We start from the raw sequence: 68,009 nt of genomic DNA on the forward strand, positions 1-68,009 counted from the left end.
CCCCCTTGAGCCAGGTTGTCCAGGACTGGTCCAGACAGCTTTTGAATGTCTTTAAGGATGGAGACTTCACCCTTCTGGAGAGCTTGTGCTTGCTCAAAGTATAAAGATGTTTCCTGACATTCATCCAAAACCTCCTACATGTAAGTGTGTGCCCATTGCTTCTAGTGCCACCTGATGGGGGATTAACAACTAGAGCTTGCAAGAAGGAATCATTGTTTTCCACCAAGGCCTGTAGCTATAGCAGGGGGAATCAGTTTTACACTCAGAGGATAGGTTGAGGCTGTAAGTTAAAAGGGTGTTTCTTTTATCATGAGTCTAGGGAAACACTGGATCAGGTCCTAGATAAGCACATTGCTGGCTCATGGTCAACCTCCCATTCACCAGGACCCCCAGGACCTTTTCCCCTTCAGTGCTCTCCAGCAGCTCAGTCCCCAACCTGTACTGCTCCATGGGGTTGTTCTTTCCCAGGTGCAAGACTCTCCCCTTGCCCTTGTTGAACTCCCTGCCCAACTCTCCAGTCTGGCTGAATGGCAGCACAACCCTCCTGTGTCAGCCACTTCACCCAGTTCTCTGCCAACAGCAAGCTTGCTGACAGTGCACGTTCTGTTAGAGCAGTGGTACTGACAGGAGCAGTTAGGGGCCAAACATCTGTGTGCCTGAGACAAGCAGAGGGAAAAGTCCCACTGAGATGCAGTTATTCTACATCCACCATATCACACGGTGTCACAGCACAGTAGATGCTGGCCGGGACCTCCAGAGATCATCCAGTCCAAGCCCCTGCCAGAGCAGCAGCACCCAGGGGAGTCCACACAGGAATGCATCCAGACAGGGCTGGAAAGTCCCCACAGGAGGAGACTCCACAACCTCTCTGGGCAGCCTGCTCCAGGGCTCCAACACCCTCACACCAAAGAAGTTTCTCCTCATGTTGAGCTGAAACCTTCTCTGGTCAAATTTGTCTCCATTGCTCCTTGGCTTATTGCTGTGCACCATCCAAAAGAGCTTGGCCCCCTCCACTTGACCCCCAGCCCTCAGCTATTGATAGACATTGATCAGATCCCCTCTCAGCCTTCTCCTCTCCAGCCTCAACAGCCCCAGGGCTCTCAGTCTCTCTTCACAGGGGAGATGCTCAAGTCCCCTAAGCATCCTCCTGGCTCTCCCTTGGCCTCTCTCCAGCAGGGTCTGGTGACAGGACCCATCTGGGGAGGCTGTAATGGACAGGAGGGGGTGGCTTGCAGCCCTCCATTGCTGGATGTCATGTGGTAACAGTGAGCCTCTCAAGCATCCTCCTGGCTCTCCCTTGGCCTCTCTCCAGCAGGTTTCTGTCTCTCTTGAACTGGGGAGCCCAGAAGTGGACACAGGATTGCAGGAGGGGCCTCAGCAGGGCAGAGCAGAGGGGGAGCAGAACCTCCCTAACCCTGCTGCACCCCAGGATCCCATTGTCTCCCTTGGCCAACAGGTAGCTCAACCCCCTTTGCCTCCCTTCTGGTAATATTTGGAGCAAAGACAGCTGCATGTATTTTTCCCCCCCCACCAGGTCAGCTTGCCCTGAAAACCTCTCTGCAAGGAGGCCTGGGGTCTGTGTTGGTAGGTTGGACTCGATGATCCTCGAGGTCCTTCCCAGCCTAAGTGATACTGTGAGACTGAGGCCTGCAACGCCACGAGGGAGCCCCCGGCACAAAGCACAGCGAGCGCTGACTTTCTTTTAAACTGTTAAACTTTATTATAAATTAAGGATTTCTTTACAAAAAAAAAATAAAAATAAAAAATAAAATTGCACATAATTTGACCACTCTTAGGTGCTGATGCACTGGCATTTGCAAGAGTTGCTCTTTAATCTTCAAGTTTAATAGTCTCTGCCGTGAGTCCAATGCAGAAAAGGGCAGTAAGCAACCCTCTTAAGAGCCTTCAAGTGCAAGAAGCATACTTGTGGCCACGGCAGTTACACTTCCCTTAAGAGCAGCTGCTTTTGTTTTAAATCCTGTAATGAAAAAGTCTCCACCAAAAAATAAAAAAAAAGAGGAAAAAGGATAAAAAGAAACCACCCCCCACCCCCAGCCCCCAAAAAAAAAACACCCCAACCCCAAAAAGGGACTACTGTAGCTCTGTGCTGTAAACACGGCCCAGTGAAATCAATGCCAACAAACAGAGGGAGCTCCCAGGCACCAGGGAGAGTGCCAGGCGAGTCAGGAACAGGCAAACCAAGAGGCAATGGAAAGAAAAGCCTACCCCAGCAAAGCAACCCAGCTAGTGTCTGTCAGGTGGATTGACCATACTTACGGAGCTGTCGTTATCAGACTCTGGCAGGGCCCACAAGCAAGGCCAGACAGGGAGTTCATTTCCCCACAGGAGGGCTTCCAGGGTGAAGGAGAGCAGACTGGAGGCTCGATATGCTCAGCAAACTCTCACCTGCCTTATGCAGATGTGAGGCAGGGCTCAGCCTGAAGGATCATTCGACTGATTTGGGCATTGTCAGGCCTTAGGGCTGCCCGTGCCCAGCGTTCAGGGATTCTTGCTTTCTGTTCTGTAAGTGTTTAAATTTAAAAGCTCATCTAGGCTGACTCCAACCTCTTGGCACTTGGAAACTAGTTTTCTCAGGTTATCAGTTTTACCTCCTCCTGATGCTTCAAACAAGAGTTGCTGCAAGAGATGGGGAAGTAGATATAAGATTTAGCCAGAGCCTGAGCATCACCACATCTATGGATATGGGATATGCAGGAAAATTCAAATGAAACCTCAGACTGAATCATAAAGAGAAAACATTACATCTTTCCACAGTGTTGCACATAGAGGTAACTTCTGAAGGGCTCTCTGATATAAATGATGGACCTGTAAAATAAAAACAAGCATTAAACGAGTCAGCCCAGCTTGGTGCCCTCCAAGCCAGCCAGCTGAAGCACAACACACTCCAAATCACCTCTTTAAGGGTGGGCTTAATGAAAACAAAGCTTCAAAGTCAAGCATTCATCTGCCACTAAAAAGCAAAGGCAAGTGTATGTCTGACCTTAATTCTGACCCTTGCAAGCACATGATTAACTACATGTGGACATTCTCTTTTTCTTCACCAGACTCTTGCCTCATTCATTGCACAGGATGGAACACGCTCAGGGCATGAAGCAGCTCACTGAGTGTTTCTGTCACCACTCAATATGGAGCCTCAAGGTCTTGCTTATTGTGTATCAGCTCAACCCTGCAATGAAAATAACTGTTTCATAGGCTTTGGTTTTTTTTCCCCCCTCTTCAACATCTCCCTATCTGTGCTTTAACAATCAGTGTGCATCCCTCAAAAGGACAAATGGGATCAAAACATTTAAGGGCAAGTGTTCAGCCAAGCCTCCTTCAGCTACTGGTACCCAGAGTACCAACTTCAACCACAGAGTCATTAGGGGAGGTATCTGTTGGCATTTCAAATACTTGTACCCATTTTTATGTTGGTTTAGCTAACCTCCACAGAACCTAAAAGGAGTGGTAGGCTCTCCAGGAACAGGAAATCCAGGATCTGAATCACAGTTCTGTTTCAAAGTGATGTCCTACTTGTGGACTGGAAACCCCAGACCCAAACCTGGAACACTCAACTGGGTTGTGGAAACAGGCCTTAAGTGCCCACTACATCCCAAACTAAGCCCTGCCCTCACCAGTGAAAACCAACCAGCTGCACTTTGTATGCCAGCCTCAGTGACTCTACTCCACACCATACAGTTAGTCAGGGGGCTGCAGAAGAAAACCACAGGATTTCTCCTGAGTGCAATCCAGCTTCCATGCTGTCCATGTGCCTTTGTTGGAGTCAGTTCATTTCCTTTAAGGACCCTCTTCCTTTTCATCATTTCCAATGTCTTTTTCTCTCTTTCTAACCCAACAAAGCAGGGATCTTATTGTCACCAGCCTCTCTACAGGCAGTGCTGGAAAATGCAGTCCATCTAATACAATGACTGAAGCAGGGATCTGTGGCCAGGTACAGATTACACCAAACCATCAACATGGAGACAGAATTAAGGTTGAAGAAGCAACCATGCCTTTGGTATCTCCTGACTTTGAGCTGTTTGATCTTACAAGGCAAGTAACTGTCTGCTTGGGGAGGGGGTGGGGGGTTCTTTTTAAACATTCTAGAAGACAGTAACAAGAGAGAAGACCTCACATGTGAGTCTGACAACAGCCATCCTGCCCCTTACAGGTAAGCTAAAGGTTTAACACTGTTCCAAAAGAAAGATTACTGACAGCAAAAAGGATGCTGAGAATCAGGCCCTACAAGGATGACAGAAGATACAGCAGAGCAGCAGCTCAGAACTCCACAAACAAGTGGAGTCACAAACCCAGGGCCTCATGACCATCACCCCCCCCAGTACACAGCTGCTTTCCAGAGGCTGAAAAACATTTTGAAGGTGCCAGCAGCAATACCAAGAAGATTCACTCTGTTTGAACTGCAAAGTGACTCAGCTGCTGCGCCAAATACCTCTTGGATTTGTATACAAAGTGATAAAAATGTTTGTCTCCCTGAAGTACCAGAGTAAGCTACATGATTTCTGGAGGAAAAAAAACCCAAGTTGAGGTCTTTGGTGGAGTCAGGAACTAAGACTCTCTATGCTGGCCCAGCAGACCATATTCCAGCTACTTATAATGCACCTCATCAGAGAACCATAGAATGGTCAGGGTTGGAAGGGACTTCAAGGCTCAGCCAGTTCCAACCCCCCTGCCATGGGCAGGGACACCTCACACTACAGCAGGTTGCTCACAGCCACATCCAGCCTGGCTGCAAACACCTCCAGGGATGAGGCTTCCCCACCTCCCTGGGCAACCTGGGCCAGGCTCTCACCTTTCAGCACAAAAATCCTTCCTCCCACCTACTGTATTTTAAGTGCCAGCAATCTCCTCCAGCTAACCACAAACAAAACCCAGAGAAAAGGGAGAATGCAACCCCCTCCCAGGTCAGGGGAAGATACAGACCAATACTCTGCCCAAGTACTCATGACACAAACACAGAAGCCTTTGCTTCAAGTGTGAGGAGTATCTTTGGCAATCAAGGTAGAATGGGTTATATGCAGAGCACTTCAACTCTCCAGAAATGTTGGGTCTGAGAGAGGACCATTGCTTTGGAGAAAGCAGAGGTGTGAGGTTTCACAGACTGTCAGAATTACTCATGTTAGTAAGCTGTGTTGACTTACTTCTCTCTGTCCCATTAGAAAGCATTCGGCAGCAATGGCTCTGAGGAAAAGAAATATATACAAACATTTATTCCTGCGTGGTTTCACATGCCATCAGGGGCAGAATACTGACTGTGGCATGGAACTAGACATTCCTGGAGCAGAAACTGACTAGCCTCCAGTTATGTTAGTCTACAACAGAAAGACAGAAGTAGCCATTTTTGCAAAACAACCTTACATGAGCAAGACATTTGAGTGGTTTCCCCACTATGAACAACCACTGAAGGAAAAGAGCAGTTCAGCATCCCTGGGTAATGGAGATTACTGCTATTGTGATATATAGAGGGGAGGGTAGAGAGGGGGAGACAGAAGTCAATAGTTGAATTCAAAAGGCAACTGGTAAACACATCATTCATATTTCTCTGCATAATACCCATCCCCAGAGGTCTCCCCAAGAGGGGAAGTCCATTTCGTTTTCCAGCAGTGACAATAACTCTGTCTGCTGTAGCAAACCATTGCTGCTGGGATAAAAAGCTAAGCAAAGAGGCACTTCCAGCACAAGCCCAACTGGAAGGACAGCTCAGATTTACCTTTGTGGTGCAAACCTTACAAACAAAAGCAATATCTATGAAAACAGATGTAGGACTGTTGCATTACATTTTCCAGATGGCCAGGCATGTTGGGATATTATATGTAAACATCTTGGCTTGCAGTTTCAGAATCTGAACATTGCTCTCCTCCCAGTATTGCAGCAGCAGTCTGTAAAAGGCATTGAGGAGAAAAGAACACAGCTCTAATCACTGGGAACACACAACCAACCCCAAGATATGGACACATCACACAGAATAAAGCTCATTTCACAGGATCACAGAAAGGTTCAGGTTGGGAAAGAGCCTCAGGATCACCAAGGCCAACCCCGCTCTGCAAGGCTCACCCCTAAACCACAGCCCCAAGCACCACAGCCAAACCACCTTTAAGCACAGCCAGGCTTGGGGACTCCACCACCTCCCTGGGCAGCACATTCCAAGCCCTCACCACTCTTGCCTGAAAAAAAGGTTTCCTAGTGTCCAGTCTGAACCTCCCCAGGGGCGGCTTGAGGCCATTGCCTCTTCTTCTGTCACTAATGACCTGGGAGCAGAGCCCAGCACCAACCTCTCTCCACAGTGTCCTTTGAGGTAGCTGCAGACAGGTTTGAGGTCTCCCCTCAGCCTCCCCTTTTTCAAACTAACTTTTAACTAGCTAAACTTCTAGCCAATCTGAGCCAAGAGCTGCTTGTATGAAAAGCACCCCAAGCTACTCTACAAAGCATTGGCTGATTGTGCTCTCATGACCAAACCAAACCAGTCAGGACACTTCCAGAGAATAACTAAGACGTGAGAAATCACAGAGAAAATACCACCTTGGCACACTGCAAGACCCATTTCTAGCATGCCCAAGGGAGCTGTATGTTTGAAAGGAGGCTAATGAGTTGTAGTCATGGGGCTGGGGCCCTTGTGGAGTCAGTTCTGCTCACCCATTCATGGGGCATCAACACTGCCTAAGGAAGCTGCGAGTTCCACTGAAGCAGAAGCGCAGCTTGGTTCAGAGTGCAGCCATTCAGCGTCTCGTGCCCAAGGAGCTGCATCATACTCTCCCCACATCCCCAGACACATCTACTTATTTCATGTTTTAAATCCTTTGGGCCTTGCTTTGAATTCTTTGGGTCACAGCTGATAAGAACAGCAAGTGTTTGGGGGCCTTTTCAAACTGATGCCAACGTTCAGTAGCTGAGTGCTGTAAAATGAGGACTCAAAAGAATCACAGAATCAACCAGGATGGAAGAGACCTCCAAGATCATCCAAGTTCAACCTATCACCCAGCCCTATCCAACCAACCAGACCATGGCACTGAGTGCCTCATCCAGGCTCTTTTTAAACACCTCCAGGGATGGTGACTCCACCACCTCCCTGGGCAGCACATTCCAATGGCCAATCTCACTCTCAGTGAAGAACTTCTTCCTAATGTCCAGCCTGAACCTCCCTTGGCAAGAGAAACTCTAAGGCAGTTGGAAATTATCTTCAGGTAAGCATCAGTGTGATGCTTACACTAACTGCCTTTGTTTCCCCCTAAGTTTGGTTTTTTCCCCCAAAATAAAGGCTAGTTTCTTTACTAAGTAACAGCCAAGTTGAGCACTGTTACACATTAGTGTGACCATTGATACTTGTTCTGTGCTGGACCTGTATTTTAACAGATCATTAAACAACAATGAGATTTTTCATACCTGTCTGACATTTCTCTACACCTTGACCCTGGAGTACTGTATCCAGGAATGGAGGCCTCAATCCAGGAAGGACATGGATCTGATGGAGCAGGTCCAGAGGAGGGCCATGAAAATGATCAGGGGGTTGGAGCAGCTCTGCTATGAGGACAGGCTGAGGGAGCTGGGGGTGTTCAGCCTGGAGAAGAGAAGGCTCTGGGGAGACCTAATAGCAGCCTGCCAGTACCTGAAGGGGGCTACAAGAAAGATGGAGAGAGACTGTTTGCAAAGGCCTGCAGGGACAGGAGCAGGGGCAACGGCTTCACACTAAAGTAGAGCAGATTTAGATTGGATGTTAGGAACAAGTTCTTTACTCTGAGGGTGGTGGAACACTGGAACAGGTTGCCCAGGGAGGTGGTTGAGGCTCCTTCCCTGGAGATAGTCAAGGTGAGGCTGGACAGGGCTCTAGGCAGCATGATCTAGCTGGGGATGTCCCTGCTGACTGCAGAGGGGGTTGGACTTGATGACCTATGGAGGTCCCTTCCAACCCAGACCATTCTGTGATGCCATTCTGACCATTTAGTCATGTAGAAAGCAGAGTGTACTCCTGGATAATTAAACCTTTCTGTTGATAGACAAGAACCCTTCAAATAAAAGAGAAACTGAGCTGATGCTAGAAGGCACAACACGCCTCAAGCCACATGCAACACTACAGAAAGAGTTTTACTTTGGTGGTAGAAAGCAAACTATGCAGGTCTTGCAAAAACAACCACCCCAGCAGCTCTGTCACTCAGCTGTTTGTCTTGATTACAAGCATTGGTACCTACCTCAGTGCAAGTCCAGGATTGGCAGGCATGGTAGAGCAAAAGCGTTCCAAGGCTTTGGAATGTTGGGGTTTGGGAATGCAGCTCAAATAAAAAAGAATTACCTGCAGAATTTGAATTATAAACATTAATCCACCTTACAGCTGTCTCATTTTGCTCAGAAGGATGGAACAACAAACTAGGAGTGCAATGGCTAAAAGGTCAGTTCCCATCTACAGACCTCATCAAGCAACCACTAGCCCTCCTCAAGGGTACAGAAAGCCATTTGCATAACAGAAAGTTAGAGTCAAGTTGCTAAGGACATATTTTGGTCCTTTTGGCCTGCAGGTAGTGAGCCAAGAGAAATGCACTGATGTTAACACACCAGGCCCAGGCTTTCTAGAAGCTTTACTCAGTCTAAGTGCTCAACTTGGTTTTACTCCTACTTTATTTCTTCTGATTTTTAACCCCTGTAATCTGCAGGAGCAGGACTGACAGCTTAAATACTGCCAGTGTCACAACTCTGCAGGCCCCTCTTGCTCAGCTCTCTCTTCCCTCCAGTCCACATTTCCTCTTTTTCTCTAGTGAAGTTTGCCACTAACAGTATTACAGTATGACAGCATAAACTCTTCTCCTTGCCTTGCACATCCTTCATTCAAAAGGTCACAGCTAGATTGTCTTCTGCTCACAACACTACTCTCCTCTGCTACTTGCTTGTTTTTCCTCATCCCTTATCCTCAGCGTTGCTGTACTTGAACAAGTAAATGAGAGGTACCTGCTAAAAGGGCACAGCCTGTTGAATTCAAACTGTCCACAGACACATTTTTTACCTTATTATGAAACTCATAATTGGTCCAATAATCAGCAGTACTAAAAGGAATTGGGTATCGTGTGGGGACTGTAACCAGACATCTGTTCACTAGGTCAGTAAAAAGCTTGAATTCTTGCACTCTGTTGTTGGATCCAACAACTTTGCTATTGAGAAAAACAAGGTAACTGGAAGAAAAAAGAAAACAAAAAGAAGAAGGGAAAAAAGGATGGTTCTGGTAGGCTTCACTCAGATTTTGAGATTAATTCACTTCCCCTGCCTTAAAGACTTACTCCAGCCAGATAGTCTGAACAATGTCCTGCTGCATCACTGCCCCCAGAGCTGCTTCGTAAGCATCCAGTGCTTCACCGACGCTGGCATGGAGGGACTGGCACAAACTGTTTGTGTGAAGAGAGAAGAGTGTTGTGGGTCACAAACTATGCATGCTCTTAACACCTTAAGAGTAATAAGCACTGAAGAATTTCCCAGTCTGAGATGCAAGAAGAATCAGTGCTTTCAGCTCAGCCACATCATGCACTCATTGATCAGTCAGCTTACTACAATGGGTGTTGTCTCAAATGCAGGTAAGGTGAGAAGAAATTGATATAGACACCACGGAGTTCAAAATGCACTTCTTAAATAGAACTTCACTTCTATGAATTGCCTTCTACTCTTGCAAAGAACCCTTTCACTAAGCCTTTTAAATAGGGAAGCTCTGATGCTACAGAATGAAGACAAGTCTCCAGCTTCTGTCTGGGAAGAGTTCCACAGCAACAAGTTTCAAAGTCAGATTAAATCCACTTGAGAAATGCTCTTGGACTGTAGCAAAAAAAAAATAAGTGAAGTGTTCTGAAATAAATGCTTCTGGAGATCTAGGGCAGAAATATCCTGATCATGTCAGAACAAAACAAAACCAGACCAAAACAAACCAACAAAGAAATAACACTAAAACCCCAAGCCAAACAAACAGGTCAAAAACCCACAAACAAAACCCCCACCACACCACACCACACCACCAACCTGAAAGAACAGTCAAGAAACTCCTTACTTTTGTCCCACAGCTGTTGGGCAGACCAACAAACAGGACCTCACCAAACACAAAAGTAAACAGCATTCTTTGACCAAGTTTCTGTGAATAAAGCTTACTTCCCAGAATCACAGAAAGGTTCAGGTTGGAAAAGCCCCCCAGGATCACCAAGGCCAACCCAGAACCCTGCTCTGCAAGGCTCACCCCTAAACCACAGCCCCAAGCACCACAGCCAAACCACCTGCAAACACAGCCAGCCTTGGGGACTCCACCACCTCCCTGGGCAGCACATTCCAAGCCCTCACCACTTTTGCCTGGAAAAAAGCTTTCCTAATGTCCAGTCTGAACCTCCCCAGTGGCAGCTGGAGGCCATTCCCTCTTCTTCTGTCACTAATGACCTGAGAGAAGAGACCAGCACCAACCTCTCCACAACCTCCTTCCTCTTTTCAGGTAGTTGTAGAGGTACATGAGCTCTCCTCTCAGCTTCCTCTTTTGGACTAAATAGCCCCAAAGTGTAAAGCAACAGTGAGAAAAATAAAAGGCAAGATTTCCAGTATGTCACAAGAGGAAAAAGGAAACTCATGAAGAGGAAGGCTACAGAAATGCAAGATCAGCTCAGGCTGATGTTGATACCTTGCTGCAGAACTGCTGCTATCAAAAGGAATGGTGGAAGAAATAAAGGAAGATTGTGTATACATGACAAGGATCTGCCACCTTGGTAATTTCTTGCAGAGAAAAAGGGCTCTGCTGTATTGCTTTGCTATGGAGGAGTCTGTGACTAGTTGCAGCCTTTACAGCCTGTGACAGTAGCTCCATGACAGTAGATGAAACAGGGGGTTAGGTAACGTAAGGAGATGAGGGCTAAACAAGTCAAACAGAGTGGGAAAAACTCTAGTAAAACAAAAGGGAGAGAACGAAAGAGAGAAGCCAGAACACCACCACTAACCATGTCAACCAAGAGCAAACAAACACAAAAGCATTCTGTGAGATGACCACACCTGTTACTGTTCTATTAGGACAGAATTTATAGGAGATTTCTCAAGTGGAGAATCTAAGTTGATGTGGAATTCATAGCTCCATAAAACTGCCTTTGTTGTGCAGCAGGCAGTTAAGTTCTCTAAGGACTGGCAGATCACTTACTGAAAGAACCCAGACAGACCCTTAGGCAAACAGTGAAGGCTGTGCTTTTGGAAATGCAACAGACTCAACAGCTGCTTCTCAGAAATCATTTAGGAAGGCTCACCAGTAGATCTGCCACAGGTATGGGATTTGCTGGTTTACAACATCATCTGTAAGATGTTCTTTATAGAGAGGTGATGTAAACTCAATTGGCATGGGAAAATTCAAGAGGTATCTGCAGGAGAAAGAAGCAGCAGCAAATGAGAATATCCCTCCACATGGAGCAGTTCTCAGTGGTCTTAACATTTAGTTCCAACATTCAGCTCAGGGGACATATTAAAGACACTTTCCCCTAGATTTAACTCTGTCCAGGTACCATTTATACATCAGCATCACACAGGAACAGTTGAAACCATTGGCTCCCTCATGATGTCCAAAGTCAGCTGCTGGGTTGCATTTCAGACTCCCTCCTTCCCAGGTAAAACACATCAGGGAAGGCACAGTCACCTGCACCCCATCCGCTGGACTGCAATGCCAGGGCTCAATTTGATGTGGACATGTGTAAACAAGACTAGAATCCAACACCTGACTTGGAAATTAAATCATTTCAAAGGCTCATCTGCATAAGCTTCAGTAGAGAAGGTCTCCCTTGGAAGTCCTTCACAAGCATCTGCTTTGACTACAGGAACTCACTGATTTCACCACCTCACCAAGTCTCCAATTAGGTGCTAAAATCCAAGAGGAAAACCAGCAGGCTGGGTATGAACCTGTGCCTTCTCAGCAGTAAAAAATCTGCTGATTAACAGCATGGTGGACCTCTGGAATGAGGTCTGCATGGTGGACCTCTGGAATGAGGTCTTTCCAAGAGCCTTCATGGTGTGAAGGGGGAAACAACATAAACCCCCCCAAACCAAGTCTGGCATACATAGGATTGATTTTGTTCCCTCAAATCCAGACATTGAAGCTGCTGGCTGCTTCATCTTTCCATGCTTGTGGTTCTACAGTTTAAGGTATGTGCACAAGCAACCAGGAGAAACCTCATGAACACAACCACATCACTCTTTTTCACTTCAGTTATAGCAAAATATGCCAAGCTAGGGAAAAAAAACCAGGATTTTAGCAACTCTAGAGTGGTTTGGCTTTCAACAAAAGGTCAAGATTACTGAAATTTAAACAGGAAAAAAAAATTAAACCTTCTAAATGTACCTTAAGAGATCCATGGGACCATGCTGGGGACATGTGTTCTCAAAGAAAGCTGCCACAAAATCTTGCAACAGTGGAAGAATACTGCTTGACTTTTCCTGGTTTGGGGTTGGTTGGGTTTTGGTTTTTAAATAAAAATAAGATCAGATGAAAAGTGGTAAGCACAGTTGGAGCACAACAAATAACAAGTGGTGTGTCTATCCCTGTATTGACTCTCTCAGAAATGAAACCTCTCTGGGTCAGTTATCAGGTAGCAGAGAACAGCTGGAAACTTATTACTGTTCTGTCTATCACACACAGAATCACAGAAACATGCAGGATGGAAAAGAGCCTCAGGATCACCAAGGCCAACCCAGAACCCTACTCTGCAAGGCTCACCCCTAAACCACAGCCCCAAGCACCACAGCCAAACCACCTGCAAACACAGCCAGCCTTGGGGACTCCACCACCTCCCTGGGCAGCACATTCCAAGCCCTCACCACTCTTCCCTGAAAAAAAGCTTTCCTAATGTCCAGTCTGAACCTCCCCAGGGGCAGCTTGAGGCCGTTCCCTCTTCTTCTGTCACTAATGACCTTTAAACACATACACACTACTACACATTACACAAACCCTGTGAAGATGAATCAATCTGATAATTGTTTGCAACAATACATACACCCCAAACTCTACCAAGGCAGCAGGCCCACAAGTTGAGATTTGAAAGCATTACCTGAGAAACAAGGAATTTACACAAGTGATAAAAAATTTCTGCATTCTGGGGATTCTTCTCAAAAGCTTCACTCCACACTTTGTAGGCACTGTCACTCTGCTCCATCTGCAAATACAAGGTGGCCAAACTCTCCAAGAGCTGACAGTTGCTAGGGCAGAGCTCCAACAAAGATCTACAAAGTTCTGCAGCAGACTCCCACCTTAAAGAAAAGGAAAAGTAAGTTTGCAAAGAAAGCAGAGGTGAGTACTGCAAGCAAAACTGTCTTGAAACAACTTACCTTTCAAGGAGTTTCAGCAAAGCTATCATGTTTCTGTAGAGAGGAAAGCAGATAGCTATTCTCTTGTCAGCCTCCAGACTTTCATCAGTGCATGCCTTGACTGCATCTTTAAAACAAGAGGATAACATCAAACCTTTACACCTCTGTGTCAAAAATTATGTGAAGCCTTGGCATCAAAAACCCCAAGCTGTTTAACACCATGAAAATAGGGTAAGTGTGGAAAGATGTTTGTGAGAGTGGTGCTTTTGCACGTGACCAAATAAACAAATAAAAGACCATAATCACCAGAGTGCAAAGGCAAGAAAGCCCTTTCAGAAGTTTGATCTCTCCTTCAGTTAGAAACCAGGAAACAAAGAAATGTTAAAGCCACCTTACAGACAGTAACATATCACTATGTTTAAAATTACATTCCAGAGAAGGGCTACAAGGATGAGCAGAGGGCTGGAGCTCCTCTCTCATGAGGACAGACAGAGTTGGGGTTGTTCAGTCTGGAGAAGAGAAGGCTCCCAGGAGACCTAATTATAGCCTTCCAGTATCTGAAGGGGGCTACAGGAAAGCTGGGGAAGGACTTTTTAGGGTGGCAGATAGGGATAGGACTAGGGGGAATGGATCTGAGCTAGAAGAGAGGAGATTTAGATTAAACATTAGGAAGAAGTTGTTCCCCATGAGGGTGGTGAGAGACTGGCACAGGTTGCCCAGGGAGGTAGTGGAAGCCTCATCCCTGGGAGTTTTTAAGGCCAGGTTGGATGTGGCTGTGAGCAGCAGAAGGTGTGCCTCAGTGGGGTTGGAACTGGATGATCTGTGGAGGTCCTTTCCAATGCTTCTACTTACAAGAAGTGAGTAATGTACTAAGGAGTTCACCTCTTTAATCTTACCTTCAAACACGGCTAAGAGCGTATCGGGATCGGTCTTCACATCATGAATTGTTTGCCATGGTATCAAAAATGGCTCTTTGTTCACAATCCTTGAAGGACTGACGTTGGCTGGGTCGTAGAGCTTGCCTGGGAGCATGCCAAACTCGGTGAGGTGGATGTGAGCCAGCCAAGCCAAGCAACGGTCACTTACAGTAAGGCGCTCGGCAATTATCTTCCCCTCCACTGGCTTTAACGCATTCTGTAAAGGTTAGAACAAATACATTTCAGCCATAAAATCTTCAAGATCTGAGAAGGAGAAAAGGAAGCAGGAAGAGCTGAAGTGTGAATGTTCTCACATCTTTTTCACAGAAGAGCTAGGAACCGATTGTCCACACCGTGCCTGGTGCTGTTTGGCTCATGTGAATGCGAGCGTTCAAACCAGACGTGTCACTGCCAGGAGCGGGGCCGGGGAACTGCACAACACTGCTGGTTTGGAAAGTGAGCAGAGAGGCTTTGGAAACATGCATCTCTCCACATCTGTTCCTCCATTTTTTCTACTGAAACCTTGGACAATTGCTTCCAGGTGCAGGAAAATAATGCATTAGCTCCAGAGGCAATTCAGCTGCAAGTTGGGTTCAGCCTGCTGCAGCCTACTGGGTTCTGTGGTTTGGGGAATCTGTTTGTTGGGGGATTTTTGGTTATTATGTTCTACTTATGCAGCTACTAAGTTAGAGCTATCCAAGTTTACTGAAAGATCCCATGAGCCTGCAGTGTACCCAGGCAGCCAAGAGGGCCAATGGCATCCTGGCCTGCATCAAGAACAGTGTGGCCAGCAGGAGCAGGGAGGTCATTCTGCCCCTGGACACTGCACTGGTTAGGCCACACCTTGAGTCCTGTGTCCAGTTCTGGGCCCCTCAGTTTAGGAAGGAGGTTGACTTGCTGGAACGAGTCCAGAGAAGGGCAACAAAGTTGGTGAGGGGTTTGGAACACAGCCCTGTGAGGAGAGGCTGAGGGAGCTGGGGTTGCTTAGCCTGGAGAAGAGGAGACTCAGGGTTGACCTTCTTGCTCTCTACAACTCCCTGAAGGGAGGTTGTAGCCAGGCAGAGGTTGGTCTCTTCTCCCAGGCAGCCAGCACCAGAACAAGAGGACACAGTCTCAGGCTGCACCAGGGGAAGTTTAGGCTGGAGGTGAGGAGGAAGTTGTACACAGAGAGAGTGATTGCCCATTGGAATGGGCTGCCTGGGGTGGTGGTGGAGTCACCATCACTGGAGGTGTTCAGGAGACTTGATGGGGTGCTTGGTGCCATGGGTTAGTTGTTTAGGTGGTGTTGGATTGGTTGATGGGCTGGACACGATGATCTTGAAGGTCTCTTCCAACCTGGTCTATTCTACTCTATTCTATTCTCTGGACACACTGGTTTAAAACGTGTGTTGGCAATGTTACTGAGAACAGGGATACTGCTTACAACATTCCTGCCTTCCTAGTAACAATGAGGAGGAACTTCTTGACTGTAAGGGTCCCAAAGCCCTGGAGCAGGCTGCCCAGGGAGGCTGTGGAGTCTCCTTCTCTGGAGAATTTCAAGGCCTGTCTGGATGTGTTCCCCTGTGACCTGAGATAGATTCTATGGTGCTGCTCTGGCAGGGGGCTTGGACTCAATAATCTCTTTGGGTCCCTTCCTTTTTGTTTATTCAGTCAAACATTCAGAGCTACATTTATCTGTTCCTGTGTTTAGAACAGCCTTTGGAGGGAGTCAACACAGCACTACACTTCTGTTTCAACTGGAGCTAGAGAAAGAAAGCACCACGGGATTAAACACACTGCTGAGAAAGTCTCTTTGGGTGTAGCAGGCCACAGCTGCCACTTGCTGGTAGGAATGAAAACAACCTGTGACAGAAACCACAGCAGCTCCCTCTCTTGGTAGGAGCTGATGTCAGCACTGCATTTCTCACCTTCATCCACCACTTCTACTGCCCACAGAACAGCAAGAGTGATGTAAAATTCTTTCTACAGTCACAGCAAAGGGCTGAGATATGACTCTGGAGCTCATGGGATCAAAAAAGTCTGATGTAAGAGTCTTCAAGTTCTGGAGCAGGGCAGTGCTGTCAGATTACATCACACCAATGTTCTTGCCCAACAACTACTAGCTTGGTAATTACTGCAGCATTAACCACTTGGGTACTGGAGGCAATACATCACTCACAGGCCCTTCACTGCAGAAAAGTGCTCTATAGCCTGCCAGAAACCAAGCAGTCAAACAAACCCCTGGGAATGCTTTTGAGATGTATCAGTCTAGGCTGCCACACAAGCCAAGAACAGTAGCTCAAGAGAACCCCAAGGGGCTATCAAAATTGACAATGGCTCCAAGAGTCAAAATGTAAATCCCTAGGAGAATTCCTTCAGCAAATAAAGGAAGGAGCACTTCTGAAGTTTACACTGACTCAAAACCATTCAGCAAGTGAAGGCATGAAAGCAATTCCTGGAAGTTACCTGCAGCAGCACAAGAGCATTCTGGTGTCTTCCTGTGAACAGGCTTAAGTGAACCCTGTACAGGAGAGTCTCCAGCAGCTGAAAGGACACAAGGTTTGGATTCTCTTCTCCCCCTGTCACTTCCATCAGGAACTGCAGCATCCTTCCACAAACATAGTCTTTTCCATCAAAGGAACTCTCCAAATTCAGGAACTAGAGAGAAATAATTCCAAATTAATAATAGCAGAGTTTGTAGGTCCAAGGGAAATAAAACCAAATCACCTAAATCACAAACTTCAGGGAATGTCTTTGCCCACTTCATGAACCAGTTCCTCCCCTCACACCACATTTTCATGAGCCAGACCCCTTAAATATTGAAAATCAAACAGTCAAAGATTCACTTGGGAAGTAACAAAAAGCAACAGGACATCTTGAGTTTAGATCACTTCTGCCACCTGTGGACATGTGATGCCCTGCAAATAGAATCCTGAATTAGTTCATTTTCTAAGCAGCTTTTGAGTTGCTGTCTTCATTTTCCTTTCCCACTCTGCCACACACAGTGGCTTTCCACAGCAGAAAACACTCCTAATCAACAAGTCACATGAGGTTTTCACTCACTGTCCACCAGATCTGGTAAGAAGGAGCATATTCCACTGCTGTCTCACACATCTCCTGTATCTCCTCCTTGGTTCCTCTTTTGGAGAAGAGTCTGAGGTAATGGCACCAAATTTCAGGATTCTCTTTGTTGTTCTCCAGAGCTCGAGCCAGAACGTTCAGAGTAGAATCCAAACACTCAGATGAGGAGCTGTGAAATTAGAATGAGGTCACTGCTTTAGTATTATGACTTACACTGTATCTAAGATGGAAGTGGATGCTTATGATTAGGATAGCAGGGACACAGCCAGCCACACATTTGGGGGTTTTTAACAGATGTTGTCCTTTCCTATGAAAGTTTCCACTTCAAAAAGTGTTTACCCTTCCAAGTTTGTTAGGTGCAATTATCACAGTGCATGGAAAAATCAGTTCTCCAGGAAAAAAAGAGTCAGTTCCAAAAAAAAGAAGAGACCAGTGTGAAATGGGTCACATTCATCTGTGAGCTGAGTCAATCACAGAGTCACAGTATCAACCAGGTCAGAAAAGACCTCAGAGATCAAGTCCAACCTATTACCTAATACCTAACACCTCCTGACAACTAAACCATGGCTCCAAGTGCCACATCCAAGCCTTTTTGGAACACCTCCAGGGATGAGGACTCCACCACCTCCCTGGGCAGCACATTCCAGTGGCCAATCTCTCTTGCTGGGAAGGGAAGAACTCTCTCCTCACCTCCAGCCTAAACCTCCCCTGGCACAGCTTCACACTGTGTCCTCTTGTTCTGGTGCTGCTTGCCTGGGAGAAGAGACCAACCCCCACCTGGCTACAACCTCCCTTCAGGGAGTTGTAGAGAGCAAGGAGGTCTCCCCTGAGCCTCCTCTTCTCCAGGCTAAGCAACCCCAGCTCCCTCAGCCTCTCCTCACAGGGCTGTGCTCCAGACCCTTACCCAGCTTTATTGCCCTTCTCTGGACACCTTCAAGAGTCTCAATGTCCTTCTTGAACTGAGGGGCCCAGAACTGGACACAGGACTCAAGGTGTGGCCTAACCAGTGCAGTGTACAGGGGCAGAACAACCTCCCTGCTCCTGCTGGCCATACTGTTCCTGATGCAGGCCAGGATGCCATTGGCCTTCTTGGCCACCTGCAATCATACATTTACATCATCAGAGACTTACAAATTGAGCAGAAATTTGAGACAAAGCAAAGCAAGTTAAAACTATTTGTTACATATTTAGTTTTCTTTCTGCACTCAAATAAGCTTAATTTCATGTTTCCCTGCATGTCAAGCACATTTTCTCAGCCTCTAAGCCATAAAGTATATTTTACTTCTAGAGATAACTATCATGAGATGATACCAGTAAAGTACTACAAGATTAGCTCAAGTAACTGTTACAAACCACAGAGCTGAACTTCAACTCATAAACAAGCTGCCACAAAACCACAGAAAATTGCTGAGGTTAACATTTATTCTGAAAACATCTTTAGAAATCACTTTGCACAGACATTTACAAGAGGGGAAAAAAACATCTGCCAAAAGATCAAACTAAAGCACTTAACCATGTGTTAAGTCTGGAGCTTTTCCAAGCCCTTTGATCACCAAGGCTCCAAGGAGACCTAATTGTCGCCTTCCAGTAGCTGAAGGGGGCTAAAAGAAAGCTGGGGAGGGACTTTTGAGGGTGTCAGGGAGGGATAGGACTCAGGGGGATGGAGCAAAACTAGAAATGGGTAGATTGAGATTGGATGTTAGGAAGAAGTTGTTCCCCATGAGGGTGGTGAGAGACTGGCACAGGTTGCCCAGGGAGGTGGTGGAAGCCTCATCCCTGAAGGTTTTTAAAGCCTGGCTGGATGTGGCTGTGAGCAACCTGCTGTAGTGTGAGGTGTCCCTGCCCATGGCAGGGGGGTTGGAACTGGCTGATCCTTGAGGTCCCTTCCAAGCCTGACAATTCTGTGAAAGTTATTTAATCCTAGAAAGGAAATGATCACAGGAGCATGGGCAAAGCACAAAATCCAGTCTAATGCACAGCAGACTTACCCTTCATTTTGATTCAAGTATTTGTATGCAAGCTTAATCCAAAGCTGTACATCAGAGGGCTTTTCTTGGACGCTTGCTTCCAAGTTGGAAATGTCATCGGTCTCGCTGGTGAAGTACCGGACGTCATCCGGAGTCACCACAGCATCCAGAGCCGGAACTCTCTTCTTGTGTTCTGTGGGATGAGCTGCAAACCAAAAGAAAAAAGGGGAAAAAAGTGTTTATTTTCAAACCAGAAGTGATCCATGCAGGGATCAGAATTCACACAAGGGGTGGCATTTCTCTGTTTCAAGTATATCCTTATTGTGCTCTGGTCCACAGCTGTTCAGCGTCCTCTAAAGCTCAGTGCTGTTTAGCCTGTAATAAGCTGCTTACGTTTCCAATGTGAAGGTGAGAAACAAGTTAACAGCAAAAGGCTGCTTTGATCAACAGATCTGATCAACAGCCAAGCAAGGCAATTCACTGGGCAGCATCAGGAAAGACACACATCTCTCAAAGGAAAAACCATCTCAGTTCTGACCCTTTTTCCAAGGATTTGCTATCAAACCCTAAAGCTCCCACGTGCATGAAGCACATGTGAAACACTGTCAGGTGACTGACACTCCAGCAAGCTCCCCAGTCTCACATGTCACTTCTCAGCAGCTTTTATTAACTCCTGACCTCATGCTCTAGTCATGAGGTCTGTGGTGACAGGTTGGACTTGATGATCTTTGAGGTCTCTTCCAACCCTGTGGTCCTGTGATACCGTAATCAAACACATGAAGTTTTGCTGCTCCCAGTTCTGGGAGGGAAAAGTCAAAATCATTCAAAAAAAATTAAAATCTTAATAGTCTGTGGGCAAAGCTGAAACAAACATTCTTGAGAAATAAGAGAGGTGACTCTGCCACTTTGCTCTGCTGAGACCTCACCTGGAGTACTGCGTCCTGGTCTGCAGCCCTCAACACCGGAAGGACAAGGACCTGATGGAGCAGGTCCAGAGGAGGGCCATGAAAATGATCAGGGGGTTGGAGCAGCTCTGCTACAAGGACAAGCTGAGGGAGCTGGGGGTGTTCAGCCTGGAGAAGAGGAGGCTCTGGGGCAACCTAATAAAGACCTTCCAGTATCCAAAGGGGGCTACAAGAAGGCTGGAAAGAGACTGTTTACAGCCTCCTGCAGTGACACCATGAGGGTCAGCGGCTTGAAACTAGAGCAGAGCAGATTTAGATTGGATGTTAGGAACAAGTGTGCACCATGAGGGTGGTGGAACACTGGAACAGCTTGCCCAGGCAGGTGATTGAGGCCCCAGCCCTGAAGATATTCAAGGTGAGGCTCAACAGGGCTCTGAGCAACCTGATCTAGTTGGGGATGTCCCTGCTGACTGCAGAGAGGTTGGACTGGATGAGCTTTGGAGGTCCCTTCCAACCCAAACCATTCCATGAAGTAATTCTTTCTGTCCCTTTTAAGAAGAGAGAAGTAGAAATCCCAACCTTAACTTCCTGTCACACACATCTTTTTTTCCCTTAAATACAACAAAATTCAGGGCAAACAATACCCAGAAACATATGCAAGACAAGAAGCTTGCATGCAGGGAAGATGAATTAGAGAGCTGTTAGGAGCAGGGAGTTTCTTAACAACCACTTTAAAAGTCAGATGTTGGGCAGAATCTGGAAGTTGTTTTCCCTCAGTATTCTTTTGTAATGGCTTCCACACATGCAGGTTACCATATTTAATAGGTCCAACAAACTGCTCCTCTTCACTGCTGCTACTATCCAACAGAGGCTTTCTCCAGTATTTTGGTCTCCATTTCCTTTTATCCTTCCACGTTGTAAACGGAGGTGCTATGAACAAGCAAAGCAGTAGATATTATTGTACTTACTGTAGTCCAGATTGAAACATCTCTGCTAACACATTATTTTAGACAAAAAAAATATCCTGAGGGCACAATCCAAGTGTCTAAGTTGCAACATTGCTGGGGAGGAAGAATAAACTGCAGCAGTCCAGGCTGGGAGGGGATCTGCTGGACAGCAGCCCCAAGGAGAAGGACCTGGGAGTGCTGGTGGGCAGCAAGTTCTGCATGGGACAGCAATGTGCCCTGGGGGCCAAGAAGGCCAAGAGGGTCCTGGGGTATATTAAGAAGAGTGTGTCCAGCAGATCCAGGGAGGTTCTCCTCCCCCTCTACTCTGCCCTGCTGAGACCTCACCTGGAATATTGCATCCAGCTCTGGGCTCCCCAGTTCAAGAGGGACAGGGATCTGCTGGAGAGTCCAGCAGAGGGCTGCGAGGATGATTAGAGAGAGCTGGAGCACTGCCTGGTGAGGAGAGACTGGGGCACCTGAGGGGCTTTTTAGTTTGGAGAGGAGAAGACTGAGAGGGGATTTAATAATTGTCTATAAATATCTGAGGGCTGGGGGTCAGGAGGGAGGGGACAGGCTCTGCTCACTTGCTTCCTGGAATAGGACAAGAAACAATAGATGTAAGCTGCAGCACAGGAGGTTCCACCTCAGCACAAGGGGGAACTTCTTTACTGTGAGGGTACCAGAGCACTGGAAGAGGCTGCCCAGAGAGGTTGTGGAGTCTCCTTCTCTGGAGCCTTCCCAGCCCTGTCTGGATGTGTTCCCCTGTGACCTGAGATAGATTCTATGGTGCTGCTCTGGCAGGGGGCTTGGACTCAATAATCTCTTTGGGTCCCTTCCAACCCCTGACATCCTGTGATATTACTGCCTTAAAACAAGCTCTGCTGCCCATAAGCAGAATTTGCAGTAGCAAGATAAATAAGCAACAACAAAAAAAAGACATTGTTGGTCTGGGAAAAAAAAAAATATCAGGGTACTTCTGTAATAAGAAAAGTGCTGTTGTATTGAATCTCCCAAGGTACTTACTGTGACTTTTGCTCTCATTGACGTTGCTGGCCAGGAGAACAGCCATCTGATCCACTGACATCCGGTCTCTGTTGATGCCAAAAAGCTTTTCTACATATTTCTCTGAAATAAGAATATTGCTATCTTAGAGGTCCATTGAAAAAAAAAATCAGGTCACCTCACAGCTACTGAGCACAGCCTATGCTGAATGAATGACATCCGAGTGGTAACGGGACAGCCTGGAACCAAGCGAGGAAGAGCTGAGGCAGCTCTGCTCAGCATCCTGCTGCCTACGTGCAGCACTGCTGGGTGAAGGAAGGGAAGTGAGTTGGGACATGGCATCAAGTGGAATCAAATCAATTCCAGCTGCACTGAGATAGATCAGTCCAGCAGCTACAAGAAGAAATGAGGAAGGGGAGAGGAAAGATTCCACATCCCTTGCTTCCCAGTCCCCTTGCTTCCCAGTCCCTTGACTGTCCCTTCCCAGTCCCAGTAAGAGTTGATTGTTATTTTTTTGGAAGGAAGTGTTCCACAGATCAATGTGGGGATTTTTTTCTTTCCTTTCTGTAAATAGGAAGGAATTATCCACTACAAAAGACTAAATGAGACAAACAAGGAGAGCCAATGGCATCCTGGCCTGGATCAGGAACAGTGTGGCCAGCAGGACAAGGGAGGTTATTCTTCCCCTGTGCTCAGCACTGGTCAGGCCACACCTTGAGTCCTGCGTCCAGTTCTGGGCTCCTCAGTTTAAGAAGGACATTGAGACACTTGAAGGTGTCCAGAGAAGGGCAACAAAGCTGGGGAGGGGTCTGGAGCACAACCCTGTGAGAAGAGGCTGAGGGAGCTGGGGTTGCTTAGCCTGGAGAAGAGGAGGCTCAGGGGAGACCTTCTTGTTCTCTACAACTCCCTGAAGGGAGGTTGCAGCCAGGTGGGGGTCAGTCTGTTCTCCCAGGCAAGCAGCTCCAGAACAAGAGGATGCAGTGCCAGGGGAGGTTCAGGCTGGATATTAGGAGGAAGTTCTTCCCAGAAAGAGTAATTGGCCATTGGAATGTGCTGCCCAGGGAGGTGGTGGAGTCCCCATCCCTGGAGATCTTCAAGGAAAGCCTGGATGAGGCACTTAGTGCCATGGGTCTGGTTGATTGGATAGGGCTGGGTGATTGGTTGGACTGGATGATCTTGGATGTCTCTTCCAACCTGGCTGATTCTATGAACTGCAGAAACCTACTTTTTATAGAGCTGTATCTTACACACTGCTTCACATCCAAGTCCTTGCAGCACCTAAAGCTTGTAATGAAAGCCTCTCACTTCAGAACAGAATCTTTGCACGCAAAGTGAACAAGAGACTCAGAAACCTGTGGCAGTGCTGATTTCCTCCTCGGTGCTTTTTTCTGAGCAGCCAATCAGCTCTAAGTTGTAAGACAGGATATCCTGAAACAGCTGCTTACGGCTGAGAGTGCAATCCTTCATGTGCTGCCTGAAAGGAACAAAAGCAACAAAGGCATTCATCACAGCAACAACTTCACAAGGGCTTGCAACTAGAGAGTTCATTTTCTACCTGCTAGGGTGAGGCATATGAAGAGAGACGGAGGGAGCTGAGGCCTCTGGAGCTTGGAGGAGACTGAGAGGTGACCTCATTCATGTTGATTAATTCATTTATGATGTGCAGGGTGAGTGCCCAGAGGCTGGAGCCAGGCTCTGCTGGGGGATGCCCAATGCCAGCACAAGGGGCAGTGGTGGAAGCTGAGGCAGAGGAAGTGCCATGGAAACAGGAGGCAAAAATTTTACCCTGTGAGGATGACAGAAGCCTGGAGCAGGCTGCCCAGGGGGGTTGTGGAGTCTCCTCCTCTTGAGATATTCAAGCCCTGCCTGGATGTGTTCCTGTGTGATCTGCTCTTGCAGGGGGGTTGGACTGGATGAGCTTTTGAGGTCCCTTCCAGCCCCTAACATTCTGTGATAAAGAACATGATACCCTACAATATAGCCCACTTTGGTATCTCTGTTAAATAACTTTGGGTCTTCTCTCCATTAATCCTCCATTAACAACTTCATCCTAGTTTTAAGAGCAAGGCTATAGTGGAAGAACACAAACCTCTTCTCATTTTGCATTGACACAAACCCACAGTATTTACAGCATTTGCTCCTGTACCCATTTTATGCTGTGCAATATTGTTTAACAAACTATTTTCACTGTAACACCAGACTTTAAAAGGTTACTGACCAGCATTTTTATTAGCAGCCAGCATTCTCCCAGAAACCTAGAATTCCACTACTCCAACAGCATTTTTCCTACATAAACAGTCTTTGGCATCTGCTTAACTTTTCAGCCAGCAGCATGATACATCTCTAGCGTGCACTACACTATCAGCCACTACCTGAGGCTCCAGGAGGAGCTGAAGCTGCAAAGCAAAGGGAGCCTCTTCCAAATTACAAGGTCATTTAAAAAGGTGAAGTATTTCTGCTTTTCTAAACTTAGATCTAAAAAGCCTCTATTCTTCACAGCTTAGATGAAAGGGAAGTTTTCTTCCTGCCAAACAAGAGGTTTGTTTTTTTCCTGCCAAACAAGGTGAGCTTCCACAGGGCTCTGGGCAACCTGATCTAGTTGAGAGGTTGTGGAGTCTCCTTCTCTGGAGACTTTCAAGGCCCATCTGGACGCATTCCTGTGCGATCTGAGCTAGATCCTACGGTCCTGCTTGGCAAGGGGGGTTGGACTAGACGAGCTCTGGAGGTCCCTTCCAACCCAAACCACTCTATGATTCTATGATCAAAACCAACTCTCTGTCCCAGAGCTTGTGCACAGGATGACAAACACAGACCACTGAAAGACATTCTAAAGGTTCCTGTTTTGGCTTTTGGGGCAGACATCTAAAAGAGAGGTTTAGCTCCAGCCAACACCATCCACAAGAACTCACCACTGACAGTCATCATCGTTACAGGTGCCTGTCAAGTCGAAGCGGCAGAAGCACTGCTTCGGCTCGATCATGTTGCTGTAGGTGACTGAGCTGAGGTGCAGCTTCTCCTTCGTTCGAAAATAGGGGCTAAACCTGCCAGGGAAGAAGGGATTATTCTGGCAAAGCATGGCAAGGGAAGATAGCAGTTTACTAAAGCAAACATTTTAAACATAATCACTTCTTCTGCACTAATTCTGACTATTCCTGAAGCCCTGCTGCTAGCCAAAAGTGCTGCCGGCCCACGACTCAGAAGGAAGGCAGAAACAATGAGACAGGGAGGAACCAAAACAGTACTTCTCCATCTAAATAGATTCTAGATTCTGTGCATTCTCTACTGAGAAACAGGATCTCGGGCTTCCTGGAAGGAGGTTGGGAGTTAGGAGGGGGTTGGTCTATTCTCCCTAGTGTTAGAATGACAGGAAATGGCCTGAAGTTGTGCCAAGGGAGCTTCGGATTGGAGATTAGGAAAGAATTCTTTACAGAAAGAGTGGTCAGGCACTGGAATAGGCCACCCAAGGAGGTGGTGGAGTCACTGTCCCTGGAGGGGTGCAAGAAATGTGTGCACATGGCACTTTGGGACATGGTTTAATGGTCATGGTTGTGTTAGGCTGATGTTGGACTCTGGGATCTTCGAGGATGTCTCCAACCAAAACATTTCTATGATTCCATTCCATGACTCTCCTCCAGGTGCAGGGTATCATTCATACAGGAACAGGAAGTGCAGCAACGACCCCAGAGGGAAAGCAAACTGCTCAAACTGAATTTCAGTCTAGTTCTAGAAAAAGTGCACTCATGCTCTAGCCAACACAAGACCAGTGTCAAACACAAGCAAAAGAACTGTGAAAGATTAGTCTGAAAACCCCACATATTAGAATAGCTGAACAAAATCCAGTCTCAGCTGAGCAGACTAATGCTTGGGTTAAAACTTCAGCTCAGGTTTGATAATATATCCTGGGGTGCATTAAGAGGAGTGTGTCCATCAGATCCTTCCCCTCTACTCTGCCCTGGTGAAGCTCCACCTAGAATATTGGATCCAATTCTGAGCTCCACAGTTCAGGAGGGACAGGGATCTGCTGGAGAGAGTCCAGGGGAGGGCTACAAGGATGCTGAAGGGACTGCAGCACTGCCTGGGGAGGAGAGGCTGAGAGCCCTGGGGCTGTTTAGTCTGGAGAGAAGACTGAGAGGGATCTGATCAATGTCTATCAATAGCTGAGGGCTGGGGGTCAGGAAGGAAGGGACAGGCTCTGCTCACTTGTGCCCTGGGATAGGACAAGGGGCAATGGATGTAAACTCCAGCACAGGAGGTTCCACCTCAACATGAGGAAGAACTTCACTGTGAGGGTGCCAGAGCCCTGGAGCAGGCTGCCCAGAGAGGTTGTGGAGTCTCCTTCTCTGGAGCCTTTCCAGCCCTGTCTGGATGTGTTCCTGTGTGACCTCTGCTGGATTCTATGCTTCTGTTCTGGCAGGGGGGTTGGACTGGAAGATCTCCAGAGGTCCCTTCCAACCCCTAACACAAAGCTCTCTTTAGTCACAGGACAGAGGTGTCAAATAAAGTAGGCACTTGCAAGGACAACCTAAGTCAAGATGAATCACTGTGGTCATACCTCTGAGGCATGAATCCAAAAGGATTTCACAAGCAGACATCCCAAACCAGGTCACTGACTCAATTAACCAATGTAAAGGGTGCTCAATTGAAATAAACCTCTATCAATCTTTTTTTTCCCCAGGTTTTGGACTGCTTCATCTCAGATACAAAACTCCTGTTCTAAAACATTTAACTACTGTTTTCCTAATTCAGTTATACCACACAGCAATCCAGTTGCAGGGGACAGTAGGGAGTACCAAGTAAAAGTAGCAGATTACAGGTTGGACTTGATGATCTTGGAAGCCTCTTCCAACCTTATTGATTCTATGATTTCACATCAGCAAAGGACTCCTGCAGCCCAGAATGAGTAACTGAAAAATCTTCAGGCTTCCTAAACTAAGCAAAACTGTTTCAGAAGAGTCAAGTGTTTCACTTGTCTCTCTAAACATGCCTAGATATCAAGGAAGGAGCAGTGAAAAACACTTCAATAAGAACAAAGACACGGAAGTCCAAGAGCTACTAGAATCCTCCTACCTGTAGGATTTAAATACTAGAAGAGGGCTATGATATGCTCCAAAGGGAAATGGTTTCGCTTCACTTGGTTTGTTTTGTGAAGTAACAAAATCCATGTCCACTGAAATTTCCTGGGGAAAGAAGATAAAACAGATATACAGCAACTGCAATCCCACCTGAAAATAACCTTCATGTTCAGTTTGACAGCATTTACCTGACCACACAAGAGATCTTCCTTGGGAACTATAAAGGCAGTGCTTTTCACTAGCAGCTCTTTCAAGCTGTCAGCTTTAGCGTACAGCTTTTTCAGTTCATCAATGTTCAACCCAAGGAACAGCTCAGGCTCTTCTGAGGCCTTTTTAGAAAGTTTATTTATAGGTTCTTGTTTTGGAGTGTCCATGTGTTTGAGGTTTGGTTTAGTGAAAGAATTGGACTCCCTGAACGATCGCCTTCGTTCACGGCTTGAGTTCGACAGAACTTCATCATCAAAGTAGTTTTCTTCACTGTCCAAAGACAATTTGTCCTGGGTAAGGTCATGAAGTGATGGCTGAGGTAATGCAAACTCAGACTCCTCTTCTGCATGAGGTGCCACGTTGGATTGTTCCTTGGTCTGAAGTGCACGAGCCTCTTTCAGCTTCTGAATCTTCAAAGCATATTCATACTCCAGCTGCTGCAGTCGTTTCTTCTCGAGTGCAATCAATTCTGCTGAATGCTTTTTGGGACTTGAGGCAGGGGAGCTCTCCAATTTCAACAGTTTGCTTGGCTGAAAAGGGGAAAGAAAACAAAAAAAAGCCGTTTATCCTTTATTTCATCTTCACATTTAATGATCTATTGACAGGAGGTAAATGGGAGCTGAGTGTGACACTCTGAACTAGCACTCAACACAGACAGTAATTGTAATTACTCCTTCTGCAAAGAATTTCTTCCTAACATCCAGGGGAGGTTCAGGCTGGATGTTAGAAAGAAATTCCTCACAGAAAGAGTGATTAGCCACTGGAGTGGGCTGCCCAGGGAGGTGGTGGAGTCACCATCACTGGAAGTGTTTCAAAAGAACCTGGCTGAGGCACTTGGTGCCATGGTTTAGTTGATGAGTTGGTGTTGGGCGATAGGTTGGACTGGATGATCTCTGAGGTCTTTTCCAACCTGGTTTAATTCTGTATTCTGTAAAATGTCTCCAAGTAACTTGCAGTAAATAGGAATTTTCCAGAGCCTTTGAGTAAAAGATAAATGTTAGGGACTGGACACAGAATGGCAACGATAGGATAATATCATGCCATTGGTGTGTTGGAAATCTTATCTTTAGTACTACAGAGAGCTCTTTCTCTTCTGCTTGCAACTTCTGTCTCTTTCTCTCCATGGCCTTGCCAGGATAATCTTTGTTTTGACTACACTGTGTGAGGTACCTGGGAGAAGGAAGGAGGGGCAGCAAGAAGCCTCCTTTGTGGGGAGGGGGGAAAGAGCTGACTTTCTATAAAGGAGTGTTTATGGAGAGGTTGAATTGTGAATATATGTAAATATATCCAGGATATGCTTATTGTCTTTTACACTTTATTTAGTTGACTTTCTTTTTGGGTAAATATAGCTTCATTTTGTTTCCATACTTCTGAGCTAGTCTGGTGATTTTTTCAGGGGGTATATCTCTATTCTGGACATGAATCTCTGAGACCTTTGAGAGCATCCAGTCCAACCTATCACCCAACACCATCTCATCAACTAAACCATGGCACCAAGTGCCTCATCCAATCTCTTTTTAAACATTTCCAGGGATGGGGACTCCACCACCTCCCTGGGCAGCCCATTCCAATGGCCAATTACTCTTTCTGGGAAGAATTTCTTCCTCACATCCAGCCTAAACTTCCCCTGGCACAGCTTGAGACTGTGTCCTCTTGTTCTGGTGCTGCTTGCCTGGCAGAAGAGACCAACCCCCACCTGGCTACAACCTCCCTTCAGGGAGTTGGAGAGAGCAAGAAGGTCTCCCCTGAGCCTCCTCTTCTGCAGGCTAAGCAACCCCAACTCCCTCAGCCTCTCCTCACAGGGCTGTGCTCCAGACCCCTCCCCAGCTTTGTTGCCCTTCTCTGGATATGTTCCAGTGCCTCAACATCTCTCTGGAATTGAGGAGCCCAGAACTGGACACTCAAGGCCTGACCAGTGCTGAGCACAGGGGAAGAATAACCTCCCTTGTCCTGCTGACCACACTGTTCCTGATCCAGGCCAGGATGCCATCGGCTCTCCTTGTTTGTCGCAGCTCCCTCAGCCTCTCCTCTTTCCATTTCCTTATCAGGGAAGTGGGGGGGAGGGGGGAGGGAGCAGGGGAGGAATTCTCAATTTGTCATCATCTGAGCTCTTAAACTCCAGCTAAGGCCCAAACCAGCCCAGAGTCCATGCCCAGTTCTGCCGTGAGAGACTTACTCCGAGATGATCTTGCTCCCGCTTCCGTTTCCCAATCTCCTTACTTGCTACTGCTTTGGCTCGAGCAAGCTCTTCCCCATACTTCAATGCCAGAGCTTTTTTCACTGTAACTCGTTGCTGAACTTTGTGAATCTGAAATACAATATATAATTATATATTAGAAGTAATGACTACAGTAAGATACAGCCTCAGACACGGCCACACAAAATACAGTGAGAAAAGACGTGGGAATCAATCATGATTAATTCAAAGAAAGCCTACTGCCTCCAAAACTCCAAGCTTCCCCAGATTTCCAGCTCTAGGAAAGAGAAATGTTTCTAAATGCATGTTACCTGCTCCTGAAGCTTCTTGAGAAACATCTTATTAGCATTCAAGATCTTCTCTGTTGCCTGCAGCTGTTCAGTCAGTTTGTTGATTTTGTTTTCAGCAATTCGAACGTTCTCCCTCTTCTTGGCCTCTTGCTGCAGCAAGTGTTTCAAGACAGATTCATCCTTCATCAGCAGAAGCCTAAAAGCAGAAAAGCCTTGTAAGAAAATAGCTTGCAAAGGGAAGTTTCTGAGAACCATCACTGCTCCTGTGAAACCCTAGTTATTTAAGGACCCAGCTCTTTTTCACTCAAACAGCATCCTAAGTTTCTCCAGACAGACAGCCTTAACATTCATGAAGCAATAAATACTGATAGCACATGCAGCAGATTTTAGCATGCCAACTTCAGCATCTCAGTTTAGAGCAGATTAAAACATTCCACTTGTGAGACAATGGGAAGTTTGTAAGGCCAGGCTGGATGTGGCTCTGGGCAACCTGATCTAGTGTGAGGTGTCCCTGCCCATGGCAGGGGGCTTGGAACTGGCTGATCCTTGAGGTCCCTTCCAACCCTGACCATTCCGTGAAGGTAAGCAAGTGGTGCATCTTTAATACTGGTTTTAACATTAAGACATCCAAAACACATATTCTTACTTTAAGTAACAGCCCAGTTCTTCCTGAGAGCACTTACACATATTAGCAGACTGCAAGTCACTGCATTAGGGCACAACAGCAGAGTATTTAACTCTAAAAAGCTACACATTACAGGAAGCAAGGTAAAGACTTCAATATAACAGTGAATAAAGGGGAGGGGAAGAATGTCCTTCATGGCTGAGTCACAGTTTGTGCACCAGACCACACAGAAGATGTGACAACAGAAGCAGAGAAGGAGGATGCAAAGCACTTGTGGTTTTCACAGTAATTTGGAAGAAGGCTGAGGCACATGGAAGAGGCATGCTAAAAAGAGAACAAACAAACAGGAAAAGGCTCAACCAGCAGCCTGTTCTGCAGAGGCACTCATTCATAAACAAGTGGCACTCCCCTCTGGAATATGCTACCCTCCAGCTGCACTAAGTAGTGAAAAGCACATTCATTTTTCCCTATTTCAGGGTTACTAGGTGGTACAGACATCCTAGTCACTGAACAGAAGTACATCTGAAAACAGTCAGCATGCCAAATGATACCTAAGTTACCACCAAACGCCACACAGGCACTGCAACACAATTCCTTTTGTGCAGCAGTTGAATTCAAAGCTGAACTTGTTCAGGACAACAGAAGCCCAGTCATTTGCTGTACTTCAAATGCTACACATTCGAGCAGATTTACCATTTTAGTCTCAAGCTGTGCCAGGGGAGGTTTAGGTTGGATGTTAGGAAGAAATTCTTCACAGAAAGAGAGATTGGCCATTGGGATGTGCTGCCCAGGGAGGTGGTGGAGTCACCATCACTGGAGGTGTTTAAGAGGGGACTGAATGAGGCACTTGGTGCCATGGTTTAGTTGATGAGATGGTGTTGGGCGATGGGTTGGACTTGAAGGTCTTTTCCAACCTGGTTTATTCTATTCTATTTTCATCCTGCTAAGCAAACAACCCATGACTTAAGACAGCAAAACACATACCTGTTTTTCTTAAGCTTTGCCTCTGCTTCTGTGACTTGTTTTGTCACTACTGCTATCCTTCCAATCCCATCAACCTCACCATCAGAGTTTGCAGGGGATGAGTTGTTCCTCAGCGGATCAGACTTGATCAAGCGCTGTTTCTCACGGCTAAAACAGACGTTAAAAGCAAGGAGGTTCAGTAGCTTCAACATTCATTTGGATGTGTACTCCTTCAAAGTCTTCAAAGTAGCAGGACAAGAATTCAAGTTAAAATGAAAAACCTTCCACAACTGCAATCAACTACTCCAAGTCAGTTCAAACCCAGGGACTTTTCTTCAGTCTGCTACAAAATGAGCAGGGAGGGGAAGAAACCTGGCGGGTTCCAAACTCACATCTTCCTTCTAGTTACAAAAACAGACTACAAAGAATATACTTTGTATATTAACCATTAGAATCAGTTGTACCTGGCAATCTCTTCTTTTAAGAGTCTGTATTCAATCTTCTTATCCTCTGGGAGAGCCTCTGGAGTTCTCATTGGATCGTTCTCCTTTTCTGCCTTTGGAGGCGCTTTGATTTTCGAGGCCTGTTGCAAGGAGGTTCAAGTCAGCACCGGTCAGGCCAGCTGAAAATACAGCTGCTAACTACTACTTTTAAGAGGCATTTCAGCACAAACAAAGCTGGATGTGAGGAGTGAGGAGGAGGTTCTTCACCATGAGAGTGGTGAAACCCTGGAATGGGTTGTCCAGGGAGGTGGTCGAGGCCCCGTCCCTGGAGGTGTTTAAGCCCAGGCTGGCTGAGGCTCTGGCCAGGCTGATCTACTGTGGGGTGTCCCTGCCCATGGCAGGGGGGTTGGAACTAGCTGATCCTTGTGGTCCCTTCCAACCCTGAATGATACTATGATACTATGTTCAAGGTTAATACTGTCTTCTAAGCCAACATTTTTAGCTAGTAATTAAAGACACATTGAATTAACTGGGGAGGGGTGGGAGGGTTAAAAAATATAATCTACCTTCAGGATGTCATCTTAGCCAAAAAAAAACCACCCACAAGAAACCAAACCAACCAACCAACAACAAACATTAATTACCTTATGCAACCCAAATTAAAAAGTAAAGGTCCAGGCAGGAGTCATGTGCTCACTTCTTGACCTGATTCCAAAGTATAACTTCCATACACAAAGCAACATTAGAGAATAAACCTATTAAATGCTGCTGGAGTTTACCTCAACATTTCTCCTTGCTTCTTTGATCATAGATTCTAGTCCTCCAAACACACTGCTGGTGGAATTAGATGGCTCTCCATCAGACTCACTATCATCAGAGTCATTTAATGTAACCACAACAGACTTGTGCTTTGGAAGCTGTGGGGAGAATGAAAGACATTTTAGAGCAAGATGGAAAAGTTGGAGACAAATACAACTAAGCACGTGGTTACCAGGAGAAAATAAAGGAGGCAAACTCCTTTTGTTATCATGGCACTCCCTTTCCACATGCTAAGAAAAAAGCCCTAGACATTTGTGAATCTCCATTCTTGACACTATAAACATGTAGGGCTCTTTAGTTTGGAGCAGAGGAGCCTGAGGGGTGCCCTCATTCCTGTGGATAAAGATGTGCAGGGCAGTGCCTGAAGGATGGAGCCAGGCTCTGCTCGGGGATGTCCAATGACAGGACAAAGGGCACTGGGTGCCAGCTGGAGCAGAGGAGATGGAAAACTTTTTCCCTGTGAGGGTGCCACAGCCCTGGAGTAGGCTGCCCAGAGAGGTGGTGGAATCTCTTTCTCTGGAGACTTTCAAAACCCACCTGGATGTGTTCCTGTGTGACCTGCCCTGGATACTCCTGCTCTGGCAGGGGGTTGGACTGGATGAGCTCTGGAGGTCCCTTCCAACCCCTGACACTGTGATTCTGTAGAGTATTTTCAGCCTATTTCCACATAGCTACAGCATATTTACATCTCCATGGTCATAGGAGACAAATATCCAACTCCTACACTTCAGTTGTAGTGAAAACAACCATCTGCAAGCAATTTTGAATAACTGAGAGGCAAGAATCAAGTCTGCATTTGAAATGCTGGGGCAGACACAGCAGAATTCCCTCATCTTTCTGCCACACAGCTGTGAGGCCTCTTGTCCCCCAGTTATACTTAGCTGACCTTACAGCAAGCCGCTCAGGCAGTTAAACTGGCAGAACATCAACAGCACATAAGGAACAGGGAACAAGATTAATCACTTTTTGCCAGCATCACTAACTGGAACTTCTCACTGCAGATCAGATGACTGCCAATTCCAGCACAAAGTAGGATGCAGAAACAAGCAGACAATTTAGATCAATTCAAATGCTCTAGAGTTACTGCTTGAAAAGAAGCAACCAGCTTCACATTTCAACAAGAGGACACAATCTCAAGCTGCACCAGGGCAAGTTTAGGCTGGAGGTGAGGAGAAAGTTCTTCCCAGAAAGAGTAATTGGCCATTGGAATGTGCTGCCCAGGGAGGTGGTGGAGTCACCATCCCTGGAGGTGTTCAATAAAGGATTGGATGCGGCTCTTGGAGCCATGCTTTAGTTGTCAGGAGGTGTTAGGTATTAGGTCATAGGTTGGACTTGTTGATCTCTGAGGTCTTTTCCAACCTGGCTGACTCTGTGATTCTATGAAGAAAACTGGTTTATTAGAGACCTAAGTGACAGAAAGGCAAAGGTGTGGATTCAGTCACATTGTTCATTAGAGCACCTGCACAGGAAGGAGCTACAACAAACTAAACTTTGTAACAGGTGCTGTCAAAATAATCACTTACTATCCACTGTGTATGGGGCACTGCCAGAAACAACAGATGGGTTTCCAGCCTGGCTCAACACAGGCAAGTCTGTTCTTAGAACACAATTCCAACAACCCAAGGGGACTGCAGACATCACAAATAAATGCTAATTGCACTTGCCACCCATGACTATTCAAATGGAAGTCAAGCCAGGGAATACAGCTTGAGCTCACGTACCTACGTCTGCTGCCTGAACAGAATGCTCTCTCCTGTCTCCCACCTGCACTCACAGTCATGCCATCTGCCACCACTTTTGTGCTAGCTCTGATGCTCATACACTCTTCAACAAAATAATACAACTTCCAATGGAAGGAAAAGTACTTTTTTCCCCACCCAAGGTTACTCTTCTAAACAGTTCAGCATGTAAAATAAGTTAAGCAATGAGACTGATGCTCCAGACTCCAGTTTAAAAGAAGGGAAATGCTATTTGGCCAGCAGCAGGAGGAAGAGCAAGGCCACCTCTTTTTTTGGCAACAAACAACGATCAGATTGGCTTAGCTACCACTGAACAGCATGCATTAGGCTGTGCTAATCTGGGAAATAAATTAACTGAACTGTATTTATGGTCTCTTTTAGCTCAGATGAGTTCTGAAGTGTTTTGATGCTCTCAAGCTGTAAATGCTTACTTCAGCCTCAATTTTTTTTCTAGCAGAGTAGATGGATTATCAAAGGTACTAATAATTCAAATGTTTAATTGAAGCTACACCATTCTGTGCTGTATCACCAGAAAACCTCAGGTCTGCTGCTCACTTCACAGAATCACAGCATGTGAGGGGTTGGAAGGAGCCTCTGGAGTCCAGCCAGCCCAATCCCCCTGCCAGATCATCACCTGAGGCAGGTCACACAGGAACACATCCAGGTGGGTTCTGAATGTCTCCAGTGAAAGACCTCTCTGGGCAGTGAAAAAGTTTTCCTCATGTTCACATGGAACCTCCTCTGCTCCAGTTTGCACCCACTGTCCCTTGTCCTCCAAGTACCCTTCTGATACTTAACAGTGGCAAAAATCCACTGCCACTTGTTTCAGGACAAGCTTATTAAGACAGGCTTGGAGTACTTTATTTGGCTCTATTTCTGTCTCCATGGATTCTGTTCAGTTTTCCTGAGCACCCAAGTGATCTGCCCATTTTTTCCACCAGCAGCACTTCCTATAGCTGTCCTCTTCCTGAGCTGGCCTAGATTCCCCCTGGAAAGTTGCTTTTGTTTACTCAGAGTGGTGCTGAGCATGAAGATGCAGCACATTGTCATACTCTATATGCTGAGTTACTTTTGCAGTACTTGAATCTTTAGGACGAGCAACTGTGTTAGTGGAGGTGCCATGATGAGGTCTAACCCTGAGGACAACTTCAGGAGCTGAGGTTGTTTAGCCTGGAGAAGAGAAGGCTCGGGGAGACCTTGCTGTCTACAACTCCCTGAAGAGAGGTTGCAGCCGGGGGGGGGTTGGTCTCTTCTCCCAGGCAACCAGCAGCAGAACAAGAGGACACAGTCTCAAGCTGTGCCAGGGGAGGTTTAGGCTGGAGATGAGGAAGAAATTCTTCCCAGAAAGAGAGATTGGCCATTGGAATGTGCTGCCCAGGGAGGTGGTGGAGTCACCATCCCTGGAGGTGTTCAAAAAGAGATTGGATGTGGCACTTGGAGCCATGGTTTAGTTGTCAGGAGGTACTAGGTAACAGGTTGGACTTGCTGATCTCTGAGGCCTTTTCCAACCTGGATGACTGATTCTCTGATTCAACACTCAGCTTTATTAACAGAAAGCACCAAGAGTTCCTTACTGTGATCACCGCTCGAGGAGGCCTCGGTACTCTGACAAACTTTGTGTTCTGCACCCGTGGCTGAGACACTGTATTGATACTGACAGCAGTCAGATTGCTTCTGGGCATGGGCTGCAAACTGTCTGGAACAGGAGGGGACGGCGGACCGCTGTTACTGGAAGTTTCCTGTGAAGTGAAACAAAACCACCATCAAAAATCAACACTACACACAGCTCTTCCAGAGGACACAAAAATCACATCATTCCACACACAGCTTGCAATTTGGCACATGGCAGACCAACCCAGTGTGTTAGACAAACCCTGAACCTCTGCAGTGACAGCAGAAAGGCACACAACCGTGTGCCTGCTAATCAGAGGTCAGCTGCAAAAGATCCATCACCTTTTAATGACATCCAAAACCAACCTGAATTTTCAAACCCACAAACTTTCTCAGCCAACCCTCCAAAACACACACTCACACACAAAAAATAATCAACAGCTCAGGAGAAGTTCAGCCCTCACTCCTTTTGCTAGAGGGATGTTTGATGTGGGTGGGTTAAGTGTCTTGTTTCCTAGCTGACAGCTGACACTTTTTGTCAGTGCTGGAATCACTCAGTTTTCAGTACCTTGGAGCTTCATCACTGCTTCAGAAACAAAAGACAAGCTGCAATTCACAATCCTATGGGCGTTCCTGAGGGCCATTTCTCTTTGCCTCTTTTGGAAGGCAGTGGAAATGCCCATGATTTTTTTTTACAGTCATCAGAAAAGCAGCATACAAAAGCCTGCAGTCCTCACTTAGCAAGTCATGAAGATTATCACAAACATCATCAAGTGGCTGAAGCACCCTTTTTATGAGGAGAAATTGTATATTGGAGTTGTTCAGCCCGGAGAAGATGAGGCTCCAAGGAGACCTTACTGTCACCTTTCAATACTTAAAGGAGGGCTGCTAAACATATGAGGACAATCTTTTTAGCAGGACATTTTGTGGTAAGGCAAGGCACAATGGTTTTTATTTAAATGAGGGTAGATTTAGATTTAATGTCAAGGTAGAAATTCTTCAGTGAGGGTGGTGAAACAATGGAATGGGCTGCCCAGGAGGGTGGTAGATGCCCCATCCCTGAAAACATTCAAGGCCAGGTTGGATTGGACTCTGAGACCTCCCTGCTTATTGCAAGGGGATTGGACTAGATGACCTATGAAGGACCTTTAAAAATCCCTTCCAAGCCAAACTATTCTATGATTCTCCTCTATGATTGCTGCCTAGATGTTCACATTCAATAGAGAATGGCGTACCTCAGATCTGAAAGCTCGTTTGTTAGCTAAAGACTTGAGTAATTCTTCTCTCAAGAGCATCTCCTCTTCCTCCTCCTCATCAGCAAATGGAGGTTTTGGTGGCTGTTCAGGTTCCTCAGGGGGAAGAGGTGGAAGGGGTGGAGGTGGCTCAAGAGATACACAAGAAATACCCTCCATATAAAGTTGGCTCAAAGATGGTATAGGCTGAGATTAAACAAAAAAAAAGAGAAGCAAACAAAGAAGAGTTTGAAACACCAAAAATTACAACTACTTCATGACTTAGAAGACACTGAGATCTAAATTATTTCATGGTTTAAAAATCTAAATTTAATCCTAACTTTAGCATTAGAAATGAAGACTTATCACCACTTTCAAAAGCACACCCAGTGCAAGGTTACTTACTGGAATTGGAGGTGGCAGTGGCAAGGAAATTGGTGGTACTGGAGGAGGAAAATATCCTATTGGACACTCAAAGAAAGGAGGTTGCATTGGAGAAGCTGCTGCAAGGAAACAAAGTTTGGGGGTGTTGAGAAATCTGGCAGATGATTACTCAATACCACCTCAGGCTTATACTTTAACCATTTTAATGAAGCAGAAGGAAGGGACAAATGTTTTTACTATGCACCAGTTTGAAAGGTAACACCAGCCACAGCACAGTGCATTTATCTCTCAGGTGTAAATATAACAAGGGTAGTTGCTTGTCCTTTCTCTGTTTCACACACAAAATGTAAGTACAGCCAAACAGTACCAGTCAGGTAATGATTTAGAATGATTGAGCTCTCCTGTTTCATCTGCAAGAATCTACCTTCTTCAGCCTCTCAACAGCACAAATCAGGACAGCAGCAGACCAAATGCAGAGCTGATACTGAATCATGAAACATAAAACTCGAGTTTAAGATGCTTACATGTTGGTAACAGCAAGTGCAGTACTTCAGCAAGCTAATGTGTATGGAAGGTTAACAAGAAAGGAGAGGAGGAGAGGGGGGTAAAAAACAGAAGGTGAAAAGCAAGAGTGTAGTGGTTTCACATCACACAATTTGGGATTTACCCTGAAGCAAGTAAACAACCACACTCACTCAGAATTTGGAGATTGCATGAAAATAATGTTTACAAAAGTAGATGAAATACCAAGGTAAACTAAATAGAAAAGGTAATAAACATATACATACATATAACCAACAACAGTCCAGACCCCCCCTGGGAGCCCCCCTGGACACAGAGCCCAGAGGGCTGCTGCCAACTAACAGGTTCTCTTTCTCTTCACAGCTGCTGTTTCTTACCATAACCCAAACACAAAGCAAGGTCAGGAGAGACAAGGGGGAAAGGAGCAAGAAGAGACAGAACAAGCTGTGCTCCAGACTACATAGAAAATTGGCAGACCAATGGAATGGGATATAGATATCTCTCATGTTCTACTCAGCCCCCTTGGGGATTGTCTATCCCCTTGGACTCTCTCAAATCCTGCTGAAAACTTCTGCTTACAATTAGGACATTAATCCTTAAACCAAAGAGGAATGAAAATGGCCATCAGAGCAGTATGCTTACTGAAGTTCTCAACATACCACATGCTCACACCACATTTTGAGATGGAACAAAGAAACCTGAATACCTTACCTGCACTTCAAACTCAAAGTTAATAACTTCTTTGGGCTGGAAACAACCTCTGAAGGCACATTCCCCTGCAGAGGCACTCAAAGAAAGGCTACTCCCAAAGCAAAGTTGTTAAGGGCTTTGTCCAGCCAAGTTCCAAGTATATTTGAGGATGGAGATTCCACAACAAACCCAAGACAACCTGGTCTACTGTTTGACCATCCTCTGTTAAAAGTTCTCTTGTATCTAACTAGAACTTATTTTGCTACAATTTTTGTCCCTTGTCCTTATGTCTCACACTCCAAAGTTTGCCTCTGCCTTTTTTAACTGTAAGCTAGGTAGTTGAAGACAACAGCAAAAGCCTTCATTAGCCTTTTCTTCTCAACACAACTCAGCTCTTCCAGGCTGTTTCCATAAATGAAGAGCTCCATTCCCCAAGGAAATTTATGAAACCCAGGCCTGAAACAGTTTCCCTGCAATAAAGAAAGCTCTTTGATAAACTCCTAGAATGTCACTATCTTGCTCCTACCATGAAAGCAGAAAACTAATGCAGTCTCTGAGCTTCACAGCCCACTCCAACCACCCATCCATTACAGTCACAATGCTACAACTCAGACTGCAGTTTGCCTTTCTCACCCACAGCCACGCTGCTGACTCACATTCATACCCGCTGGGACTCCCAGGCCCTTCATTGCAAAGCTGCTGTCTACCCAGTCAACACCTCGGGGGCCCTTACTTCCTATTGCTACACAGCTTCCTGGAAACCTAGGAGAAACTCTACAGTACTGCATTGAGAAGAATCTAACCTTCAAGACCTTCAAAATACTCCTACAGCAGAGATAGAAAAGACAGCCAGTATGAAACAGGATAATTAGCTCCCCTTAAAGTGTCAGTTCTGTAGCCAGCACATCTCAAACCACCACAGACTTTCTTTCTAAAATGAAAGATCACTTCCCTTTTTTTCCTTCTTAACCCAATCACCATATAACTGTGACCAAATCTTACCTGGAGAGTTAGTTTCACTATCTGTATCCATGGCAACTTCATCATAATTATCATATTGATATATGCCTCCTGCACTGTCTGTCGACGGCTTATCCAAAGACCATCTCAAGTCGGTGTCTGAGGACTAAGCACACCAAGAAAAGTCTGGTTTAGTTAGCTGGCCTTCTTTCAGAGCAAGCCAACTGAGACTGGAATTTTAGAAACAGGCCCTGGTAGTGTTGTCTTCTAATTGCTTTACCTTGAAGGTCTCTTCCAACCAGGTTTGGTTTATTCTAAATAAAGGTTTATTATTCTAAATCAATCAAATCCACTACAGGCAGGGACTCAAATTATCTCTTGGCAGAGGGGGAGGGGGAGGGAGGGTGTCACAATACATCAGCAATTTTCAAGTGCCTCGTGGAATCAATAAGGTTGGAAAAGGCCTCAGAGATCATCAAGTTCAACCTATCACCCAACACCTCATGACTAACTAAAGCATGGCTTCAAGTGCCACATCCAATCCCTTTTTGAACACCCCCCGGGGGAGAATTGGTCAATGTCAATCTGGTAAATGGCCATGGTTGTGTATTTTTGAAACACTGAAAGAATGAAATCCTTTTTATTATTTCTGTTAACCTGTCATGGCAATTAACAAGGGCACTTGGAACTACCCTTGTTAGTAACAGCACAAAATTACACAAGGATCAACTTCACTAAGCCAAAGGTTAGGTCTTTAGCTTAAAACGTGTGCAGATTGTTCTAAAGCTGATGTGTCCAGTGGAGAATCCTCTTACTGTCCCAGGAGCCAAACACCACACTGAAATGTGCCCAGAGACTCTTAACTAATCAGATTGTTTTAAGAATGCCTAATACTACATGGATGCCAAGAGATGTTCAGTGAACAGTGTAAATACACACAACAGGTAAGCATGACTTCAACTCTTCAGCCTGTGCCTTTCAGAGGCATTCAGTAGATATTTGGGCAGCTTCTGAAACTTCTATTGCTTACACTTACAGCCTCAATTTTACTTATTACAAATAAGACTCTCCTACAACATGACCCCAAGGAGGGAGTCTCAGCCTCTTTAGTTGCAGTTTCATTTTTCCTTATAGCACCAACAGCTCCAAGCACGTAAAGCATCTAGCTTGGCCACTGGAATGTGCTGCCCAGGGAGGTGGTGGAGTCACTGTCCTTGGAGGTGTTCAAAAAAGGATTGGACATGGCACTTGAAGCCATGGTTTAGTTGTCAGGAGGTGTTAGGAAATAGGTTGGACTTGATGATCTCTGAGGTCTTTTCCAACCTTACTGACTCTATGGTAGTTGCAGCAGCTGTACTGCTTCCATGACAAAAGAATTTATGCTGACACAGTCATTTTTTCTGTTATGTACTGGTTTAGAGGCAGAACATTGGTGATTCAAGTGCCTTCTGCTCCTCTCAAGATGGGTGAATGAAGACAGCCTAAACCAGTGCAGCACGATGACCACTGCAGGAACTCTATGCCTTCATAAACTGGACAAAACTGCCATCCTGTAAAGAGGCTGAAGTAATCAGCTTGTGAGCCTGGGCATATTTTGCACACTGACACACTAGAAAATACTACAAAGAAACCAAACCTCAGGTGACATTTTGAAAGAGGCAGGCCACTGAAGTGGTGCAGACACAGAAGGTTTGAAAACATGAAGACAAAACTGCAATCTAAGAGACACAAGCCAAGTTTGGTTGGTCGGTTTGTGTGACGTTAGACTGCTTTTGGATCACAATGTTCAAAGTATCTATAGGAGGAAAATGCTTTATGACTGACCTGCAAACATACAGCACTGATCTTACCAAACCCAAAGGGAATGTCTGTCTAGCAAGGAATTATTGCTAGCAAGGAATTATGGCTGTCCACAGCTCCCCGAAGGGAGGTTGCAGCCAGGTGGGGGTTGGTATCTTCTCCCAGGCAAGCAGCACCAGAACGAGAGGACACAGTCTCAAGCTGTGCCGGGGAGGTTTAGGCTGGAGGTGAGGAAGAAGTCCTTCATAGAAGGAGTGATTGGCCATTGGAATGTGCTGCCCAGGGAGGTGGTGGAGTCACCATCACTGGAGGTGTTTAGGAAGAGACTGGATGGGGCGCTTGGTGCCATGGTTTAGGTGACTAGATGGTGTTGGGTGATAGGTTGGACTGGATGATCTCAAAGGTCTTTTCCAACCTGGTTAATTCTATTCTAAAACATTGAAATACTTCCTGGGCTTTATTTCCTTCTTCAGGGACAGATGGGAAAGAAGGGATATACAACAAAAATCACTCCAGAATCCCAAACATAAAACCCAAACACCACACCACATTTGTTACCCTGCTTCTCGATCTCCTCTTTCCTCCAACGAGCTTCATGAATCGATTGTACTGCTCTTCTTGATTTGAGAGGTCCCTAATTTTTCTGATTTCTTCTTCTCTCTTTCTTCTCTCCTCCTCCTCCTCTTGTTTCCTCAAGTCTTCCTCTTTCTGACGCCTGTCTTGCTCCTTTTGCTGCTGCATCTTCTTGGATGTCTTTGTCTGTTGTTTCCTCACGTTTTGCTTGGCTTTAAGAAACAAAACCACACACCATTAACTCCACCTTACCCAAGTGGCTCCTCCTAATCCTAGATTCTTCAAGAGCTTTGGGCAGACGTATGGGCTTTTAAAAGGATTAAAAGCTCACTGCCCAACATCTCACACAACATACCATGGTGGGGTTTCTATTTGAGGTCATGCCACTGAGAGCCATTTCAGTACCAACCAACTTCTTACCTGTAGCACTCGGTTTTTTTGTTGAATGTGCTTTCGTACTGGCCTTGACTTTCTGTGGAACACTCTTTGTTTTTGTTAATTTCTCCTTGCTTTCCTTCATCACCTGTTGCTCTTTTTGCTGCCATTTTTTACTAGCAGACTGTAGTGCAAGAAGCCTAAGTTGCAATTCAGACATCTCCTCCTCCTCATCAAGCAGCTTCTTCAGAAGGAAAGAGAAGAAAGGATGATGATAAAAGAGCCAAGAAGTGTTTAACAACTAAATTGTTTCTGACAGTTCCTGAAGTCTGTCCCAAAGTTAGTAACTAAGAGAAAGCTTACCAAATCCTACTACCTAGCTATGTGTCATTTAAGAATGGACTGTTTCTATTCCTGAAATATTTCTGGACTGCAATTAAGGAAAAGCCATAAGAGTATCATAATGCAATTATGTCTCATCTACCCAGGAATACTTTCTTACCTTCTCAGATGTAACATCCGAGCTGCTAAGCTTTCGCCCTGAACCTTGTCCTTTGTCTTCTGTACCTTCCAAAACAAAACCACATTTGAGTAAGCTGTTTCTCATGAGACAGAAATACTTTCCAACAATCTGCAGAATTTAATCCATACAAACATATTTTATCAGTATCATAGGTGCACACTGTACCACAGAATAGCAGCTGAATGTGTAAGATCACCCCAACAAACGTTAATACAAACTTGGCAGGTCTGAGGAAAAGCACACCACCATGGCACCGTGAGTCTAAGGCAAGACTTGTAATTTTTTAATGATGTCATGAGGTTGGGAAATCCCCCAGCAGCAGAAAAACAGATTTGGAGACAAGAGGTATAGAAGAGTTCTTGCCACCTGTTTCATGCTACCATCCCATGACAGCTGCCCTCCTGAGCGTCTCAGATTCCACTGGCAGCTATTTTGAGTAACTGGTCAGGCTTAGGCAGAATTAAATATAAAGTTCCACAGCTGCAGCAAGAACACCCATTTTCCTATGGAAATGAACAGCAAACTGTAATGCTTTCCTCCCACACATTAAGATCACAGGATGTTAGGGGTTGGAAGGGACCTTCGAAGATCTTCCCATCCAACCCCCCTGCCAGAGCAGGACCATAGAATCCAGCACAGGCCACACAGGATCTTGGAAGTCTCCAGGGAAAGAGACTCCACAATCCTTCTGAGGAACGTTTTCCACTGCTCTGTGACTCTTATAGTGAAGAAATTCCTCCTCATGTTGAGGTGGAACCTCCTGTGCTGGAGTTGACATCCATCGCCCCTTCTCCTATCACAAGGCACAACTGAGCAGAGCCTGTCCCCTCCTTCTTGACCCCAAGCCCTCAGATATTAATAAACATTGATCAGATCCCCTCTCAGTCTTCTCCAGAACACATCTAGATGGGGCTGCAAAGGCTCCAGAGAAGGAGACTCCACAGCCTCTCTGGGCAGCCTGTTCCAGGGCCCTGGGACATATTAATTTGTTGGGAGTGTCCAAAAGCCATATATTCACCTAATAGCAAAATGCATATATACACATAAGCATGTATTTCATATGTGATAGATGTAATGTGTGTTATGTTAGTGAATAATTTAATCAGAGCTGATCACTATTAATCATTGACAGCTAAAATACAATGAAATAGGTTTTACATAGCCATGCATATACATGTTTATCTGCATCAGAGGAAGGCAATAAACGTTTAGGGAGCAGCATGGAAAGATTAACTCCCACAACCAAACTGGTAGAAAGACTGTTTTGCTCTTCAAATAGCTCTTTCTCCTGCCTTTCTGTGTTCTCCTCATGAAGGCTACTGATTATTCTTCTGTGGTCAAGATCTGTTGATTTCCCCCCCCCATCTCCCATTAAAAAACTGTATTACCTCTTAAACAACATCAGCACCTACTTTTTCCCTTTTTATTAATGGGAAAGGCCTAAGCAGAGAAACACACTTAAAATGAGGGGATTTTACTATTACCAGTTTTTCACTTATCAGTTTCCTTATAGGCTTCATCTTTCTAAATTCCCATTCTGAAGTTATGTATCAGTCATTCTGACCTGCAGTGCCCTACTCCTCCCTTTCTTATGCTCCTCCTAATTACTCACTGGTACTCCATCCATCCATCCATCTACTGCTTTGTCTCTTTCCCTTCAAACTGACAGTTGGCACACGTTCACAGATTAGTAACACTCACAAGCACAGTGAACATTTGCTAGAGCTAGGTGAAGCTTCAGAATATGAAGTTTTAGCTAGCTGCTTTATTTTGCTGCAGACCTAAGGACTTCCACCTCAGGTCAGCTGGGCACAGTAACTTGCTAACTCATTCATGCTTCTGAGCAATTATGCTCTTTGACCTGCAAGCCCAGAACTACCTAGGCAAAACATTTACTTCTACTCTTTGGCTCCTACCCATCCTTTCTCTTTTGGGGCCATAATTTCTTCACTATTCATAACAATCAATAATGACCAAAATAATTCTGGTGACAAATTTCTCATAAAGCTTGCTGTGTTGAAGACAGCACAAAAGCAAGATGAAATGCTAGCAAAAGGCCTTTCTAAGTATCTTTTCGGCTAAAAACATAACTACATTATGCTTCTGGGGGCAAATAAAAGGCAACAACCCAAAAAACTTGCAGTGGAAGCCAATGATTTCTGCTGTGAACAGCAATTAAAACCCTCAAGCCTTGTCCTCATGCTTTCTGCCAAGCTACCAACTAGTCTAAGAGAACCAAAACCATGCTTCCAAGCATGCTCACAGAACTCAAGGAATTACCTCAACCAAGAGTTCAGTACATGAAATGTATAGTTGGTAACATTTTGGTTACAATTAGTATTTCAACTGAAGCAGTATCTTCCCCAAAACCTAATAAATATGATAGAGAGTGGCAAGCAAAAAGAACTTTCCAAGCAAGGACAACTCTGCAGGTACTTACCTTGGCCAGATTCTGCGCCATCAGACTTCTGTGACGACTGTTTTGTTCCTTCTTTGCCTTTTTTCAATCTGCTCCTCTCAGCTGGAGTAGGCAGTTTCTGTCTGAGAGGTTTCAGTTCAAATGCCTGGAAGGCCATAACCGGATTTTTCTCCTCAGGAGATACTTCTTTTATAGCATCTGTTTTAATACTGTCATTTTCTACAGTCACTTGGTCCTCAGTGTCCACTGGTTTATCATCATTCTGTTGTTCATTTTCTTCCCTGTTGCTCAAAGCCAATCTTTCATCTTTATTTATGTATTCAAGCTCTAACTGTATCTGCTTATACTTCAAGAGCAAATCCTCAAAGCTTTCTTCCACAGAGTTTTCATTTTTAGAAGAGTAGTTCTGCTTTCTGGATGGGGACCTTCCAAAAGTTTTGGCTGAGTTACTCGTCAAGAAAACAAAGAAAAGATGCAGAACCTTGAAACACTGGCAATATTACCACCAAAGACTAAATTGTGTCAAACAGAACTCAAGATCATTCTCATGTATTTTATTTTTACCTTAAAGGTAGCTTGAAAAATATGCCCTATAAATACAACCAAGTATGGAAGAGATGTGTCCTTTACTATATACTGACAAGTTAAAACACCCAATTTACAACACGAATGTCATGAGTTACTGAAGCCTTGTCTCTTCCTCACACCATCCTCCCAGAAACAACAGCAGGAATGCTGGCAATCACACAAGTGTTTAGGCTGGAAAAGACCATCAAGATCATAGAGTTCAACCATTAACCCATCAGTACCAAATCCATTACTAAACCACACCCCTAATTCAGTCATCTCCTTAAGCAGCCTGGTCCAGTGCTTGACAACCCTTTTGATGAAGAACTTTCTCCTAATGTCCAAACTAAACCTTCCCTGGTGCCACATGAGGCTATTTCCTCTTGTCCTGACACTTGTTACTTGTGAGAACAGACCAACAGCCACCTCACTAGGATCTCCTTTCAGTCTGGAGAAGAGAAGGCTCCAAGGTGACCTAATGGTGGCCTTCCAGTATCTGAAGGGGGCCTACAGGAAGGCTGGGGAGGGACTGCTCAGGATCTCAGGTAGTGATAGGACTAGGGGGAATGGAATGAAGCTGGAGGTGGGGAGATTCAGGCTGGAGGTGAGGAGGAAGTTCTTCCCCATGAGAGTGGTGAAGCCCTGGAATGGGTTGTCCAGGGAGGTGGTCAAGGCCCCATCCCTGGAGGTGTTTAAGCCCAGGCTGGCTGAGGCTCTGGCCAGCCTGATCTAGTGTGGGGTGTCCCTGCCCATGGCAGGGGGGTTGGAACTAGATGAGCCTTGTGGTCCCTTCCAACTCTGACTGATACTATGATAGTTGCAGAGCAATAAGGTCTCCCCTTAGCCCCCTTTTCACCCAGCTAAACAACCTCAGTTCCCTCAGTGTCTTCTCAAAGGACTTGTTTATAGCCTTCTTCCCTTTCTCTGGACCCACTCAAGCACCTCAATGTCATTCCTGAAGCCAGGGGCTCAAAACTGAACACAGTAGGCTCCTAATCCCAAAAGGCAAGTCAGACTTCCAGAGTTTGTAGCTCCAATATTTACTTCCCACCTGACATTCTAAAAAAAAAAAACAGATTAAATTTATTCTCACTCATTTCATCCTTCCATAAAATGCTAAGTTTAGCCACTGTGCAGTTACACACTCCAGTAACTGTAGCTCAACAAACAAGGTAAGGCCCAGGCTAATCAACAACTGAAAGAAAGAAAGTGACTGAAGAATTGCAATTCAAACATTCAAAACAAAACTGTCAAGAGGAGTGGAAATAACTAATGACACAGCAAAGGCTGTCTGTCACACCCAAGGGATAGATTTTTTGACACACAGTCCAAGGCAAGCAATGAAAATATTCTCAGGCAACTGCACAGAGAACAAAAGAGCTCACTACTAGAAGTTCACTTGCTCCAGGGGAAATCTTTCAGGATACCGAGTCAGGTTTGACTCATTTGACTTTCAGTATTAACCCTGCTGTGACAGCAGACAGCAGCTGACTCACCCCCAGTTACGCAAAATGCTTTTTCACCAACATCATCTCTTAAAACAATAAATGCAGTAAACCAAAAGCCAAAACAGGTGCCCTCTGAAGGCAGACAAACTGAATCCAGAGGAAGAGAAGCAGAAACTGTTCAACTTCCCAAAATCCAGAAGGCAACTGATCTACAAATATGCTGAATATAAATAAGATCTGTGTGCAGTACGTTGGCCAAATTTAATCCCACCACATTTTTCCTCCCAAAGACAAGTGGGTTTGTGGTCCTGTGAGTCACAGCAAAGTCTCAAGCCAGTGAAGTGACCTAAGTTAATTTACAAAATTTACTAGATATTAAAATACTTCAACAGAATTGGGTAATAAGACAAAGCTTTTGAGTACAGAATACAGAATTAACCAGGTTGGAAAAGACCTCTGAGATCATCCAGTCCAACCCATCACCCAACACCATCTCATCAACTAAGCCATGGCACCAAGTGCCTCACCCAGGTTCTTTTTAAGCACCTCCAGTGATGGTGACTCTACCACCCCCCTGGGCAGCACATTCCAATGGCCAATCTCTCTTGCTGGGAAGAATTTCTTCCTAACATCCAGCCTAAACCTCCCCTGGCACAGCCTGAGACTGTGTCCTCTTGTTCTGGTGCTGGCTGCCTGGGAGAAGAGACCAACCTCTGCCTGGCTACAACCTCCCTTCAGGTAGTTGTAGAGAGCAAGGTGGTCTCCCCTGAGTCTCCTCTGCAGGCTAAGCAACCCCAGCTCCCTCAGCCTCTCCTCACAGGGCTGTGCTGTGTTCCAAACCCCTCACCAACTTCGTTGCCCTTCTCTGGACTCGTTCCAGCAAGTCAACCTCCTTCCTAAACTGAGGAGCCCAGAACTGGACACAGGACTCAAGGTGTGGCCTAACCAGTGCAGTGTACAGGGGCAGAATGACCTCCCTGCTCCTGCTGGCCACACTGTTCCTGATGCAGGCCAGGATGCCATTGGCCCTCCTGGCTGCCTGGGCACACTGCAGGCTCATGTTCAGCCTACATCCCTACTCCATTAATATTAGCTACATGAAGGTAATTTAATATTTAGGAATACTGTAACATTACCTCTTTCAGGTGGCAAGGATATGAAAAACCCAGAAAAGAACCTACACTGAGAGAAAAATCACAAGCCTTTCTTAACTACATGATCCATAAACAACTGACTGTCACTTATTAAAAGGGCACTAGCATTAGAACCTTCATCACTTTATAAAACAGAAGTGTGCATCTTAACAGTCGGGGGGGGAACACAAATTCTCAGTTTCCAAATGCTCCTCAATTACAATGGAAGTGACTAGGTGATCCCTGAGGTCCCTTCCAGCCCTAACAATTCTATAATTCTATGTGTGAAGGGTCTCTGCCCATGGCAAGGGGCTTGGAACTAGACAATCCCTGAGGTCCCTTCCAGCCCTAACAATTCTATGATTCTGTATGTGAAGGGTCCCTGCCCATGGCAGGGGGCTTGGAACTAGATGATCCCTGAGGTCCCTTACAGCCCTGACAATTCTATGATTCTAGATCAGAGTTAACAAGCATTGCAAGGTCTGTGTGGAATGATCAGCTTGACCTTACACAGAAAGCAACCATTTTCTAGCACTCAGAGCAACACTGCCAATTAAGAGACTCAAACTCTATTTTCAGCACCAGAACAGTCTCACTGTGCAACCTTGGGCAAGTAACATCTTCACCCACTGCCTCTTGAGATAAGATCCTTGAATGACAAACTCTGATGAGGATATCACTAATGCTGCAACTTTACCAGATGAGACTAAACAAAATCAGCTCTTTATCATTGTTATAGATTCCATCCACATTCAAAAAGCAACACTCAGGAGATAAGTAACCTTGCACGTGAAATATCATAAAGATCCAAGAAGTATCATAGTATCAGTCAGGGTTGGAAGGGACCACAAGGATCAGCTAGTTCCAACCCCCCTGCCATGGGCAGGGACACCCCACACTAGATCAGGCTGGCCACAGCCTCAGCCAGCCTGGGCTTAAACACCTCCAGGGACGGGGCCTCGACCACCTCCCTGGACAACCCATTGCAGGGCTTCACCACTCTCATGGGGAAGAACTTCCTCCTCCCCTCCAGCCTGAATCTCCCCACCTCCAGCTTCATTCCATTCCCCCTAGTCCTATCACTCCCTGAGATCCTGAGCAGTCCCTCCCCAGCCTTCCTGTAGGCCCCTTCAGATACTGGAAGGCCACAATGAGGTCACCTGGGAGCCTTCTCTTCTGCAGACTGAACAGCCCCAACTCCTTCAGTCTGTCCTCACAGGAGAGGTGCTCCAGCCCTCTGCTCATCCTTGTGGCCCTTCTCTGGACACCTTCCAGCACTTCCAGATCCCTCTTGGAATAGGGGTTCCAGAACTGGACACAGTACTCCAGGTGGGGTCTCACCAGGGCTGAGCAGAGGGGGAGGATCACCGCCCTTGCCCTGCTGGCCACACTTCTCCTGATGCAGCCCAGGATCTGATTGGCTTTGCAGGCTCCAAGTGCACACTGAGAGCTCCTGTTGAGCTTCTCCTCCCCCAGCACCCCCAAGTCTCTCTCCTCAGGGCTGCTTTCCAGCCAGTCACTGCCCAGCCTGGATTTGTGCCTGGGATTGCCCTGACCCAGATGCAGGACCCTGCACTTGCTCTTGTTGACCCTCCTGAGGTTGGCTTGTGCCCACCTCTCCAGCCTGTCCAGGTCCCTCTGGATGGATCCCTTCCCTCCAGCGTGTCTGCTGCACCACACAGCTTGGTGTCATCAGCAAACTTGCTGAGGGTGCACTCAGTGCCACTGTCCATGGCACCCACAAAGATGTTGAATAAGACAGGTCCCAGGACTGATCCCTGAGGGACTCCGCTTGTCACTGGCCTCCACTGGGACATGGACCCATGGACAGCCACTCTTTGGGTGCTTAAGTGCTGGAACAAGCAGGGAAAATTCCTGCTCCTGTGATTAACCAGCACGTTCAAGCAAACACCACACATCCTGTCCTATTTGGACAAAAGACAATAAAACACTGTAAGGCTTTGGAGAATAGGTTTTAACCACTAGCTCTCCCACCCTGGGGTTGGTTTTTGTTCTTGCTGGGTTTTTTTGTTTTAATTTCTCCACACTCTCAGTAGCAGGCAACAATGCAGTTGCATCAGGTCTCAGTAGGAGGCTGCCTCCAAGCTATACTTGGCACTAATTCTTTACATTTTCTTTACCAGAAAGAATCTGAAGAACGAGAGGAACTTTTTCCAGCAGTTTTGCAGTTCCTAATCCTCAAAGGAGACAACAGAGTGACTCTTAAAATAAGCAACTGTGGTAAACGACCTGCAAGGAACGCTGAACATGGCTTTAGAGAGAAACAGAGCCTTCCTATTACCCAAACTCCCATACAAACCACGTTCCGTGCACACAATCCCAGTTCAGCTTAGGTTTAGCTTTAAACTTAGCTTCGACTATGTGAAAGGAGCCTCTTAAGGGCTGGACAGCAAAAACGAAAAACAAAGCATATCCCTCGTTGCCCAATAAGGGCACTTAACAAGCTTAGGGTTTTAGCTTTACGACTGTGGCACTTTAATTATATACTTTAAAACTGCCACACGAAAGCCTGACCCTACTGCACAATATTTGCACTCCGGGCTAGAAATCAGCCACCCGAGACCCAGGCAATTAAAGTCTTTGTTTGGGGCTACGGTTTTTAGGTTTTTCCCTACACAGGGCTGATCGTGCCAGCTCACGGCACTAATCCGGCTTCCCAGAAGCCTCTCCTCGAAAAGCAGGACCTGCTGCCTCAGCCAACCCCTGGGACTGGAAGGGGAACCTCCCTCCCCGCTACCCCTAGAGGAGTCCTAGCGCCAAAGCAGGAGGAAAGCGCCCCTTCCCTTCCCTTCCCTTCCCTTCCCTTCCCTGGGCTTTCGGCCACGCAACGCGGCACTGACACGCCCAGGCCCGTTCCACCAGCACGGCCTTCCTGACTCCGCTCCTTCTCACGTCTCAAGGATACACTTCCGAGGCGAAGGCTCCCTCCAGCCCTGACCGCTACCGAATCCGGCACCGCCTCCCCCTCCGGGTGGCCTCCCGGGAGGGTTGCCTCCCCGATCGCCGCCGCCTTGACTCCTACCCCAGCGCCCTCCGCCCCTGTAGGGCCGGCCTCGGAAGCGGAATTGGTCCAGGGCATTGTGGCTTCGCTCCCAGAAGGAGAGCCGAGGGCCCGTGTCGGAGTGCGAGCCCGGCGGCATCCGCGGCGCCGGCATGGGCGGCGGGTGGGAGCGGAACGAGTCCTTGGGCCGATATCCGCCGTGGCCATGCGTGTGCCCCATGTCCGGCGGGGGCTGATGCCGCGATCGGGAGAAGGGTCGGCCGGAGGAGGAAAGGGAGATGCCCCCGCGGAGGCCAGGCGGCGGCCTGCGCCTTGAGTAGGGCCTGCTGCTGACGAGGCCGCCGCCGGGCTCGGAGCCGCCGCTACTGCCACAGGGCCCGAAGGCGCTGTTGTCATCGTCGCTGATTTCGCCGTCTTCCAGCTCCCCTTCTTCCTTCGGGGAGAGTCTGCTAGGATCCAGCGCCGCCTCCGCAGGCGCCGCTGCCGCCTCCGCGGCCGCCATGGGGCCCAGGCCAACGATCTCAGCGCGGCAGAGCGCGGCCCGCCCCAGCCGCTCGGGCGGTTTCGTTTCCTGCGCAGGGCGGCCCCACGCCTCGCCTCGCCCCGCCCCGCCCCGCCCCGCCGTGGCCCCCGCCCCGCCGCCCGCCCAGACTCTCGCGAGACCACGCCCCGCGCGGGAGGGGCCGCGAAGCGCGCCTCACGGCAGTGAAAAAGGGTGAGGAGGAGGGGCGCGCTCCCCGAGCGCGGGGTAGCCTGGGTAAGGGAGTAAGGGAGTTCCACCCTCAGGCGCTGGCCGTGGAAGGCGCGGAGTGGGAGAGCCGCGGGCTCCGCCTCTGCGCGGGCGCCGCCGGGAGTCCCACCCGCCGGGCTGGATGAAGGAGGGGAGTGAGGCGGCTGCCATCTTGCTGCAAGGAAGCGAGCTGGCTGGGAAAGGACAGTGGCGAGTCGATACTGACGGTCTGCGTGGCGCCGTCCTGCGCTGCTCTCTGCGAGGAGATCGTCGGTGGCCGCTGTCCTGAGCACCCTCCGGAGCAGCAGCACCAGCCGTGGCGCTTCTGCGGTGCACGTCCTGCAGGCTGCTCGTGTGGGTGCTTATTCTCCTGAGCCGCAGAGCCTCTCCTCAGTGGTGGGGCCAGTGCCCTGTTAGAATCACAGAATGGTCAGGGTTGGAAGGGACCTCCAGGACCATCCAGTTCCAACCCCCCTGCCATGGGCAGGGACACCTCACACTACAGCAGGTTGCTCACAGCCACATCCAGCCTGGCTGCAAACACCTCCCAAACGGTGCACAGGCTTCTGAAGAAGGAAAAGCAGAGGGTGTTCTGGCAGTGCCCAGCACCCTGCTTGGCACCATCAGCTGGCCACCCCTCGCCTGGCAGTTAAACTGCTGCTAATAAGGAGATTTCTGGGAAGGCTTCTCCTCAGCTGTGACTGCTTTGAAGTCCATATTGACCCTAATGGCTTTCACGACATGGGTGTAAAGCAGGCATCAGAGATGGTAAAACAATTGATATCTCTTCTAGAGAAGAGGAGGCTCAGGGGAGACCTTGTTGCCATCTACAACTACCTGAAGGGAGGTTGTATCCAGGTGGGTTTGGTCTCTTCTCCCAGGCAAGCAGCAACAGAACAGGAGGACACAGTCTCAAGCTGTGCCAGGGCAGGTTTAGGCTGGATGTTAGGATGAAGTTCCTCACAGAAAGAGAGATTGGGTATTGGGATGGGCTGCCCAGGGAGGTGGTGGAGTCACCATCCCTGGAGGTGTTTAGGAAGAGCCTGGATGAGGCACTCAGTGCCATGGTTTAGATGATGAGATGGTGCTGGGTGACAGGTTGGATTGGATGATCTTGAAGGTGATTTCCAACCTGGTTAATTCTATTCTATTCTTGACTATTCTTGTGCTACCTTGTCTGTTTCAGGGCATCAGCCTCCTCCCTGCATGTTGCCAGGTGAACATGGGTGGCTTTCATGAGCAGAAGGAGAAGCTTAAAGCTTTTTGGCCTCTCTAAGTCAAATGGGTATCCCCTGGAACACTCACAAAACTTGACTTTTAAAACTTACAGCACAGGCCCTGAGAGTTTCTTTACAATAATTCATGTCCCAGTGGAGGCCAGTGACAAGTGGAGTCCCTCAGGGGTCAGTACTAGGACCAGTCTTGTTTAACATCTTTGTTGATGACATGGACAGAGGCATTGAGTGCACCCTCAGCAGGTTTGCTGATGACACCAAGCTGTGTGGTGCAGCTGACAGCTGGAGGGAAGGGATCCATCCAGAGGGACCTGGACAGGCTGGAGAGGTGAGGCCATGCAACCTCATGAGGTTCAACAAGACCAAGGGCAAGGTCCTGTAGCTGGGCAGGGACTGGCTTGAGAGCAGCCCTGAAGAAAAGGTCTTGGGGTTGCCAGGGGATGACAAGCTCAACAGGAGCCAGCAGTGAGCACTTGCAGCCCAGAGAGACAAGCAGAGTCTGGGCTGCATCAGGAGAAGCAGAGCCAGCAGGGCCAGGGAGGGGATTCTCCCCCTTTGCTCAGCTCTGGGGAGACCCCACCTGGAGTACTGCCTCCAGTTCTGGAGCCCCTATTCCAAGAGGGATCTGGAGGTGCTGGAAGGTGTCCAGAGAAGGGCCACGAGGATGAGCAGAGGGCTGGAGCTGCTCTGCTATGAGGACAGACTGAGGGAGTTGGGGTTGTTCATACTGGAGAAGAGAAGGCTCTCAGGAGGCCTAATTGTGGCCTTCCAGTATCTGAAGGGGGCAAAACTAGAAATGGGTAGATTGAGATTGGATGTTAGGAAGAAGTTCTTCCCCATGAGGGTAGTGAGAGCCTGGCACAGGTTGCCCAGGGAGGTGGTGGAAGCCTCATCCCTGGAGGTTTTGAAGGCCAGACTGGATGTGGCTGTGAGCAACCTGCTGTAGTGTGAGGTGTCCCTGCCCATGGCAGGGGGCTTGGAACTGGCTGATCCTTGAGGTCCCTTCCAACCCTGACTGATTCTATGATTCTAAATGCCTTTGCCAACTTGCCATGGTTCTCAGAGAAAGACTGCTGCTTTTTTGTGAAGGTAAATTCTGAAGGTAAATTCTGAAGGAATTCATTCTATTTTTTTTCCCAGTGACTAATGTGCTAGGAAAGCACAAACCCAAAATTCACTGCCACATTACTATTTATATTTCTTCTTTGCCTTTCTCTCTAGATTTTATTTAGATCCTTCAAGAACAGGGAGTGGGTAATGCATGCACTTTGCACAGTGCAGAATTTTCTACCAAACTTAATTTTCTTTGTTCAAACCACTTTGCCTCATCTTGTTTTGGCTTAACTGGATGTCCTGGTCTGAGTGGTTTTCCTTTCCAGCTCAGCCTCTAAGTGATTGCACTTTTTGAAGCCCATGGCATATCTTTGCAGGCAGTATCAGCCTCCAGTAGCAATAACACTTGATATTTCTAGTTACTGCCAAGGACTGGGATGCAGAAAGGTTCCTGCTTATACTTGCTCCTGTAGAGACAAAGGTCACTGCTAAATCTTGTGTGCTGTGTTAGGGGTGCAGGTGGTAAAAGGCCACACCTGCAGGGAGGAGCAGACAGTTCAGGTGACCCTAAACTGACCAAGGATGTATTGCAGTCCATGTACCTGTCAGCCTGACCTCAGTGCCAGGCAAGGTCATGGAACAGGTCATCTTGAGTGCAATCACACAGCACTTACAGGATGGCCAAGGGATCAGGCCTAGCCAGCATGGATTTAGGAAGGGCAGGTCCTGCCTGACCAACCTGATCTCCTTCTATGATCAGGTGACTGCCTGGTGGATGTGGGGCAGGCTGTGGATGTGGTCTGCCTGAACCTCAGCAGGGCCTTTGACACTGTCCCGCACAGCAAACTCCTGGCCAAGCTGTCAGCCCATGGCTTGGACGAGAGCACACTGCAATGGGTTAGGAACTGGCTGGAGGCTGAGCCCAGAGAGTGGTGGTGAATGGTGCCACAGCCAGCTGGCAGCCAGGCACCAGTGGTGTGCCCCAAGGATCAGTGCTGGGCCCTGTGCTCTTTAACATCTTTATTGATGATCTGGATGAGGGCATTGAGTCCATCACCAGTAAATTTGCTGATGACACCAAGCTGGGGGCAGGAGTTGATCTGCTGGAGGGTGGAGAGGCTCTGCAGAGGGACCTGGACAGGCTGGACAGATGGGCAGAGTCCAAGGGCAGGAGATTGAACACATCCAAGTGCCAGGTTCTGCACATTGGCCACAACAACCCCATGCAGTGCTACAGGCTGGGGTCAGAGTGGCTGAGAGCAGCCAGGCAGAGAGGGACCTGGGGGTGCTGGTCGATGGTAGGCTGAACATGAGCCTGCAGTGTGCCCAGGCAGCCAGGAGGGACAATGGCATCCTGGCCTGCATCAGGAAGAGTGTGGCCAGCAGGAGCAGGGAGGTCATTCTGCCCTGTACACTGCACTGGTTAGGCCACACCTTGAGTCCTGTGTCCAGTTCTGGGCTCCTCAGTTTAGGAAGGAGGTTGACTTGCTGGAAGGTGTCCAGAGAAGGGCAACAAAGTTGGTGAGGGGTTTGGAACACAGCCCTGTGAGGAGAGGCTGAGGGAGCTGGGGTTGCTTAGCCTGGAGAGGAGGAGACTCAGAGGTGACCTTATTGCTGTCTACAACAACCTGAAGGGAGGTTGTAGACAGGCAGAGGTTGGTCTCTTCTCCCAGGCAACCAGCACCAGAACAAGAGGACACAGTCTCAGGCTGTGCCAGGGGAGGTTTAGGCTGGATGTTAGGAAGAAGTTCTGTACAGAGAGAGTGATTGCCCATTGGAATGGGCTGCCTGGGGTGGTGGTGGAGTCACCATCCCTGGAGGTGTTCAGGAGGAGACTTGATGGGGTGCTTGGTGCCATGGGTTAGCTGTTTAGGTGGGTTGGATTGGTTGATGGGTTGGACACGATGATCTTGAAGCTCTCTTCCAACCTGGTCTGGTCTATTCTATTCTATTCTATTCTATTCTATTCTATTCTATTCTATTCTATTCTATTCTATTCTTCTACCTTAAGTCAGCATAAAGCTGAGGGATCCAGAGAGTCAAGCTCTCTTCTTCAGTGACCAGTGTCTGAGGAGGACTCTGTCCATCCTGCCTTCAAACCCAGCTGGATGTGTTCCTGTGTGAACTGGTATGTGTGCCCCTGCTCTGGCAGGGGGATTGGACTGGATGATCTTTCAAGGTCCATTCCAACCCCTAACATACTGTGATTCTGTGAATCTCATTATGTGTGCTCCTGAATCCAGTTCCCATCTGCCACTGAGTCCCGTCTGGAGCTTCCCCAATGCCTGCCCACAGCACCAGTGGTGGTGGCAATGCAATTGCCATCAAGAAGCTGGGGTTCAATGCTGATTTTGTGTATACTGGTATATATTTCATTTTAATGTTACTGTTTTCATTAGTTTTAGTTCTATTTCCATAAGTTTCTCTCCCTTATTCCTTTTCTCTTCCTCTTCTAGGAAGAGAGAGGGGTTAATAGCATCTTGTCATATGTCTAGTGGTCAGCCCAGCCCAAATCCTTGAGACTGGACAAACTGCATCCCTGAAATACCATTCCTGTGCCTTGAGTTCATCCAAAACTCAGGGTTGAGTAATGGAATGTGTATATCATGTCCTGAATGTCTCTCTCTTTTAAATTTTTTTGTTATTTAAAGCAGTGTGGATTCTATTAAGATACTTACAAGGAAGGATGAAGTCAGTTTAAAGCAGGAGGAAGGTTTGTTGGGGGTTTTTAGTAGTGTTTTTTTTAGTTGTACTGCAGTACTGTGTTGTGCTGTTGGGTGATAGGGTTGGGCTTGATGCTCTCAAAGGTCTTTTCCAACCTGGTCTGTATCATTCAAATGGAGGTTAGCTCTGAAAATCATGACTCATTGGTGCTTTATACTGTTCTGTATGAATTTCCTTCCCAGCAGACATTTGCTTGGGCATCCCAGGGCTCTGCATGTGTCTGGTACAGCTTCTTTGCACAGTCACTTTTCCTTCTGAGTGTTTTCACACAGCAGTAGGAAATCAGGATCAGCATCTTTTGTAGTGGGAAGGAAAATATTTGTAAAGTGTTGGTAAAAACCCCATCAGCTCTGTGGGAAATTAACCCACAGCAAACTGCTGGCCAAGCTGTCAGCCCATGGCTTGGACGGGAGCACACTGCAATGGGTTAGGAACTGGCTGGAGGCTGAGCCCAGAGAGTGGTGGTGAATGGTGCCACAGCCAGCTGGCAGCCAGCACCAGTGGTGTGCCCCAAGGATCAGTGCTGGGCCCTGTGCTCTTCAACATCTTTATTGATGATCTGGATGAGGGCACTGAGTCCATCATCAGTAAATTTGCTGATGACACCAAGCTGGGGGCAAGAGTTGATCTGCTGGAGGGTAGAGAGGCTCTGCTGAGGGACCTGGACAGGCTGGACAGATGGGCAGAGGCCAAGGGCAGGAGATTGAACACATCCAAGTGCCAGGTTCTGCATGATGGCCACAACAACCCCATGCAGTGCTACAGGCTGGGGTCAGAGTGGCTGGAGAGTGGCCAGGCAGAGAGGGACCTGGGGGTGCTGGTCGATGGTAGGCTGAACATGAGCCTGCAGTGTGCCCAGGCAGCCAGGAGGGACAATGGCATCCTGGCCTGCATCAGGAAGAGTGTGGCCAGCAGGAGCAGGGAGGTCATTCTGCCCCTGGACACTGCACTGGTTAGGCCACACCTCGAGTCCTGTGTCCAGTTCTGGGCTCCTCAGTTTAGGAAGGAGGTTGACTTGCTGGAACGAGTCCAGAGAAGGGCAACAAAGTTGGTGAGGGGTTTGGAACACAGCCCTGTGAGGAGAGGCTGAGGGAGCTGGGGTTGCTTAGCCTGGAGAAGAGGAGGCTCAGGGGAGACCACCTTGCTCTCTACAACTCCCTGAAGGGAGGTTGTAGCCAGGCAGAGGTTGGTCTCTTCTCCCAGGCAGCCAGCACCAGAACAAGAGGACACAGTCTCAGGCTGTGCCAGGGGAGGTTTAGGTTGGATGTTAGGAAGAAGTTCTGAACAGAGAGAGTGATTGCCCATTGGAATGGGCTGCCTGGGGTGGTGGTGGAGTCACCATCATTGGTGGTGTTCAGGAGGAGACTTGATGGGGTGCTTGGTGCCATGGGTTAGTTGTTTAGGTGGTGTTGGATTGGTTGATGGGTTGGACACGATGATCTTGAAGCTCTCTTCCAACCTGGTTTATTCTATTCTATGTAACCTAATGAGGGTCTTCCCATTCTATTGGCTGCTACTGTGTATTGAAATTAACCTAATGAGGGTCTTCTTCACAGAAAGAGTTGTTGGCCTTTGGAATGTGCTGCCCAGGGTGGTGGTGGAGTCACCATCACTGGAGGTGTTCAAGAGGGGATTGGATGTGGCACTTGAAGCCATGGCTTAGTTAGTCATGAGGTGTTGGGTGACAGGTTGGACTTGATCTCTGAGGTCTTTCCCAACCTTATTGATTCTGTGATTCCCATTCTGTTGGTTGCTGCTGTTTGCCTAGAGTTCATCCAGCAACTGCAGAAGTTATTTAACACTGCTTTATGATCTGTATTACAATTTCTAGCTGAGATACTTAACCATCTGAAAAAGGAAGATGATCCTGAGATTCTTCCAGTGGTTTTGCATAGCCTATGGTACCCAATAGCCTTCCTTTCATTTCAGTCATCCAATACTGCCTGCTGTTTTCCCGTGTCTGGGGTTATCAGCAAGTCATTTTGTGTCTCAGTGTTCAGGAGGAAGCAGATTCATTAATGTATTCAGCACTGTTAATAAACAGGGAAACTCAGAACTGTTAAGTTCTCTTCTGTAAAAGGAATGAAATGTCCTGTGTGCAAAGAATTTGTTCACCTGATGGCTTTGGCATCTGCATATTTTAACAAGAGGCCACAAACATTTGAAAACTGTTAGGAAGCTGCCATGGGTGGAGGGGAGCAGTTGGCCCAGGGAGGCTGTAGGATGGTACTGGCTGGAAGAAAAGCACTTGAGAGGGCTCCCAGTTTTGGGGACAAGCTGTTCAGTGCATTGCTGCACCCCCACCTCGGTGGTCCCAGGGTCCTGACTGGATGGAAGGTGTCTATGGATGCCTTGGCATGGAGCTGAGGAAAGCCTGTGAGATTGGGGAATTGCTCAGGTTAGCTCCAGGAGAATGTGGAGTCAGCATTAACTGAAACAGAAGCCAGTCTCTTCCAAATGATGCAGCAGGTCCAGAGGAGGGCTGCTAAAATGATCAGAGGGCTGGGACACCTCTGTTATGAGGACAGGCTGAGGGAGCTGTTGGTGTTCAGCCTGGAGAAGAAAAGGCTCTGAGGAGACCTAATAACAACCTCCCAGTACCTGAAAGGGGCTACAAGAAGGATGAAGAGAGACTGTTTGCAAAGGCCTGCAGGGAAAGGATGAGGGACAATGGCTTCAAAGTAGAGCAGAGCAGATTCAGATTGGATCTGAGGAAAAAGTTCTTTACCATGAGGGTGCTGGAACACTGGAACAGGTTGCCCAGGGAGGTGGTTGGGGCCACATCCCTGGAGATGCATTCAAGGTGAGGCTGATGTACAAAGAATATCCTTCTCTGGAGCCTTTCCAGCCCTGTCTGGATGTGTTCCTGTGTGACCTGTGCTGGACTCTATGCTCCTGCTCTGCCAAGGGCGTTGGACTGGAAGATCTCCAGAGATCCCTTCCAACCTCTAACATCCTGTGAGCCTGTGAAGCATCTACAGAAGATAATGCCAGCTCACAGACACCTAGGAGAATTGTCAGGGGTGGAAGGGACCTCAAGGCTCAGCCAGTCCCAACCCCCCTGCCATGGGCAGGGACACCTCACACTACAGCAGGTTGCTCACAGCCAGCCTGGCTGCAAACACTTCCAGGGATGAGGCTTCCACCACCTCCCTGGGCAACCTGTGCCAGGCTCTCACCACCCTCATGGGAAACAACTTCTTTCTAACATCCAATCAGAATCTCCCCATTCCTAGTTTTGCTCCATCCCCCCCAGTCCTATCACTCCCTCACACCCTCAAAAGTCCCTCCCCAGCTTTCTTGTAGCCCCCTGCAGATCCTGGAAGGCCACAATGAGGTCACCTTGGAGCCTTCTCTTCTCCAGCCTGCACAGCCCCAACTCCCTCAGTCTGTCCTCACAGCAGAGCAGGTCCAGCCCTCTGCTCATCCTCGTGGCCCTTCTCTGGACACCTTCCAGCACCTCCAGCTCCTTCCTGTAACTGAGGCTCCAGAACTGGACACAGAGCTCCAGCTGTGGTCTCAGCAGAGTGAAGCAGAGGGGTAGAATCCCCTCCCTGCCCCTGCTGGCTCTGCTTCTCTTGGAAAAAAAAACAATCATTTAAAAAAAACATCCTCCTACCTTCTAGTCAAACCCTCATGGATGTTAAAAATATTCACTTTTAATGTCTGGTTTCAGATTCCTTCTGAGAAGGTTTTGCATGCACCCAAGTTGTTCTCTTTTTTGCATTCTTATTACCCAATGTCTAAGTCATCAAGAAAAAATGTGAGCTGTAGCAAGACTTGGCAGCCACGAGATCAACTCCTGTTGTTACAGTGATGTCCTAGGCTTCCCAAAACTGAAGTAACAGATCTATGTGGAAAAGCAGAACACCAAGGAGGTTTTCTTGTTGTTAGGACCATGCTAGCAAATGAATGCAGACTCCTTGCACAGATTTTAAGAACAGGTTCTTTACTCTGAGGGTGGTGGAACACTGCAACAGGTTGCCCAGGGAGGTGGTTGAGGCTCCTTCCCTGCAGATATTCAAAGTGAGCCTCCGCAGGGCTCTGGGCAAACCTGATCTAGTTGAGGATGTCCCTGCTGACTGCAGAGGGGGTTAGACTGGATGGCCCTTGGAGGTCCCTTGCAGCCCAGATGATTCTATGATTCTGAATCTTCTGGGGTTTGTGGTGGTGGTTCTGGGCTTTTTTCCCATAGCTAGTAAGACATACAGACCTTTCTGAGATTAAACCCTTAGAGTGTTGTGCAGAGTGATAAGGTGCTCTGCAACTTCAGTACCAGTTTATGACACTGGGTGGATCTCTGAAGTCAGGAGAGCCAGCAGGGAAATCTTTAATTGACACTGTCTGGGCATGAGAAAAGTGGACTGGGCTCCACCCTATTCATTAGGGTTTGATTTCTCCATTTTACATCTGCTTCATGAGCAGATGATTTGCTGTGGCATCACTTTGCTGGCTGTGACTGAAAGAATGGTAATACGTTGTCAGAGCAAAGCAGCAGGACAGGCAGTCAAATGTTCTTTCTGATGAGAAACTTGGGTTGCTGAAAGCACTGAGAATCTATGTTTCTTCCTCACAGGACTTCAGCCCATCTTGCTTGTGAAATACTCCTGCTGCACCAGTTCCACTGAATCTGGACTGAACAGAAGTCTTGAAAGGTAAAGGATGTTGCTGCTTGACTTTGGAGTGCATCTTGTTGAAGCCACCTCTTTTAGCTAAAACTCTCCTGCCTGACTCTGAATTTAGTTTTCCAAGATGTCTTTGTGGTTCATACTTCATTATCCAGCTTCTAAAATGACAAAGTCTTCAGCTCCTTAGCAGTGATTGAAGCTGGGTGTGGAGGTGTTGGTCCTGGATGAACCAGGACTAAAATTCTGTCCAAATTATGCTATTTGCATAAGTAGATTATTTAACAGCACAAATGTTCTTCTTTATTTTGAAGCACATCTCCTGAGATCCAGTTGGCTGGCCAGAGAAAACTTGCTGCTTTCATCCACTTACTCACTAGAGCTAAATCTGTGGTGTACTTAACAAGTGTTTTGTCTTCATATAACAGTATCACAGTATCACTAAGGTTAGAAGAGACTTCGAGGATCATTTGAGTCCAACCTGTCACCACAGACCTCATGACTAGACCATGGCACCAAGTGCCACATCCAATCCCCTCTTGGACACCTCCAGGGATGGTGACTCCACCACCTCCCTGGGCAGCACATCCCAATGACCAACGACTCGCTTGGTGAAGAACTTTCTCCTCACCTCAAGTCTAAACCTTGCACAACTTGATATTGTGTCCTCTTGTTCTAGTGCTGTTTGCCTGGGAGAAGAGACCAACCCCTTCCTGGCTACAACCTTCCTTCAGGGAGTTGTAGAGCGCAGTAAGGTCTCCCCTGAGCCTCCTCTTCTCCAGGCTAAGCAACCTCAGCTCCCTCAGCCTCTCCTCACAGGGCTGTGCTCAAGGCCTCTCCCCAGCTTTGTTGCCCTTCTCTGGACACCTTCAAGTGTCTCAATGTTCTCCTTAAACTGAGGGGCCCAGAACTGGACACAGGACTCAAGGTGTGGCCTAACTAATGCAGAGTACAGGGGCACAATGACCTCCCTGCTCCTGCTGGCCACACTATTCCTAATGCAGGCCAGGATGCCATTGGCCTTCTTGGCCACCTGGGCACACTGCTGGTTCATGTTTAGGCGGCTGTCAATCAGCACCCCCAGGTCCCTCTCCGTTTGGCTGCTCTCAGCCACTCTGACCCCAGCCTGTAGCTCTGCATGGGGTTGCCGTGGCCAAAGTGCAGCACACTCTTCCAATAGAAAGGGGGGGGATACAGATAGAGAGGGGGGGATAGATTTATATGGATATCAATAGATAAGAGACAGATATGGATAGAGATAGAGTAGATATAGATAGAGTGATGGAGATAGATTTATATGGATGTAGATAGAGATAGATATGGATATAGATAGTGATAGATATGGATATAGATAGATAGTGATAGATAGATATGGATACATTTTATTTCTTTGGAGAGATATATATATGTCTGGTTCAACAGGTATCAGAACATCTGTGCAGGTTAACTTTCCAGATAAAACCTTACAAGTACACATGCATAATCTGCTGTAAATCTAAGAATGATGCATTTGAATATATGTTGCAATCTTTGTATTTTTAGAATGATGCTGCAGTGTAGGTAAGAAAAATAACACTCTTGAAAAACACAGCAGACACCATTGCTGACTGCAGTAGATGTTAGTAGGCTACTACTAATGCATATAGGGTCTTCTGTGTCCTGAGAATAAACCAATGCAGAGCTGCTACGGTGTTTGAAATGTGTGTAAGGTGCCACTGTGCTGTGGATTTGAATGTGGGTGTGCCTCACAGCTGGATAATCCCCTCATGAACTTTCCTTACAGTTTCTTTGGTAGTGGTACAGGTAGGCAGTAAAGGATGATTTTATCATTTGCTTTATTGCAGGATTCAGAGACTCTGCTCTTTATTTTATTATAGGATTCAGAGGCTCTGCTTAGAGCCCACAGCTTCTCTTACAAGCGTTTAACAAAATGTTTCACGTGGCATTTCACTGTGTGCGAGAGAACGGGCAGGTTATCATAGTATCATTCAGGGTTGGAAGGGACCACAAGGATCATCTAGTTCCAACCCCCCTGCCATGGGCAGGGACACCCCACACTAGATCAGCCTGGCCAGAGCCTCAGCCAGCCTGGGCTTAAACACCTCCAGGGTCGGGGCCTCGACCACCTCCCTGGACAACCCATTCCAGGGCTTCACCACTCTCATGGGGAAGAACTTCCTCCTCACCTCCAGCCTGAATCTCCCCACCTCCAGCTTCATTCCATTCTCCCTAGTCCTATCACTCCCTGAGATCCTGAGAAGTCCCTCCCCAGCCTTCCTGTAGGCCCCCTTCAGATACTGGAAGGCCACAATGAGGTCACCTGGGAGCCTTCTCTTCTCCAGACTGAACAGCCCCAACTCCTTCAGTCTGTCCTCATAGGAGAGGTGCTGATTTTATGTTGTTGTTTAAGTTTCCTGTGTGGTCTGGAACTAGATATTTACCAACATTATTTCAGTTCCTGAAACTTTGCCAAAATCTAGTGACTTTGAAGTTTCTTAACCTCTTCTGCTTGAAATGCAAAGTATGTGTTACTAATTTAGAGACACACTTTAGACTCACTGCTTAAGCTGTTGCTTCATAATTGATGCCCCTGCCTCATGTAAAATCCAGCCATGGTGTTACACTACCAGGGCCTTCATACCATAATTCATTCAGGTTAACATTCACACAGCTTTTGATGTTTCACTTTCAGCTCTCCTATGCTTCTAGTAGGCTAAAGAAGCACAATAAAATTGCTTTGAAGTCAAGGTAAGAGGCATTTTATGTGCTTCACTAGATTTGATATAACAGATTATAGAGTTAAGCTAAGAACATACAACTGCAGGAGAACAGTGAAAGCTGTTTTTCTATACTTCCTTGCTCAGAGCAGCATTTAGCACATTTGTAGCGACCTCTATCGTGCCTCTAATCTTAATAGACTGAAACACAGATGAAGACTACATTAAATAATGGGTGAAGTGAAGAGTGTTTTATTCCTTCTATCAGAACTACCAGGAGCACATCAGTATTCATCATATGATTCAGCTGCAATGAACACGTTTATCCCTGGAAATATGAACAGCATCACTTTCATCCATCATCTACTACCAGCCTAAACTGTAATGGCTTAGACAACCAAGGCTAAATCTACGAAGAGTGACAATGCCTGCATCAGCTTTGCTTTGCTGTCAGCTGTCTTGATCAGCTCAACAAAGGCTGGCTTTGTGGCCCTTAGCTTTGCTGTCTAGTATTTAAGCATAATTCTTCCACCAGTTTGAAGGAGATGATCCGAGGGCTGGAGCTCCTCTCCTGTGAGGACAGACTGAGGGAGCTGGGGCTGTTCAGTCTGGAGAAGAGAAGGCTCTGAGGAGACCTCATTGTGGCCTTCCAGTATCTGAAGGGGGCTACAAGAAAGCTGGGGAAGGACTTCTGAGGGTGTCAGGGAGTGATAGGACTGATTCTATATCTACGAGGTAGAGGTAACCCAAACCCAGGCATTGGGTGATTCACCATTCAGCAGATTTACCACTCTGCCACCCTCTGTAGCTAATAAAAACCACCACTTCCATGCCTTTCCCAGAAGCCATTAAAAAATACAAACTGTCAAGTGGAAAATCAATGAGGAACAAGCAGCAGAAGAGCAGACACAAGAAAATAGATGCATTTGAGTGGTGTTTGAGAACCAATCTTCTCCTTAAATAAAAAGCAGTTCTCACTGTAAGTCTGCTTTTGAAGTAATACTTAGTGAGAAAATATATCCACAGCAGCATCCACCTTGAGTTTCTGTGTCACCACATCTGCACTGACAGCATCAAGTAGCCATAAAGGGAGTTCATCCCAGAACTGATGTAAATTACTTTTGTTACAAAACCATCCTGCCTCCCTTCACGTGGAAGAGGCAGAAAATTGAGGCCACGATAGCTTAGCAACTGGGGAAAGGAAAACATTGGAAAAAGAGAGTGGGAGACTTCACAGGTGGAAAAACACTGGCAGCTGTTGATGACACTTGGCAGAGGTGCCCTGCAAACAGTCATTCAGTGCTGGTTTATTGCAGATGCACATGAAGATAGGATGAGCAACTGCACGGAAAGGCTTAGTTAAAAGCTGTCCACATAGACACAGCATCCTGGTACTTGAGCTCAGGGAAAGCTTCATTTACTGTTAAGGGGATTGTTTGAAATGATAGCCAGGTGTTTCACTGTTGCTTTTCATCTTCCAGTGCCTTATAGAGGGGTCTACTTTTTGAACCTCTACAATGAAACATAGATTCAACAGTTGCCTGTTGGCAAGGCTTCTCTGTCAGACTGAAATGTTTAGGGGGGGCTGTGGAGTCTGCTTCTCTGGAGATACTCAAAACCTGCCTGGATGTGTCCCTGTGTGATCTGCTCTAGGTGATCCTGCTCTGGCATGGGGGTTGGACTGGATGATCTCTTGAGGTCCTTTCCAGCCCCTAACATGATTCTGTGATTCTGCTCAGTCTGCCTAAACAGGTCAAGCTGCTAATTGGAACAATGAAGTATGCCAAGTTACACCCAGTTGTGTTGAGGCAGACATGGAAGGATGTGTGTTTTCACAGGCTAAAAGCATATGAAACTTAATGATTCTGAATCATTTCAAAGTTATCTACATCTAGAAGCCAGCCTGTCCTGTTCCCCTGCATTCTGCCAACATAGACAATCAGACCTAGTATGATGATACAGAACAGGGATGGAGCTTAGAAGCCACTATGACCACCATAGGTTGGTATTAACTTCTTAAAGCAGTTTCAGTGTACAGGAACTAGATTCCGCCTGGGGAAGGAGGAGAATCTCCTAGTTTCCTGACAGACACAAAATCTGTTGCTTTGTCTAGTACACACTCCAAATCCTGCTCTGAATGGTTTCCCTGAAGTGTTCATCTCTGACATTTTGGACTGCCTCAAAAATGTCATTAATTCATCTGTATAGCAACTCCTGTGGCATGAAAATGATTGTTTGCATTGTGGTTGGTATTTTCACAGGGGATGACTAGTTTTGGGTGCTCTCCTTGGGCTGAATATTTACTTGCAGTATTATGCTTCTCTTTCTGTTTTCTGTAGGCTAATGACACTACCAGCATAAAAAATTGACAGTACTGCTGTTTTGACCTGTCAGAGGTTTCTCTGTTAGTCATTCCTAACAAGTTACCGGTTGTATTTAGCTAGAGAGAACTGCCAGGGAGTAATACAGTGCTTATTTTTAATAACCTTTAAGTATGTAAGTGTGCCCTGTGACAGCAATGAGGTCTCCCCTCAGCCACTAACCCTTCCCAGCTCCTTCAGTTGCTCTTCACCAGATTTATTCTCCAGGCCCTTCCCAGCTTCCTTGCCCTCCTCTAACCTGGCTCCAGCACCTCCGTATCTCTCCTGTATTGAGGTGCCCAAAGCTGGACACAGCACTGGAGGTGTGGCCTCCCCAGAGCTGAGTGCCAGGGGACAATCCCCTCCCTGCTCCTGCTGGACATAGCATTGCTGATCCCAGCCAGGAGGCCTTTGGCTTTCTTGCCCCCCTGAGCACACTGCTGGCTCCTCTTCCACTGCTTGTCCATCAGCACCCCCAGGTCCCTTTCTGCAAGCAGCTTTCCAGCCACACTGCCCCAAGCCTGTAGCATTGCTTGGGGTTGTTGTGACCCAAGTGCAGGACCTGGCACTTGGCCTTGTTGAAGCTCATCCTGGTAATGTTGGCCATGGATCCAATCTCAATGTGAATGGATATCAGAGGGAGTGGAGATGATTTGCATCCATTTGTGGTTGCTTTGCTTTTCACAGGCCAGGGCCTTAGTTTGCCTTCTTCCCTGTCTCCCTTTTATTCCATTTATTCCATCCTGTCTCCATTTTATTCCACTAAGAAAAAAAAGAATAAATAGCATAACAAAAGCAGAGCTCTCACAAACAGGAATGTTTTAAGCAGCAAAGAGAAGTAGAGAGTGCTAGCTCAG

General features: G+C 47.0%; 1 protein-coding gene across 3 annotated transcripts; it reads right to left on the reverse strand.

Annotated features, from left to right (window-relative positions):
* Positions 1-1,696: 1,696 nt before the first annotated feature.
* Positions 1,697-52,288, reverse strand: ZFC3H1 (zinc finger C3H1-type containing). 3 transcript variants are annotated; one of them, XM_068167431.1, is made up of 35 exons: positions 51,613-52,288; positions 45,560-45,979; positions 43,099-43,157; positions 42,642-42,840; positions 42,207-42,433; positions 39,891-40,014; positions 37,698-37,795; positions 37,296-37,499; positions 36,024-36,188; positions 32,671-32,808; positions 31,913-32,031; positions 31,470-31,616; positions 29,882-30,056; positions 29,550-29,681; positions 27,355-27,903; positions 27,162-27,271; positions 25,004-25,135; positions 23,447-23,568; positions 22,116-22,217; positions 20,959-21,075; positions 19,262-19,445; positions 17,256-17,442; positions 16,659-16,850; positions 14,193-14,430; positions 13,318-13,423; positions 13,041-13,239; positions 12,335-12,429; positions 11,253-11,363; positions 9,276-9,380; positions 9,005-9,170; positions 8,199-8,299; positions 5,793-5,894; positions 5,157-5,196; positions 2,764-2,826; positions 1,697-2,637 (listed from the first exon to the last, which is right to left on the reverse strand). In XM_068167431.1, the coding sequence occupies exons 1-35, from the start codon at positions 52,208-52,210 to the stop codon at positions 2,500-2,502; spliced, it is 5,964 nt and encodes a 1,987-aa protein (XP_068023532.1). In that variant the 5' UTR covers positions 52,211-52,288; the 3' UTR covers positions 1,697-2,499. The 3 variants fall into 3 exon arrangements, with proteins under 3 accessions (XP_068023532.1, XP_068023531.1, XP_068023530.1); XM_068167430.1 differs by having other exon boundaries at positions 37,698-37,792; positions 43,099-43,163; positions 51,613-52,287; XM_068167429.1 differs by having other exon boundaries at positions 43,099-43,163; positions 51,613-52,287.
* Positions 52,289-68,009: the final 15,721 nt, after the last annotated feature.

This window comes from Melanerpes formicivorus, unplaced genomic scaffold (genome assembly GCF_026170545.1).
Source record: "Melanerpes formicivorus ecotype bairdi unplaced genomic scaffold, bMelFor1.0.p_v2 SCAF_117, whole genome shotgun sequence".
Taxonomy (NCBI): domain Eukaryota; kingdom Metazoa; phylum Chordata; class Aves; order Piciformes; family Picidae; genus Melanerpes; species Melanerpes formicivorus.

What these genes read in the sequence shown, in the direction of transcription:
- ZFC3H1 (XM_068167429.1), bottom strand. Translation starts at nt 52,210, where the DNA reads ATGGCGGCCGCGGAGGCGGCAGCGGCGCCTGCGGAGGCGGCGCTGGAT. An exon ending in TTAAAAGAAGAGATTGCCAG is followed by an intron (nt 31,617 to 31,912) that starts GTACAACTGATT and finishes CGTCTGTTTTAG; the next exon opens with CCGTGAGAAACAGCGCTTGA. An exon ending in ATTATGAGTTTCATAATAAG is followed by an intron (nt 8,300 to 9,004) that starts GTAAAAAATGTG and finishes CAAATTCTGCAG; the next exon opens with GTAATTCTTTTTTATTTGAG.